General features: G+C 39.7%; 1 protein-coding gene across 6 annotated transcripts; it reads left to right on the top strand.

Moving 5' to 3' along the window:
* Positions 1-21,848: 21,848 nt before the first annotated feature.
* Positions 21,849-58,827, top strand: LOC124879587. Of its 6 annotated transcripts, XM_047384267.1 has the most exons (6): positions 21,862-21,988; positions 22,537-22,588; positions 50,972-51,042; positions 52,849-53,078; positions 58,345-58,643; positions 58,745-58,827. In XM_047384267.1, exons 1-6 carry the CDS (start codon positions 21,953-21,955, stop codon positions 58,810-58,812), a joined length of 756 nt encoding a protein of 251 aa, XP_047240223.1. In that variant the 5' UTR covers positions 21,862-21,952; the 3' UTR covers positions 58,813-58,827. The 6 variants fall into 6 exon arrangements, 3 of the variants coding, with proteins under 3 accessions (XP_047240225.1, XP_047240224.1, XP_047240223.1); XM_047384269.1 differs by having other exon boundaries at positions 21,849-21,988; positions 52,849-52,980; positions 58,461-58,827; XM_047384268.1 differs by lacking the exon at positions 58,745-58,827 and having other exon boundaries at positions 21,849-21,988; positions 52,849-52,980; positions 58,345-58,466.
* Positions 58,828-72,089: the final 13,262 nt, after the last annotated feature.

Raw genomic sequence — 72,089 nt, 5'->3', positions numbered from 1 at the left:
CATAACTTTATTTTATTAAACCGATGCAGTTCTCCTCCAACTCAATTAAAAAAACTTAACCTTAGATATTTTGTTGTGTTTATTTTAATTGGCCACGGATAGGATTTCATTCTGATGGGATAAATAGACGGAACCTTTTTTTCTCTGTCTATCCCTAACATCAACTTTTGTCCCACTAACCCTCAGCCTCACCATTCTCAACTTGATATACAGGTCCTTCTCAAAAAATTAGCATATTGTGATAAAGTTAATTATTTTCTATAATGTAATGATGAAAATTTAACATTCATATATTTTAGATTCATTGCACACTAACTGAAATATTTCAGGTATTTCATTGTCTTAATACGGATGATTGTGGCATACAGCTCATGAAAACCCAAAATTCCTATCTCACAAAATTAGCATATTTCATCCGACCAATAAAAGAAAAGTGTTTTTAATACAAACAACGTCAACCTTCAAATAATCATGTGCAGTTATGCACTCAATACTTGGTCAGGAATCCTTTTGCAGAAATGACAGCTTCAATGCGGCGTGGCATGGAGGCAATCAACCTGTGGCACTGCTGAGGTCTTATGGAAGCCCAGGATGCTTCGATAGCGGCCTTTAGCTCATCCAGAGTGTTGGTTGGGTCTTGAGTCTCTCAACGTTCTCTTCACAATATCCCACAGATTCTCTATGGGGTTCAGGTCAGGAGAGTTGGCAGGCCAATTGAGCACAGTGATACCATGGTCAGTAAACCATTTACCAGTGGTTTTGGCACTGTGAGCAGGTGCCAGGTCGTGCTGAAAAATGAAATCTTCATCTCCATAAAGCTTTTCAGCAGATGGAAGCATGAAGTGCTCCAAAATCTCCTGATAGCTAGCTGCATTGACCCTGCCCTTGATAAAACACAGTGGACCAACACCAGCAGCTGACACGGCACCCCAGACCATCACTGACTGTGGGTACTTGACACTGGACTTCTGGCATTTTGGCATTTCCTTCTCCCCAGTCTTCCTCCAGACTCTGGCACCTTGATTTCTGAATGACATGCAGAATTTGCTTTCATCCGAAAAAAGTACTTTGGACCACTGAGCAACAGTCCAGTGCTGCTTCTCTGTAGCCCAGGTCAGGCGCTTCTGCCGCTGTTTTTGGTTCAAAAGTGGCTTGACCTGGGGAATGCGGCACCTGTAGCCCATTTCCTGCACACGCCTGTGCACGGTGGCTCTGGATGTTTCTACTCCAGACTCAGTCCACTGCTTCCGCAGGTCCCCCAAGGTCTGGAATCGGCCCTTCTCCACAATCTTCCTCAGGGTCCGGTCACCTCTTCTCGTTGTGCAGCGTTTTCTGCCACACTTTTTCCTTCCCACAGACTTCCCACTGAGGTGCCTTGATACAGCACTCTGGGAACAGCCTATTCGTTCAGAAATTTCTTTCTGTGTCTTACCCTCTTGCTTGAGGGTGTCAATAGTGGCCTTCTGGACAGCAGTCAGGTCGGCAGTCTTACCCATGATTGGGGTTTTGAGTGATAAACCAGGCTGGGAGTTTTAAAGGCCTCAGGAATCTTTTGCAGGTGTTTAGAGTTAACTTGTTGATTCAGATGATTAGGTTCATAGCTCGTTTAGAGACCCTTTTAATGATATGCTAATTTTGTGAGATAGGAATTTTGGGTTTTCATGAGCTGTATGCCAAAATCATCCGTATTAAGACAATAAAAGACCTGAAATATTTCAGTTAGTGTGCAATGAATCTAAAATATATGAATGTTAAATTTTCATCATGACATTATGGAAAATAATGAACTTTATCACAATATGCTAATTTTTTGAGAAGGACCTGTACTTGTTTCTCAAGCTGTTCATCTCAACATCTTCAGTTCCGGCTCCTGTTTTTTGTCGCTGCCAAACCATGCATCACAGGAGGTCTCACTACAGTCTTGTTAACCCCCCTTTCACTTTTGCATTTAACTCTCTGTCACAAATTACCCATCTCCATCCACTCCCCCCCGCCTAGACAGTTGACCCCAGGTTCTTATACTCACCCACACACCATCAATACATCTGCTCCCTTCAGCGTCACTATTCCATCTGTTTCCCTTTCATTTACATAAATATATCCTGCTCACATCTCTCATAACAATCTGCCAATCCAGGGTAGAGTGAAGTGATACAATTTGCACAAATGTCAATCCATCTGTATTAAAAGGCAGTTTGAGTTTGTGTTTTATTTGTGTGCAAAACTAAACTTTAATGATTTAGATTGCCTTTATTGACATCCATGGCAAATATGTGTAAAAAGTCCTAAAATGAATGTATGATTTGTTTTATTTTTTATTCAATGCAATAAAAAAATACCCATTTGAAGAAGTAAATATTTTCCACTAGATTCTTGATTAAAATGTAATATTTCAAAGAGTTCATGATGTCATGCACCGCGCCTGCTGAGGGGTCACAGACAAAAGGAAACCAGCAAAAGCCAAGTGAAAACATGAAAGGCCAACAGTTTGAAGGGAAAATAAACATAATATTAGTAAGTGGTTGTAGAGGATATTCTCAGAATTTGGACAGAATATATTTGTGTTGCATTCCTCATAAAAACGACAATGATGCAATTCAAAATGCTTTATGTTTATTCCAGATGGGAATTTGAGTTGTACAATGTTGACTGTGTTTTTGTTAACTTAGAACATTTATTTTTTCATGTGAGGTTTCGGAATGACTTTCATCGTGGCTTTATTATATCTCAACAGACAACAATGTCATTTTTGTACAGGGTTACATAAACAAAAATGAAAAATTATTAATAAATAATTTATGCTACTTGGAAAATAGTAATTTTAAAATAAAGCACATGAAATACTTTCCAAGTATTTCATGCGTTTTATTTAAAAATTACTGATACTTGTTAATTGAAATGCTAAATGGACATATATATAGTGTTTTATCTAGTCTGAGGACCCCAGAGCGCTTTACACTACAATCCACCCATTTACACACTGACAGTTGTAGCCAGCTGCCCTGGGGCAGACTGACAGAAATGAGGCTGCCATACAATTGGTGCCACCGAGCCCTCTGACCACCATCAGCAGGCAAGGCAGGTAAAGTGTCTTGCCCAAGCACACAACAAAGGACGGAGTGGGAGTTTACATGTTCTGCCTGTGCATGTGTGGGTTCTCTCCAGGTACTGTGGCTTGCTCCCACAGTCCAAAAGCATGACGGTTAGGTTAATGGCTACTCTAAAATGTCTTTAGGTATGAGTTTACATGCATGGTTGTTTGTCCTTTGTGTCTCTATCTTGCCCTGTAATGAACTGGTGACCTGCCCAGGGTTCCCCCTGCCTCTTGCCTAATGACCATTGGAGATATAAATCAGTCTCCTGCTACCCAGCAAGAACAATTGGGTATGGACAATGGATGGACGGGTGCTCTAAAGTTACAAATAAAGCTTAAGAAAAAAACTACCTCTAGTTTTTTGATTTGCTATCACCCAAGAAAGGTTGGGAATTGGTTTATACTACCCGACTGCCTACAGATTCAGCTCAAAAACTTAAAACATGTTTCTTTGGCAGAGACTGAGATTGAGTCGGTTCCCTTCCCATACTTGCAGACTCCGGTTTTTACCCCTTCTCACATGTACAGGTTTTTGGGCCGACTCGCCCTGCTGATTATTCCTACTACAGACCGATGCTGACCTTTCCCGACTGGGAATGGAGTAAAACTGGGCAAAAGAACGGTGCAGTGTGTCGCCATATTTACTATTATCTGACCAAAGCACACAGTTCTAGTTAAACACCCGGTAGTCATTTACATTTGTGATGGTAGGAGAGAAAAGGCTTTTTATTGGCACGTTTCCAAAAAAACTGCCAGGCATATACAGGTCCTTCTCAAAATAATAGCATATTGTGATAAAGTTCATTATTTTCCATAATGTCATGATGAAAATGTAACATTCATATATTTTAGATTCATTGCACACTAACTGAAATATTTCAGGTCTTTTATTGTCTTAATACGGATGATTTTGGCATACAGCTCATGAAAACCCAAAATTCCTATCTCACAAAATTAGCATATTTCATCCGACCAATAAAATAAAAGTGTTTTTAATACAAAAAACATCAACCTTCAAATAATCATGTACAGTTATGCACTCAATACTTGGTCGGAAATCCTTTTGCAGAAATGACTGCTTCAATGCGGCGTGGCATGGAGGCAATCAGCCTGTGGCACTGCTGAGGTCTTATGGAGGCCCAGGATGCTTCGATAGTGGCCTTTAGCTCATCCAGAGTGTTGGGTCTTGAGTCTCTCAACGTTCTCTTCACAATATCCCACAGATTCTCTATGGGGTTCAGGTCAGGAGAGTTGGCAGGCCAATTGAGCACAGTGATACCATGGTCAATAAACCATTTACCATTGGTTTTGGCACTGTGAGCAGGTGCCAGGTCATGCTGAAAAAGGAAATCTTCAACTCCATAAAGCTTTTCAGCAGATGGAAGCATGAAGTGCTCCAAAATCTCCTGATAGCTAGCTGCATTGACCCTGCCCTTGATAGAACACAGCTGATCAATACCAGCAGCTGACACGGCACCCCAGACCATCACTGACTGTGGGTACTTGACACTGGACTTCTGGCATTTTGGCATTTCCTTCTCCCCAGTCTTCCTCCAGACTCTGGCACCTTGATTTCCGAATGACATGCAGAATTTGCTTTCATCCAAAAAAAGTACTTTGGACCACTGAGCAACAGTCCAGTGCTGCTTCTCTGTAGCCCAGGTCAGGCGCTTCTTCCGCTGTTTCTGGTTCAAAAGTGGCTTGACCTGGGGAATGTGGCACATGTAGCCCATTTCCTGCACACGCCTGTGCACGGTGGCTCTGGATGTTTCTACTCCAGACTCAGTCCACTGCTTCCACAGGTCCCCCAAGGTTTGGAATCGGCCATTCTCCACAATCTTCCTCAGGGTCCGGTTACCTCCTCTCGTTGTGCAGCGTTTTCTGCCACACTTTTTCCTTCCCACAGACTTCCCACTGAGGTGCCTTGATACAGCACTCTGGGAACAGCCTATTCGTTCAGAAATTTCTTTCTGTGTCTTACCCTCTTGCTTGAGGGTGTCAATAGTGGCCTTCTGGACAGCAGTCAGGTTGGCAGTCTTACCCATGATTGGGGTTTTGAGTGATGAACCAGGCTGGGAGTTTTAAAGGCCTCAGGAATCTTTTGCAGGTGTTTAGCGTTAACTCGTTGATTCAGATGATTAGGTTCATAGCTCGTTTAGAGACCCTTTTAATGATATGCTAATTTTGTGAGATAGGAATTTTGGGTTTTCATGAGCTGTATGCCAAAATCATCCGTATTAAGACAATAAAAGACCTGAAATATTTCAGTTAGTGTGCAATGAATCTAAAATATATGAATGTTAAATTTTCATCATGACATTATGGAAAATAATGAACTTTATCACAATATGCTAATATTTTGAGAAGGACCTGTAGATAGCATCTGATGGTTTGGTGGCCCAAAACACCTACATCTTGAACCCACATTTCTAACAGTGAGCTGTGACATTTTCTTTACCTCTCTTTTCATCCTGTTTACTGGGTGAGGGGGCAATATAAATATGGCCCCTCATCTAGCCAAGTAGCCAGTGACTAATAGAAATTGACTTCTCTGTTATGTCATATCTAAATCCTAGGGCAATACGAAGTATTGGCTGACCAACTAAGTTCCCATAAACTCTGATCATCTTAAAAAGGTATGGTATAAAACAATAATGGCTTCAGTTAGACTGATTTAAAATTATTTTTATGGCAGCTAATAATAGTACCAGTCAGATTTCATAAAAAAAAATTGATTTTGTTTTTATTACCATTAAATAAATGCATCTAATAATAAAAGATAAATTCATTTAAAGGCTGTTTTCACACCTTCACCAGAGATGCCAAAACTGTGGCCTGTAGAAAAATAAGTGTTTGTAGAAGTTCAAATCAAAATAAGGATCTTTCAATAGTTTTCACATAAAAACAAATGACACAGCCATTGACATGTGAGGATTCAAAGGTGTTTAGGGAAACACACATGTTAAAAGCATCTAACAAGAAACCTATTCAGGATTTTTAAATCTTTCATGCACTTTGTGTGTTTCAGAGTGGTGCGCCAGTCCAAATGTAAAATCCCGTGGTGCTCTCGGGTTGGTGCAGGAAGCACAAAGGCAGGGACTGCTGCCTTTGATGCAATTAGCATAATGTCTTTCTGATGCTAATGTGAAGTGCCTGTGACTGACCGCTGCAGCTCACGCGGCCCACAGCCATGATTGGCTTACATGGCTGCTGATCGCTTCTGCCTTCGCTGTCCTCTCTACGCAATTGTGTCTGCTGCCTGTTTTCCTTTGGCTAAGTGACACTCATTCACCTCCTCAATGAGGGTCAGGAGGCAGACCTCCTATTCCTTCTGTCGCTCGGGTCACCATGGAAACACCACTCCCATTGGCGTCACCCACATCCTCTCTGGACGATACCTTTTGCTGTCTGTGTGTCACAGTGCCATGTGGTAAAGGTTGTAAGTGTGTTTGTGTGATGTGGTAATGAGCCAATCTGAAAAGTATTAAAGGTTCTGCAGTAGTACACTTCACATACATGATATGCAACACATCACAGCAAGAGCAGCTGTCTTACAGCTAATGATCTCTGGATGTCAGATCCATCACAATTTGATGGAATTAGCGAGCAGAGCCTTAAAGGGACAGTTCAGGACTTTTGAAGAAGCTTCTGTTAAAAGTTTATAAGCAGGTACTATCTTACCTGCACTGGGCAACTCTCATGGCACCTTTATTTCAGCAGACCTTCTTTTTACATAAGGGAACATACCTTTCATTCAGATGGCTAAGGTTAACAACTGATTCAAAATGGGCCAAGACCACAGGGGAAAACACAATATAGGCTAAAGAGAGCGCTATTTAATGAACCTTTAAATATCATCACCTTTGCATTGGGCCCTTATTTTCAAAGAAGCCGTTCATTATTTACATGCTCTTCTTGAATGTAACACATACTAAGAAAGGAACATTTAAAACGTTCCCATCAGATTAAACATCAGGTGGGAAAGTAAAGTGCGGTTGAAAGTAAAAGTATTGCACCAGTTTATGTGCAATCATTTTTATGAAAATATACAATGCCTTAACTTTTAATTAAGCGGTTTCTTCTGTTCATGTCATGATTTGGGGTTGTTTGGTTTTTGGTTTCGGGTTTTTTCCTTATGTTTTTCACTGTTCAAGTTTTGAATCATGTTTCTGTTTATTTTCCTGGTCTGGTTTTCGGATCTGGTTATGCTTTTGCTTCATGTTTTTCTAGTTTGTGTTCAAGAGTCTCTGTTTTGCTCCAGTCACGTTTTACTCTGTTAATTAAGTTTATTCAGTTCACCTGCTTCAAGTTAATCTGTCTCCTTGCTCCGCCTGGTTTTCACGCCATATATTCACACCTGTTCTGTTAGTCGTCGTGGAAACATTTCTCGTGCTCATGTCTAGTTCTCAAACCAAGTCTTGTCTTTTTGATCATGCCATGCCTGTCTTGCCTGCCCATTTGTTTTGTTCCTGCCTCCTGCTGAGTGTTAGTTTTCGTAATTAAACCTTTTTTTTCACTTACCATCACGCTGCCTGCTCGTCTGCATTCTGGGGTCCAATATCAAGTAAACCGTGACAGTTCAATATACAACAATACCTATGTACACAGAATGGAGCTGTTTCAAGACAGTAGTAGTTTGTTTTGGTGTTGGCCCCTCTTGGACTAGCTGTTAATGTCAGCCTTCTGGAAACAACCAATCTGGATCTATGCTAAATTAGGACCCAAAGAGAGCAATCTCCTGCAGGTAAGATACTAGCTGCTTCTAATCTTTTAGCAGAACCTTGCTTCAAAAGTTCTGAATTATCACTTTAATGACACCCAAACAAAACACAAGGACCTTGCAGACAGCGCTGATATCACATCTTTTTGGTGTGATATCTCCTTATAATTGAATGATAAAGACACTAAATGAAAACAATAAATTAGCTCAACCATACCTGCTGCACAACGCAATTCAGAGCCTCTAACAACAGCTGAATCACTGCCCTTTGAAAAAGAGGCACAGACGGCACTTAATGGATGAGAAACGGTATTTGCATCTAAGCTTTGTGACCCCCTCTGCTGGTATGTGCACCTTATTCCTTTTCTCCCCTCTCTGCTGTGCCATGTTTTGGTTTGCTTTTTCCATCCATAGCCAGACCAGTTTGCTTACAGCATTAGAAGCAAGAAGGGGGAAGGCAGAAAGAGAAGAGAGAAGAGCAGCGAGGACAGAGGGTTTAATTATCTGAGACAGGCTCAGTCTTTCCCTCTGGTCGTTAAATGTAAAAATGACAATGAGAATGATATAAATGTGTGTGTGTGTATCTTTCCCCCTTGAGTGCTAATGGGAAGCAAACAAAGACTAGGTGTAGCAACAGTGCTGAGTCTGAAACAGTCTTTTCACACTGGGGGTGTTTTAAACAATGCTCATGAAAAGAGGAAATTAAACCCTTTTTTCACTTGCTGACAGTGTCTCATTGCACAAAAGTGCACGCCATCACATTCCTAATTATGATTAAGTGAAGATGGTAGCAGTCTCTCTTAGATGCAGCATGGGTGATTAAAGCTTCGAAGTTCCTGTTTACACAATGCATGGGAAGACGACCAGCAGAGATTCCCATATTTTCCCAGCCACTCTGATGATGGAGATTGCCAGAGGCTGTTTGTTCCCTGAGGGTGGGAGTTTGTTTTTCTATTCTGGAGCGCTGCAATGTCTATCACACATTGCACGTCTTGTAACAGACACACAAACCTTAAATCAGGGGTGTCCAAACTCTTTGTCACTTGAGACAAAATTGTTATGCCAAAGGAATTTGAGGATTTTTTGTAGGAAAGGCATGTGTAACTCAAAGTAGATCCAAAACCTGAAAAGGATTTTGGACATTTACTTATTAAAAGAAAGGCATCTATTTCACTAATTATTTTGGGCTCCATCAGAGAAAAGATTCTATTCTTAGCAATACAGGATTTGGGTCATTCTTTAACAATTACTGTATTTAGCCAGATTTAATAATTAATTCATTAAAAGCAGATTTGAGCGCAACAAAGTCTGCTTTTAAATAAAAGACACTTAATGTGTTTTCATTTACTGTGAAATTAAAGATAATGTGGTCATTCTTTATGCATTAAAAAATAAATACTTAACATTTTCCATTGTAACAAGATTTAAATTTGTCAGTAATTATTTTGCCCTAATTCAAAATAAAAAGTCTCCATCTGCAAAAACCAGATGGAGGGGGGGATACCCCTGCCTTAAATCCTCTTATGAACCACACATTGGACTTTTCTATTTACAGAAGACTTATTGGCTTTTTGTTGACAGAAAAGCACAGTTATGGCTAATGGCATTAACATGGTCTTTATCAAATAAAGCCATCCTGCATTATATCAAGTCACTTGTAAGGGCTGACCCAAATGGAGTGTGGTCATTGCTAATGTTATAAAATGGGCTTTTTCTTCTTGGACTTACATTTTGACTAAAGATTTTTGATGCACCTATTATTCAATTTAAATAGGTATGTTTGGTTAAATTTTAAACTTGTTTCCATGATGTTATTACAGCTTCAGTTTTTAATTATTTTAGGCGTTTTCCTACAGTGTGTTTTTCTGGTGGTCCCGCCAATAAACACAATTTACCTAAACAACAAAGTCTGAGTATTTATGAGGTAAAGATGTCCAGTCAACAGTTACCACGTCAGTAAGGCGGCAGCTTTTAACAACTTGCAATAAAGGTATTGATTTAATGCCACCTAGTGCTGCCCAGGGTGTTTTATCTACAGCTGTAAAAGAGAGAATTAAGGAGAAATGTTGAAATGGGTGTCTGGTGCTTGGAGCTTAAAGTACATATCACATTTCTTACAAATTTTTCTCAGTTGTGTTTTGGCATTTAGCTTCCTGTAGTTTTTTGAATTCCCATGTCTAACAAGGCAGCCAGGAATGCAACCCATTGCTGCAGAAGAGTGATGATTCTAACAAATAGAATAAGAATATTTCAAACAACAAAGTCTGCAGCTGAAATGTGAGTTCATAAGATAGATAAAGATATTTTTCGCAATTTCTCCAATGAGATGGAAGAATTTATGTGAAATGTTGTTGGAGAGCAGTAGCTTGGAAACCTAACAAACTGGCACCATACACAGGGATTTAAAAGCACTTTTCGGGGAGGCCATCTTGCCCGTAATTCACCACGTTGACAAATGACCTCTTGAAAAAAAGTTGCATTTCAAAAAACTAAAATTGTGTTTGCAATCAGATAGATGTTATATTTCTGATCAGCATTTCTACTCTACTATGCAGTGAACGTTTTTTTTATAGGCAAAGGGTGGCACATTTCTAGTTCAGGCAGTGTGAGGTGGCATCCCCCTGTGTTGCACACAGTCTTAGCAGAAAAAAATGGTGTACAACATGGGTGAATAATGACACTGAAGTTGCTGACTGATTTCAAGCTCATACTTCAGCCAAACATTACAGACTATTTTATTATGTCAAATGGTAACATTTGTAAAAATAAACTTTGCTTTAGCCCACTGTATTGTGAGATTAAAAACATGTTTAAAAGTTGAACCGATTCACTATTTTTCAATTCAGATTTGGCTTGAACAGAATTTACATGCATAATTTTCTATCCATTTGGGTTGGAAAGTCATAGAGAGCTTGATGTGACAAGTCAGTCCCAAACCATGATAACACAACCAACATTGTAGTAGCAGAGTTAATGCATCTTTAAAATTCAATGTAGCATATTTTTTCTGTACTTTGATCATTCACATGAAATTTGTCTGTCCCCAAAACATTAGTTCTAATCAATGAATCAGAACGGGACGTAATTTTTACCTTCAAATTAAAGCTACTGCAAGAGTTCAAATTTTTTTTTAACAATAACTAATATTTTACACTGGGCTTTTTATTGATTATTTTCAACAGTGATTACTTAAATAGCAACACATGACATTTATTTCTTTTTTGAACAATAACTTTAAAATGTGACATAACAGTGAAAAAAGAGAATATTTAATATTCAAAGGTAAATGATGAGAAACATTTTGACATGGGCTTGTGAGATGGAGAGACATGGTCCCAAATGGTGGAGTGAAATGCTAATTTGCTTGTTGAATATTTTCTCACATAGTCAGCTGCTGCTCATAAGCGCTGTTGTCCTCAGGGTGCCTCTTTTATCCCTGAGGACACACACACACGCGCACAGCAGCCTCTATAAAACCCACTGCCACGCCCTGCCTTTGTTTTGCCATTTGGCATCAACTTCTGTCCCCTGATGTGAACCCTATGGAGGTCACGGCATAAATGCCAATCAGACCTACCCCCTACTACCCTCCATGAATCACACATACAGCGCAAAACAGCTAATGCAAGGTGACCCGGCCACATGGATATCACATAAAACTGTCCCCACAAACATCTAACCATGTGCCAGACGTATAGATCTGCAGGATGTGTAACAGGAAAAAAAAAGGAAAACTTGATGGGAGGGAAGTTTTAGACGAGAACGCACTGGGATCAGGATTACATTTTTCCAAAAAACCTTTTTAAAAGGTCACCAAAACTTGGAAACTAAGAGGTGATTCTTTTGTTCTGAGAATATGTCCATGAGGATTTCTCCCTAACCCTATGGAAAGCAAATAGTCAGACAAAGAAAAACAACTGTCTTTTCATCAATAAAACACTGTTGTATGTTGTTTTGGTTAGCAGTGATTAAACTAGTGGCTGGTACACTGTTTAACTTTGGGACTATACCTTTACTATTCCTTTAAAGTATTTTAGCAAAATAAATAGGTTACAATTGAGTGTGGTTATAAGTGGCACAGAGAATACTGAATTTAAAGATGTAGTTCACATGATGAACTTGAAATGAGTGTAACTCTGCTCTAACAGAGACAGCATTAAAGGGTGGCCCGTTCTGTAGTAAATGAAAGTTTTACACAAAGAAATCTAACTACCCATCATTGATAATGAATGCTTCTCATGTAGCAATATGAACCGAGGGCCTATACCCTAACTCCATAAACCTGCAGATTATGCTAAGTCTCAAGTGCTGAGTCTTCACTTCATTTCTGTTAATTGTGCAGCAGCCAGCTGCAGCCTGGCTCGCGCACTGGGAGTGGGACCAGCTGAGGGTTTGCCGCAGAGACAAGCAGACACAGGAAGTTTATATAAATTCTGTCATTGGCAATTTCTCTCTCCGACTATCATACAGGTAAGTATAACAAAAGCACAGATGTTTTAACAGAATCAGGATTTTTATCAACAAAGAACACTACTCATGCTCTGAGTAAGGCAGTGATTAAATTTTAGAGCAAACTTTCTAACAACATTCCAGAGTCATTTTGCTGTCCAACAGCAGGGGAATATGTAAACAAGCAGAGATTTACTGGGAATTTGTCTGAATTACAATATGGTTTATGTGAGCAAAGAGATCAGTAGAGAAATAATCAGGTATAAATGAGCTGGCAATGGCCAAGTTACAAATTCTACACTCGATAATTAAAATGCCAACTGCCTAGTGCCATCACGATCTATATGCTTTAAAACACAAAAAAAAGATGGATGAACGTGAGACCTAGTAGCACCGGGTCTGTGACTGGTTAAGCAGTCCCTTAAAAACAAATTTTTTTTTTCTTTTGTGAGTTGCAGCTAATGGAGTTTAAAATGATAACATAAATATACTCATGTCATTAGTTATCTACTTTTCTAAATTTTCTGTCATTGACATAACGGGCGTATTGCGGAAGTTTTAGTTAATCAAAATTGTTTAATTTACTTAAATTTTAAGTAGAACTGTTTAAATCAACCCAGTTAGTCTTTTAGTCATTATTTTCAAGTCCCTTCCAAAAATCAGCAATTTAATACATTAAAAACATGCTAAATTAGCCGGTGCAAGGTTCAGATTCCATCCAAAATTGGAAATTTACAACTTGTTCTCAGGATTTAACAACAATGTTTGAAAACGTTGGTTTCAAAGCAGATGGTTTTCAGTTGCTGTTTTTATTGGTGCTAATGTTGCAATCTACAGTAATGAAAGTGATCATAGCATTGAATAAGTGGACTGTTTCAAGTCATGCAGCAGACATTTATCCTGACCAGTAAAAAGGTGAGTTATACTGTAAAGAACATTTCAATCTGAAAAGACTAACAAAGAGAGGGTTGGCAATTAGAAATGTTTTAATTATGTGAAATTACATTATTATATCTTTGGCGCTCGGACCTGGGAGGAAGACATGAATGCTGTGAATGATATGAGATAAGATGAACATTTGTAAGGCTTAGATTTTTTCGAGATGTCTTCCCCCTGATCCGACACTGGTGGTGGATTGGCGGCCAGGGAGCGAGGAAGCCAGGAGTAGATGAGAAGGAAGATGGTGGAGGTGTGGTGGAGGAGGGATGAGCTCAGCTGACAAGCAAGGAGGAACACAAGCGAAGGTCCTTTAAAAACAAGGCGCCGGAAGGTGATTGGATGGAGAATCAGACGGATAGGATGCTGATTGGAAGGCCGAGAGACGCACGGGGAAGTAATTGGACGGTGGAGACGGCGAGGGTGAGTCTTTCATTCTGAATTTTCGTTTGAACTCCATTTGTTGAACATTTTATGGCAAAACGAAAACAAAATATGTAATTAAGCTTTCTTTGTGATTCTGGGTCACAGCTTTCTACAGTTTTCAATGCACATCGATTGACATAAATGGTACAGAATCTCAGCTTTCAAATTGCTGTAACTCTTAATGTTTTACTTGTATAGGTTTACATTATTTGAAGGTTAATTCTACGGCTTTTTCGTCATACTATACTTTTTAGTCATACTATAACCAATATCAACATGTCTGCCTTACTGTTTTCTGCATTGCACAATATAAATTAGAATAACAGATCATTAACCTTCATTAAATAATGCTAATGGATAAAATTTACAATCCTCCAGAAATGTGTTTTATAGTGGACAGAAATCTTCTGGACAAGCAAATATAATAAGAATTTTAGATTTTGGCATGAATCAAGTGCAAGGTGGGATTGTAAATATAAACATTTTATATAAAATGTAAGTCAGCTATAGTAACAAAAGTTGCAATATGATGGTAATAAATTGATAGACATTGAACATTGTTGTCGAATGCCGTTTTAGACGGAAAATCTAAATTCTTTGCAAAAAACTCAAACTAATCCCTTTTTGGGTTTCTGAGGGTGTGCAGGATGCAAAAAGTGTGATGGCAGGGGGTTGTGTGTGTCAGCGTGCATTGGTTGAGTAAGAAAAAGGTCTAACAGACTAATAAGAGGACAAATGTGTATGTCTGCACACATGTGTGTTTTACTGCGCCTGGCCCCTGACTCTGCAGTGGACCAAGTAGACAATGTTGTTTTCGATTTGTTCTGAAGTCCTCATAGCAGCAGCTGTTGTGTTACTCAGTAACAACAAAGGCTCATTAATCAACGTCTGGTGTGCTGGCATGCTTGTTTTGCAGAGTTGTTTTGCATTTATGCATTTTTTAATTTATTTTTCTCAAATGTGTGCACTCTCATCCGTGTGTGGGGTTAATGCGTGTGTATGTGTGTGTGTGTGCACATTTGCAAGGTTCTGTACTTGAGCTTGCAAGTTTGATCTTAGGGTAGGCTTAATAATTGAAGTGTGAACTCCCAAGAGTGTTTGTATGCATCTTGGGCCAGAGATGGATCTTCACAACTGTCTCAGAGAAATTCTTGGGTCAATTGTTATGCGAGACTGAAAAGAGCAAAAGCTGCAAACATTTTTATGTAATTCTGCTTTTACACACACTCAACTCTGTTGAATGTCACATTTACATATAAAGATACAAAACATCATTTAAGCTAGTGGCCATGGCTCAAAGAATCAGTTAGTTGAGCTATCTTATCAGATCATGGAGAGTTCATTGCTCACATACACACCCACCCCTTACACTTAATCATAGATGACTCAGTCTTACACTGCCTGATCCCACCCCATGCCTACACTTGAGTTTATATTAAATTAAAAAATGGACTAAACAAGCATAATAATCTGCCCCTTTGTTCACAATGTGTCACTGTTTCTGGAACCTGCTCTCTGTACAGTCTCTGTTTTTTCAGGATCACAGCAACGTTCTATCTCATCTTGATGATCAAGAGGTTCTCTCCAGGTTCTCTGGAAGCGGCATATGAGTCTTATCAATGCATACTGTAATCAGCATAGTATGCATAGTACTTAGTACAGTTAGCTAATATTGATTGAAGTCCTAGCAGTTTTTTAAGGTCATGTTGATAAATTACTACACAGCCCCACAATATATCTTGTTGGCATGCAAACAGCATAATGAGGAAACTTTGAGTTTATAGATTAACATCTATTGTGTTCCGAGCAGTCCTTTCCGACATCAATTTTGCAACAACTACACATTTGCAATACATTATGTAGCGATACATCTAAATAGTGTCCCTAAAACGCAAGAAAATATTAAAACATTTTAAAAAGCTGCTAAACATTGAAAAGCTGATAAAAACAAAAGTAACCAAGTGGCTATGGTACGTATAATATGAGGTGTGTATTTATTGTATTTAATAATTTAACAAGCTCTTAGCTCCCTACCAATGATTGTCATATAATACAATCACTGGATTTATCCAAGTGTCAGATCCTATTTCACAGCAACAGTTTACCAAAACAAACTTTGCACACTGTAATAGTGGGGCTCAAACAATGATGAACTTGCACCCTGCCTGAGAACGACATGCATGAGTAATGAGCAGAGGCTCATAACTCATGCATGTCGTGCGGTCACTGTACCTTGCAGAGCTTAAGTCTGATGGCTCTGAAACAGTTACATAAACTCCTCTGACTCCAAACTGGACAACCAGTTTTCTTGGAAGTGTTACATCTGAAGTCATAGTACAAATGTTATGCTAGTGTTTAGCTGGTGGACAAGTGAGTCTGGTATTAAGATTTGTTGTTTCCCTTAAGATATTTTTTTTCATTTCACCTTTAAATAACCACTGGATTTAATTAAAGAGAAAATGCTATAAAGACAGGCGCATTAATTTTTTAGGACTATTTCATGTAAGTTTTACTATTTGCACTACCAAAGACTTTTTGCAGAGAATACACTCACAGCGCTTCATTAATAAGTTACACTTGTACAGGTTAGTGGATTCAAAATGGTTAAAGGGACATACATTTTTCCTGATTCCTGAATGTATGACCATGAAAGTGTCTCCTCAAGTTAGGGAGAAAACGATGACTCGGAATTAGCGAAGCAAGAGAGAAAAGTAGAAACACCTGCTCCCAGTCATGGTGCATGCCTGAAAAATTGTTTCCGACACGGCTGAAAGTAGGTCTATATGTGCCTCTTAGGCCTGCAGCACAACAGTCACACAAATTATAAACTATAATAATGTGTGCATATATACACACGCACACACACACGCACAAGCATGTGTGGTCATGCTTTTATGACTTTCGCCTCTCCAAGTAATGAAACTACAGTGGAGGAAATTTATAATTGTCTTGTTAGTCCTGCTCCAGTCCCCAGAGTCTTTTAGCAGGTGGAGGTGGCTGTGTGTAAGAGATGGAAAGCAGGGGGATTATTTTTAAATACGCAGTTGTGAGCTGGCCAAATTTAGATTGGCAGCCAACTGCTGACTTTCCTACAGCATCAGCACTTTGTTTGCTAAGAGCATACACATTGAGGTAAAATTACAAGGGCAGTGGGTTCAGGACAGTTCATAGAAGCAAAGCAGATTGAACAAAAACTGTATTAAAGGAGAAATACTTTGCTTACAAAAACTGTTATATAATTTGTAAAAATAATCCCAGTGATGTCATTGAGATTTACCTGGAGTTGGACCCGTGGAGGATCAGCAACAATCTGCTTTATGCAAAACTGGAGGGGTATGGAGATGTTATTTCAAAATACACAAAATATGCAGGTTGCATTTATAACTGTTGCTCTAAACTTGAAAATATAAAAACATCAAATTTAATTTTGTCTTCCTAGTGTCTAATATAAATATTAACATCATCACCCCCTCAAGCAGAATTGTTTGCAGTGCATTGCAAATGTATGCACACCCCTTAAATAGTTACACATTTTGTTACAACCGCATGAATTTTATTGGGATTTTAGGTGACAGACCAACACAAAGAGTCCAGCTGTGTGTAATTTAATCACAGTCTAAATCCAACTGTTCTGTGAAGGCCTCAAAGGTTTGTTAGAGAACATTAGGAAGCAAACAACATCATGAAGGGCAAGAATCACAGCAGACATGTTAGAAGGAAAGTGGTAGAGAAATTTAAAGCAGTGTTGGGTTATAAAACAATATCCTAAGATCAGAAGATCTCACCAGGCCCAGTTCAATTCATTATCTGAAAAAGAAAAAAACTACAATGCAGATAAAAGCTATAGCTATAGTTAGCTATAGTTCTGGGCACAAATCCATCTGGTTTGTGAGTGTGCAAATGTAAGACAACTCTTCTCCTATGGTTGCATCAAATTATAAATCATACAGGTCCTTCTCAAAATATTAGCATATTGTGATAAAGTTCATTACTTTCCATAATGTCATGATGAAAATTTAACATTCATATATTTTAGATTCATTGCACACTAACTGAAATATTTCAGGTCTTTTATTGTCTTAATACGGATGATTTTGGCATACAGCTCATGAAAACCCAAAATTCCTATCTCAGAAAATTAGCATATTTCATCTGACCAATAAAAGAAAAGTGTTTTTAATACAAAAAACGTCAACCTTCAAATAATCATGTACAGTTATGCACTCAATACTTGGTCGGGAATCCTTTTGCAGAAATGACTGCTTCAATGCGGCGTGGCATGGAGGCAATCAGCCTGTGGCACTGCTGAGGTCTTATGGAGGCCCAGGATGCTTTGATAGCGGCCTTTAGCTCATCCAGAGTGTTGGGTCTTGAGTCTCTCAACGTTCTCTTCACAATATCCCACAGATTCTCTATGGGGTTCAGGTCAGGAGAGTTGGGAGGCCAATTGAGCACAGTGATACCATGGTCAGTAAACCATTTACCAGTGGTTTTGGCACTGTGAGCAGGTGCCAGGTCATGCTGAAAAATGAAATCTTCATCTCCATAAAGCTTTTCAGCAGATGGAAGCATGAAGTGCTCCAAAATCTCCTGATAGCTAGCTGCATTGACCCTGCCCTTGATAAAACACAGTGGACCAACACCAGCAGCTGACACGGCACCCCAGACCATCACTGACTGTGGGTACTTGACACTGGACTTCTGGCATTTTGGCATTTCCTTCTCCCCAGTCTTCCTCCAGACTCTGGCACCTTGATTTCCGAATGACATGCAGAATTTGCTTTCATCCGAAAAAAGTACTTTGGGCCACTGAGCAACAGTCCAGTGCTGCTTCTCTGTAGCCCAGGTCAGGCGCTTCTGCCGCTGTTTCTGGTTCAAAAGTTGCTTGACCTGGGGAATGCGGCACCTGTAGCCCATTTCCTGCACACGCCTGTGCACGGTGGCTCTGGATGTTTCTACTCCAGACTCAGTCCACTGCTTCCGCAGGTCCCCCAAGGTCTGGAATCGGCCCTTCTCCACAATCTTCCTCAGGGTCCGGTCACCTCTTCTTGTTGTGCAGCGTTTTCTGCCACACTTTTTCCTTCCCACAGACTTCCCACTGAGGTGCCTTGATATAGCACTCTGGAAACAGCCTATTCGTTCAGAAATATCTTTCTTTGTCTTACCCTCTTGCTTGAGGGTGTCAATATTGGCCTTCTGGACAGCAGTCAGGTCGGCAGTCTTACCCATGATTGGGGTTTTGAGTGATGAACCAGGCTGGGAGTTTTAAAGGCCTCAGGAATCTTTTGCAGGTGTTTAGAGTTAACTCGTTGATTCAGATAATTAGGTTCATAGCTCGTTTAGAGACCCTTTTAATGATATGCTAATTTTGTGAGATAGGAATTTTGGGTTTTCATGATCTGTATGCCAAAATCATCCGTATTAAGACAATAAAAGACCTGAAATATTTACGTTAGTGTGCAATGAATCTAAAATATATGAATGTTAAATTTTCATCATGACATTATGGAAAATAATGAACTTTATCACAATATGCTAATATTTTGAGAAGGACCTGTAGTTCCAACAGGTGTCAGTGGTAGTAAGTGCATTGTGTGCTGTCCATGGTGCTGAATGCCTTGCCCATTGAAATTATTACACAGATTATGAATGGAGTCAGAAAAAGGAGGGATAATGTAATAAACCTTATTAAAAATGGAGTTTAAAAACAAACAGTGCTGAGACGTGGGTACTTAAAACTGTTAAAACTATACTACCCCTCAGTTAAAAGTATATAAGATGAGAAAATGAGTTTTTATAAAGCTTGTTTTATTATTGACTGCATTTTTAAGCTGACATTTTTCTTTCAGAATTTATAGTTTTCAGTATGAAGTTACTGTGACTACAGTCAGTAGTGGACTTGAGTGGTCTGACTGCAGAGACTTTTTTATATGGACATCTAAACTGGGCCTGTTTATATAAACATGCCTACTTCCTATAATTTATTGATTAATATTATCCACAAAAATGATCTAATCAGGTTGTCGATGCAAACATGGTAGTTTAAACATGTGCTGAATTTTAAAACATGCTCTTCTTTTAATGTATAAATCACCAGCTTTGCATCCAGAGTTTGAAACTTTTGCTTTTTTTGTGAACATTGCTCAAACTCAGTTAGATTAGACAGAGAGTAAATGTGAACATAAATTTATGTCTTGCAACAGTTTTTTAATTGCATTTAGTCCTGAACTTTGACTGGGCCATTCTAACCCATAAATACACTTTGATCTAAAGCATTTTATTGTAGCCCTGGTTGTATGTTTAGGGTCACTCTCCTGCCGTAAGGTAAACCTCCACCCCAAACTTATCCTCCCATTATCTCTGATCAGCTTTCTTTGTCCTTGCTGAAGAATTAAAATCCCCACAGTATGATGCTGCCAGCACCATGTTTCTCCATGGGGATGGTGATTTTTGGTTTATGTGTAGTCTAGTGTTTTTCACCACAAGAGGTGTTTTACATGTAGACCAGAAACATTTCCTGTGTTTCATACATAGCTTGTGGCAAACTGAACATTTGGATTTAATATGGCTTTATTTTCACAATAACTAATTTCTTGCAATACTTCTATAAAGGGCAAGTTTTATTTTTTTAGTTTGGCCTTAAAAGCATGTATACATTGTGTGCAATTTTCTCCAAGTAAACTTCCTATAAAAAAGAACCAAGTTGAAGACATTTTTGAATTAATGTGGTGCAGAAAGTCAAAGGTTTGTACATCCAGTTTAATATATTTACACGACAAACTACTTTTGTTATTACATGAGTCACAAATGTCAAACCACTAATATGTCATTGTCTTGCCCACATTAAAGGAGCATTCTGTCATATACTGTGCCCAATTTCTGAATAAATTTGAATTTACTTATTAACATCATAGCAAGAGGAGACTGTAAAATACTATCCAGAAAAGTTGCTTTTTTTCTTTAGCCAACAGAAACTTGGAAAATTGAAAGTAAATAGGCTGTAATAATATGTATTACAACAACCTGCAAGAGGTTTCACATGAAAACGAATGTATGTGGACAAATCAGTGACAGAAATCTATGTTAACACATCCAAACAAGGCTGAAGAGACTACTGCAAAGATCTGCCGCTGACTGAAGTCATATCAACAATAAACAGTAATACAGTAAATGTTGAGGTGTTTCTATATTAATCTATACATGCCTATAATAATTCTCGAGATATCCTGGACTTAAACTGCATTAATATTCATCTGTGAATGTGCAAAGACTCGAGACTAATCCTCCCCTCAAAGACCCAACAGCTTTGCATTTAATTTTTCAGCTCTTCCGCCTTCATCTTCTCTTCCTCTTAACCTACTTTCCCCCCCTTCCTTTTCCTCTACACAATAAAATTCACCAGGCAGTGTCATTGCAGGGATGTCTCTGGCTTTTTCTTTTCTATGCCTATAAGCTCATTAAGGCAATTAATCCTCCTGAGTTTGCAGGCTTTAATGCGCCTGATGAAACACAAAGCGTTAGGACCTTGCGTTAACTGAAAGTCATTTTCTGGAGATGTTCCTTTTGTTTTCCATGTATTATACCCATAGTTGGTGCTCTTTGTTTTTAATGTGGGGATATATTAATCCTGTTTCACAAGTACATGCAATTTCTTTGGACAGATATATCATTTACAGTGTTTTAATCAATGAAAAACATATTTAAAGCTGGAGTCATTTAGTTAAAAATTAACTTTTCATATCAAACTCCCAAACATTAGGAGAGTCATCACCCTGCCTCTCTGTGAAATGGTGAAAATAATTATTATAGACAAATAAATTATGCATGAGTCAGTTATTTACAGAAAGTGCAACCACCACTAGATCCACAGCTGGGATGATGTATTCAGGATGCTATGAGTTGTTTTTATTTATTTAGTTAGGTAATTAAAAATGCATATCACAGTTTTCACATTTTTATGTTTAAAAATAAAGAAAATCCTGTATACATTTTCTACAACTTTGTGTTTTGTTTAAAATCCTTTTAAAATAGATGAAGCTTTTGGTGAATACTAAGAAAGGCTCTGTAACTGAATGTGTCTCTCTTTTGGGAAGTCTTGCTAAGGTTTCCGTGCCTTTATTTAGACAGTTGGATCACTGAGGCTCACTGGCTGCATGTAGATGACATAACACTAATAGGATGGGATGCAGATGGATTAGGCAGTGATGTCATGCATTTATGGGCTCAGAAAAGCATTGAATGTTGCAGCTTCCTGGAATAACAAAGTCGAGTTTTTCCTGTCTGATGGTGGCGTATTCTGGGCTTTTGTGTCATTCTATTTGGAGAAAATGGGTCAACTCTCTTTGTCTTATGTGAGCAGTGAGGTGAGTTTGTTCGATGTAACAGGCAACACATTTAAAAAAGAAGAGATTTCCAAGGCTAACATATGTAGAGGTTAGGGGAGAATTTAGAATAAAATTTTTTAAAAATTCTTATTACAGAAAAGCTGTTTCAGTTTACATCCAGATATATAGGATCCAAATTAATTCAACTGAATACAGATCATTCAAACACAATTCAACTCAAAACAGTGAGTTTTAAAGAGAGGTTTGTGTGGTTCAGTTCTAATCCAATTCATTAAATTTTTACAACCCCAATTTTGTGTAAAATGTAAATAAAAACAGAACACAGTGATAGAATACACTACAAAGACAAGCTATTTAATTTTCAAACTGATAAACTTTGTTGTTTTTTGTTGTTGTTGCAAATATTCACAATTTTTTTAATTTGATGCTTGCAACACGTTTCAGAAAAGCTAGAATTCACTGTCATTTGGATCGGCTGAGCGGCGGTGGTAGAGCTGAGCTGGGTAATGTTTCTCACTGGGCTATCGTTGCAGTGGCAGTGATGTGATGTGTCTGTGTGGTTGCAGGCCCCGGACGCCGGCCCCGAGTTCTTGCCGCTGGCCGGGGACCTCTTACCGAGTGAGTTTGTCCCATCTTGGAGTGGGGTCGGGGGTTCTGCTGTGGGCTCGGTGCTTGATGGTGTTTACCCTGTTGCGCCTGTGGGCGGGGGCTAGGGTAGCGTTGCGCGAGGCCCTTGCCTTGGCATCGCGGCACGCTGTGTGGTGGGGGCAGGACGTGGTAAGGGTGCTTGGGCTGTGTGTGGAGCTTGCGCTGTGTGGGTGTTGCCTCGTCGGCTTTTTGGGGATGAAGTTCACCTGTGGGGGGGTGGGGGTTGGGGAGGGATTCATGGTGCATGTGTTCAATATCTGTGTCCTGGTTAGGGGTGGCCCTGTGGGGAAATTCATGTTGGGGTTCATTGGGGGTGGGTCGGAATTTATTGGGGGGTTGTGACTATTTTATTCTGTGGCAGCTCTGGTTGGCGGGCTAGTTTGGACCATGTAGACCCCTCTTTTGTACATGGCCCCCTCTCCGGATGAAGATGGGGGTCATTGGGTACAGGGGTCCAGGCCATGGTCACTCAGGTTCAGACACGAGCCCGGGCTAGCCCGGACCAGGTTCAGGTGGTGGGGCGGTCCGCCTGTCTCCACCCCCGGAGGGAAGTGGACCACCTCCTGGTTCTGGGATTGGGCTAGTTGCCCCTATAGGGTATTGGCGCCTGGACCTAGGAGTAGAGAGTACTGTATGTATGGATATGCATATTTCATCCGACCAATAAAAGAAAAGTGTTTTTAATACAAAAAATGTCAACCTTCAAATAATCATGTACAGTTATGCACTCAATACTTGGTCGGGAATCCTTTTGCAGAAATGACTGCTTCAATGCGGCGTGGCATGGAGGCAATCAGCCTGTGGCACTGCTGAGGTCTTATGGAGGCCCAGGATGCTTTGATAGCGGCCTTTAGCTCATCCAAAGTGTTGGGTCTTGAGTCTCTCAACGTTCTCTTCACAATATCCCACAGATTCTCTATGGGGTTCAGGTCAGGAGAGTTGGCTGGCCAATTGAGCACAGTGATACCATGGTCAGTAAACCATTTACCAGTGGTTTTGGCACTGTGAGCAGGTGCCAGATCGTGCTGAAAAATGAAATCTTCATCTCCATAAAGCTTTTCAGCAGATGGAAGCATGAAGTGCTCCAAAATCTCCTGATAGCTAGCTGCATTGACCCTGCCCTTGATAAAACACAGTGGACCAACACCAGCAGCTGACACGGCACCCCAGACCATCACTGACTGTGGGTACTTGACACTGGACGTCTGGCATTTTGGCATTTCCTTCTCCCCAGTCTTCCTCCAGACTCTGGCACCTTGATTTCCGAATGACATGCAGAATTTGCTTTCATCCGAAAAAAGTACTTTGGACCACTGAGCAACAGTCCAGTGCAGCTTCTCTGTAGCCCAGGTCAGGCGCTTCTGCAGCTGTTTCTGGTTCAAAAGTGGCTTGACCTGGGGAATGCGGCACCTGTAGCCCATTTCCTGCACACGCCTGTGCACGGTGGCTCTGGATGTTTCTACTCCAGACTCAGTCCACTGCTTCCGCAGGTCCCCAAGGTCTGGAATCGGCCCTTCTCCACAATCTTCCTCAGGGTCCGGCCACCCACAGACTTCCCACTGAGGTGCCTTGATACAGCACTCTGGGAACAGCCTATTCGTTCAGAAATTTCTTTCTGTGTCTTACCCTCTTGCTTGAGGGTGTCAATAGTGGCCTTCTGGACAGCAGTCAGGTCGGCAGTCTTACCCATGATTGGGGTTTGGAGTGATGAACCAGGCTGGGAGTTTTAAAGGCCTCAGGAATCTTTTGCAGGTATTTAGAGTTAACTCGTTGATTCAGATGATTAGGTTCATAGCTCGTTTAGAGACCCTTTTAATGATATGCAAATTTTGTGAGATATAAATTTTGGGTTTTCATGAGCTGTATGCCAAAATCATCCTTATTAAGACAATGAAAGACCTGAAATATTTCAGTTAGTGTGCAATGAATCTAAAAAATATATATATGTTAAATTTTCATCATTACATTATGGAAAATAATGAACTTTATCACAATATGCTAATGTTTTGAGAAGGACCTGTACACCTTTCAGCATTAATGGTGCCTTCACAGATGTGCCAGTTACCCAAGCCATGGGCAATAACACACCCCCATACCATCACAGATGTTGGCTTTTAAACTTTGAGCTAATAACAATCCGGATAGTCCTTTTTCTTTTTGGCCCAGTGGACACAATGTCCATGATTTCCAAAAACCATTTGAAATGTGGACTCATCAGACCACGGCACACTTTTCCTCTTTGTGTCATTCCTTCTCAGATGATCTCGGGCCTGGAGAAGCCGGCGGCGATTCTGGGTGTTGTTGATATGGCTTTCTTTTGGCATGGTAGTTTTAATTTGCACTTGTAGATGTAGCAATGTGATAACTGACAATGGTTTTTTTAAATGTTCCAGAGTCCACCTGGTAATATCTGTTACAGAATGATGTTGGTTTTTAATGCAGTGCCTCCTCAGGGATTAATGGTCATGCGCATTCAATGTTGGCTTTTGGCCTTATGTGCAGAGATTTCTCTGAATCTTTTGATATTATGGACTGTAGATGATGAAACCCCTAAATTCCTAGCATTTGTACCTTGAGAAACGTTCTGAAACTGTTAGACTATTTGATCACAGAGTTTTTCACAAAGTGGTGAACCTCTCCCCATCATTTCTTGTGAACGACTGAGCCTTCTGGGGATGCTCCCAGTCATGACACTCTTTTGTTTCCATTTAACCTGTTAACCTGTGGAATGTTCCAAGCAGGTGTTTTATGGGCATTTCTCAACTTTCCCAGTCTTTTTTGGAATGTATTGCAAGCATCTAATCCAAGATGGCGCCAGTGTGTTTGGCAGCTCTTATTTCTGTGTTTGATTTGTGTTAGAGCTGCTTTTAAATTTGATCATACAAAAAAAACGATTCTTTACTGGTGCATTATTGTCAAACATCGCTGAATCTTCAACCTCCTTGCTATAACCTAGTTGTATTTAATAATGATGAACATCAAACCTTGCCTCCACTTCTGTCAGGAATTCAAACTCACCAGATCTGGGTTCCCACGCTACTCTCATGGTGAAAGTGCTACCATCGCTATTGAAAATGAAGCAGATGGATGGTAAAAAGTTAAGCTCACCTTGAAGCATGGTTATCGGCCATCAAATGAACTATTCCTGAGAGAATTTGTGCATCGTTGTTTTCCTTATCCTGTTGATCCTTGCCTGGTATCTTTGGTCAGTTTTGCCAAAAAAAAAAAAAAGAGGCTCTTCAGACCCATGACCCCTGCCCACTCTGGGGCGGGGAAACGTCCAGAACCTGAGACCACTGCTCCGTTGTCCCCAACTTGAAGCAACCAATGCACCAGCTCAAGTTCCTGCCAGTGTTGGTCTGGTGTACACCAGATCCCTGGTGAATAAGACTTTATTTTTTGGGATCCCATAATCTGGATTTACTGTGCATCACTGAAACATGGTTGAGTGCCAGTGAGGACAGTGCTCTCTGGGAACTTTTACCAGTGGATTGCTGCTACTTTAACTCGCCACAAATTTCAGGGAAAGGCGGAATGGCAGCTATCTACTTTGAACTCTGAAATAACCTGGTTTGGGGTGAGTTGTACAAACCCGGTTTTCTGCTCTGTTATCCCCCCCCCCCTATCAGAGTAAGATGATAGATATGCCGCTTGGCAATGCATGATGATTGATGCTTAAATAGCTGAGCGAGGTGATAGATATGCCGTGTTTGGCAATGTGTGATTATTTCAAACTTTGAAAGCAGAGCAAGATGATAGATATGCTGTGTTGGCAATGCAAGGCGATGCAACACTTGATGAAAGCTTAGAGAGCAGAGTAAGGTGATAGATATGCCGATGTAGGCAATGTGTGATTATTTCAAACTTTAGAGAGCAGAGCGAGATGATAGATATGCCATGTGGCAATGCGTGATTACAGGTATATTCCGCTGAGGATTTGAATAAAAGATATGAAGTTATGAACGGATCAGCTAGTAAAGAACAGATAGAACGGGTAATGAAGGAATAAAAAGATGAAGGATGAAGAAAAATGAGATGAAGAAATTATGGAAAAAGAAAAGAAATGCAGATGAAGATAAGAAATAAGGTTAAAATAAAGATCTATGAGTCGGGGTTGAGTAATTAAAGAACGTCAAGGTAAATGCAGGAAGATGAGTAAAGTAATGCACAAAGCATGAGAAGAAAAGGAATAATCAGCCTCTAATTAAGGAAGGTCGAAACAAATAGAAGTACTTTTCGAAGAACATCGGTGAGCTAGAGTGAGGGAGAAAGTTAGACAAGACTGGCAGGTGCTGAGGGGAAGAGACTTGCAAAACAGTAACATGACGATTGAACTAAGCCAATGATGGATAAAGGCCAACCACCACCAGGAATTGTTGGGAGCTCTTACCTGAGAGCTGATAAAACATTGAGCAGATAGAACGGAGTGGAAATCCAGGCGAACATAGGAAGAGAAGGATGAAGAAGACAAACAACCCAATTGCTGGAGAGCAGCTGAGGGAGAGACATTGGGTCGCTGCAGTAGTGGCTGCTCCTTTTCTGAAGGACTGGCGTGAAAACTGGATGGGGCGTATTGCATTGAACTGGGACACGCCTATAATATTTGAGGAACCAGGATGTGGACATGGGGCTCCTTGTAGCGTGAGAAATGGGGCATGCAAAGGAAAAGGATTTGAAAGTAGAAAAAAGGTTAAACCTGATAAATAATAGAATGCAGGTTGATATTAGCAAGGATGAAGAGATGGATTCAATCAACCTAAAGGTGCGTTCACACCAAACGCGATTTCTGCGAAAGGAGCGGCCAATTTACATGTTATCCCTCTGTAGAGGCGCGTTCAGGAGCGGAGCGGCGCGGCGCGGTGCGAAGGACGCGGAGGGCGCGGCGCGGCAAGCGAAGCGGGAGCGGAGCGGTGCAATGGACGAGTTAAAAAATCTGAACTTTTTCCTAAATTCGCGTCGCGTCAACCAATCAGGGACTGGATGTGGCTGTGACGTAGGGTGAAGGACCAAAGCGGAGAAGAAGCAGTTGTCAATGATGGAGGCCAGAGTTGTATGACTAATTACTTTTACCGAGACAAGTACAAAAAGAACCTGGCCTGGTTATGTTTAGGCACAAATATCTTAAATTTAGGAGATGTGGACATTAAAAATCGGCTGTTTTTTTTACTGAGCTGAGATTTATTTACTCACCGAAGACAGATGGACAGGTGTTCAGCAGCGGGGATACAGTGCCAGTAAACCGCTGTGAAGTTAGTTTGAAGTTGGATGTTCAAGCTCCGCGGAGTTAGCGGCATCTAGCTCACGGTTGATCCGATTCAGGCACTCAGATTTTCCATGATTGTTTGGTACGGAAACTTATTGACGGTCCCTAGTGAACCACCGCGCGTCAGAAGAGGGAGCAACAGAGAGCAGCTAGCCGAAATCTGGGTGCCTGACTCGGATCGGCCGTGGGTTGAATGCCGCTGGCTCCGCGGAGCTTGAGTGTCCGGTGTCCAGCTTTGGGCTGGCTTCACTGCGGTCGCTGGTAGTTGGTGTCCCGGAGGCCGATTCATCTCCCAACGCGGGGCAGCAGATCTTCGAACTGGGTTCTGGATAGACGGAAGTACCGCTGAAATCGACAGTCATCCAGACGCAGTTCCTGGAGTAGGTGGTGGTAATCTCCAAACTGTTCCCGTCCCTGAAGAATCTGGTGAACCCAGGGACATTGATGTCGGCGGCGTTTTTTGGCTCTCCACAGGTAAAACACAGTGATTATCCGTGAAATCCATGTCCAGCATGTTCAGTTGAAACCAACAAGCAGCAGATGGAAGCTCCTCCTATTTGATGACGCGGTGAAGCGTTGCCGCTTGTTGCCGAATGCCAATGCGGAGTTCACGCGGAATGTGAAGCGGGCAAAAGCACACAAATGAGGCGAAAAATTCGCAGAAATTGCGTTTGGTGTAAACGCACCATTAGACTTTAAAAGAGAAATTGAAGTAGACTGATGGGGAGAAACAACAGAAGACCTAGGAACTAAATAGAATAACCTGGAACATGATGGGCAGGAATGATGAAGTTATGAGTTATGGCTTGCCAGGATGCACCAGAGGTAAGGCATAATGCCTTGGAGGACGAGCGGCTTTGACTAACGGGATTGACCACTGCTGCATTATCAGAAAAGCGGTAATGCGCTTCTTCCAGAAATGCCCCAAATGCAGCAGGCTATAGTAATGGGATGATCTCATAGAAAGCTGGGGATTCAGATAAGGGAAGAAAGAAGGCCTTACAGTGGAAACAAATTGCCCTGACAAACCCGACAAACCTACGGACGGAGCTATGTCCGTGTAAATAACCTTACTAAAAATTGACTGTTCATAAATGTTTCATCAGAGTTTGTTAAGCTGCTGTGGCAGCAGCACGATTAGTGCTTATGTTTAATCGCATAGTCCGGGGAGATGCTGTAAACCACTGAACAGAGAAGCACCAACCCTGTGTGCAGAGAGAAAGTGTTGAAATATTATAATAATAATCCCTGACTGGCTGCTTGGGGTTCCACCATCAGGAGATAAGGGTTGGTAGCCAATGAGAGGCACATTGCTTAACTCCACCCCTGGCGGGTCATAACCACCTATTCGCAGGTTACAGTGGAGCATGGTGCCAGTTGCCACAGACAGGAAGAAAGAAGAAATGTTCATTGATCTCTTAGCCATGCTCTAAGGAAACATCTCAACTTGTTACTCAGATGATAAACACCTAAATGAATTTATAGCTGAAGTCTGCTATTAAAATTACTCTCAAATCCTTTTGGGAATAAGACCATGAAGACGAGCCTTTCTCGTCAATTAAAAATCTGGCTATTTCCGGCGAAAATAAGTGCTTACATATTAATAGCTGCGTCGAGGACAAAGATTTGTCGCTCAAGTACAATTTCCTTTTGTTGAGTCACAGAGAAGCACACGCAGGCTCTCCCTTTACAACTCTGTTTTCAAATGGAAGACAAACAGAAGAGAAGGAGTGCAGCAAGGTCATGTGCTGAGCTTATTTGACGTGTGAATACCAAGTTACATTATTTCATTTTTTAGTAGAGGTGCCAATATTCTTAGTACGTTATGCACGCTTAATAGCAATACAAAAGTTTATTAGGTTCGATATCATAAACTAAGTAAAGTCACTGACAGTTGAAATATATATTTTTAAATTATTTCATGGCACTGGGAAATATAGGGAGGTGAGATATTAAATGAATATATGGCGAAACTGAGTAAAAGCACTCAAGGGAAAGATTGTCAAGGGCGAAAGGGTTGTAATAATTAAAGATAAATAAGTCTTTTATGGTAAGGTAATAAGGCAAAAAGGTTAAAAGCAGCATAAAGATTGAGTTATTAAAAGGTATTACATTCTGCATATCTTTAGATCTTACGATGTGATCACATGAAAGGCTCTTTCAACCAAAGGATTGTGAACCATCCGCTGACAGACCTTCTTTCAGACCGGGACGCTACAGACTGTAAAACTTAAGACGAGTCAGCCGAGCAAACAACGACGATGGAAGAGAAGGAGATACCGTTCCAGTTAGAAAGGAGACTGCAGCGGAAAGCCCGGCAATTTGTGACAGTGCAGAAGTTCTGGAAAAAGGAAGAGAAGAGCAAAGCACTCTGATGGGCGACCAAGCCGCTGGAATCAAAAGGTGGGTTGCAATATAAATGTCAGCGCAGTCTAAGCGGGCTCTTGATTGAGTGAGGGTGGATGCAGCTAAGGCTGAGAAGGACTAGAGATACTGATGAAAAACAAGCAGCCAAATTAGAAATAGGACAACGATGGGGGATGGAAAGTATTGAATTATCTATGCTCGGGTGAAAATATGCTCTGAATGCCTAGAGACGGCTGAGCGCCAAAAGAGGATCCTAAGAAATGTTAGGGAGAATCTTAATAATATTAAGCATAGCTGATTTCGTCCATACATCCCATAAAGATAATACACATCGACACACATACGGGGATAAATGGCCTAAGGTTTTGACATGAATGACCTGTGGCTGGGGCACTGGGTTTTTATTAAAGGGAGTAGCCGATAACTGTTTAATTAAAATGCAGCAGCACACTTAGATTAAAAATGGACACCAGCTACTACATAACCAATCAGACAGACAAACCAATCAGCATGGAAATTTGTAGGATGATCGGTTTGAGGGATGAAGATGGAAGGAGAAACTGCTGGAGAAACCAGGCCGGTTGACGCAGCGGCAGGAGCCGGTGAAGAGGCAGGGCTACCTCGGCGACGCTTAGCAGGAGAAGTGTAGGAGTTCTTGATGCGCTTTCCACTTGCCCAGAGCTGAGACAAGGAAGAAATGAGCCATGAAGCGAGGCAAGCACTTCTACAAGCGGTAGGGGAGGAAGGAGAGTCTGTTACAAACAGTGCGAGGAGGCGTCGGAGTCGTAGATGAGCTCAGCTGACAAGCGAGGAGGAACACAGCCGAAGGTCCTTTAAAAGCAAGGCGTCGGAAGGTGATTGAATGATGAATCAGGCGGACAGGATGCTGATTGGAAGGCCGGGAGACGCACGGGTAAGTCATTGGACGGTGGAGACGGCGAGGGTGAGTCTTTCAATCTGAATTTTCGTTTAAACTCCATTTTGCTGAACTATGATCATGTTTTTTTTGTTGAAGATTTAAATTTTCATGTGTGTTGTCCTGATAAACCACTGGTAAAGGGCTTTTTAGGCCTTATTGACCCTTTTAACTTGGAACAGTCAGTAACTGGCTCTACACAAGAGAGTGGACACACACTGGATCTGGTGCTGTCATATCGTCTGCCTAGGTCTAACATGGAAATCTATAACTCTGGACTTTCAGATTATAGGAGTGTTTTGGTTGATGTTGCTTTCAAACAAACTCTAGTTAAACCTTGTGTCCCTGCTTGGCACTGCCAGAGTTTTAATCCTTCATCTGCCGCTCGATTTTCTGCGGTTTTTAAGGACCCCCATGTCCCTCCTGATTTCTTCTCCTGTCCTGAACTCTGCGGTTCCATTAAAAACCAGGAAGTCTAAGTGTAAACCTGAACCTTGGTTTAATGAGTGGACTCGTGCTGTCAGGAGGAAATGTTGCAGAGCAAAATGGTGATGGAAAAAGGACAACTCCAGGTGTCACATCAAATCATGAAAAAGTGCTGACGTTAGCGTCAGGACACCATTAGAGAACAAGAAAGGACAGTTTGAAAATGTCGTGTCATTCAACAGCCATAACTCTTATGTGTTCTTCAACACAACTGATCTCCAGTCTCTGACCCTTGTGTCTCAGCCCCTTGTTCTGCTGATTTTAGTCATTTTTAGCCTGTGACACTCTTTTTTTAGAGGATGTGGTGAGACATCCTAAGCAATCAGGCTGCCCACAGTATCCTGTTCCTCCACAATTCTTTAAAGAGGTCTTTCCCAATATTGCACGATGTGTTCTTATCATTATAAATCGCAGTCTGTCTTCTTGTGTGCTCCCCACTAAACTTTAACTTGCAATAGTTCAACCTCTTCTTAAGAAACCTGGTCGAGATCATTCTGTGTTGGCTAATGATTGACCTACTTCTAAGCTGCCATTTGTTTCAAACATTTTAGAGAAGACTGCAATCATTGTTGGAAAAAAATGGCGTTCTGGAAATCTTTTAGTCTGGTTTTAAAGCCCACCATAGTTCCTAATAAGCATTAAGTGTCATTAATGACATCTTTTCAGCATGTGACTATGGTGACTATACTGTCTTGGTTCTGCTGGACCTAACTGCTGCTTTTGACACTGCGGACCACCACATTTAATTATCATGTTTTTAATCCCTTAGTGGGCATTCAGAACACAGCACTTTAGAACAGACTCAGAATCATTCTTCTATCGTGTGGGGTCCCACAGGGCAAAGTTTTAGGGCCACTGCTCTTTTCATTTTATTTATTGGCTCTAGGTTCCATACTTAAAATATATGAAATTGCCCTCCACTTCTATGCCAACGGTTGCCAGATCTATCTGCCTGTAAAGCAGAAGGATGGCTTTTCAATGAAAGCAGTATTGGATTTCTTGGAGGATCACCAGCCCCTGTGAGTCCACTGTTGATTTGGGGCCCCTGACAGCATATTTTAAACCAACTGCCACCAATTTCTGTTTTAAGTTAGAGAGCGATTTGAAGTTGGGCAGTTAAATTAGAGAAACAGAAGGGTCCCACTTTTAGCACTTAAGGTGGTTGGCAAAGGTGAAATCTTTCCTGTCTAGGCAATCTTTTAAGATCCTCTTTTTCAGCTGCTTACATAGAGCCGATTCTAACCTTATTGGCTGTTTTTGGTTGCTATACTAGTCTTCTTGGTTACATGTCGTAATAGCTGATCTTTTCCTTGGGATTCCATGAGTCATGTGCCTCACATCAGATGGGACCCATCATCATCTCAGTCTTAAGCAGTTTGCTGACCTCTCCTCTGACCCACGGCGTCGCCTCTGTCATCAGCCTTATACGTTACGGCTCCCACTTCCCCAATTCCTCAACATCTGCTCCATGCTCACTCAAAGTTACACTTCCTCTTAAACAGTGATTTTAATTCTTACATTATTGCTGCTCAAACCTTTCGTCACAGCATTTACTTCAGTTAGTTTTAAACCATCACCTAAACTTTATCCTTTCATACAGTCCATTAGCACTTATTATTATGAAAATCAAACCTTATTGCATTTCTATTTATCAATCATCAGTGTAAAAATCATAATTCAATCAACAATCATGGATATATAGTTAACATGATTTTCAAAGAAATTATCTTTTATTCTCGTTTTCATGAGATCATACCCATGTAGTATGATAATGTTTTATTTGATAATAAAGATTAATCTCTCATTTCATCTTGTATATTTTTTTAGTCTGAATCATAGTGATAAACCTCTCCAGAAAATGGGCCTCCCAGACTTTACATCATCAGAATCTGAATATTTACTGATTTTTATTTAATTTATTTGATTGTGAGGGTTTTAATTTGGAATTGAAGACTGTCACCTAATTTTGACAAACAATAATCTATGCTTTTATTTTGTCCTGCTTAGACCTTGTTTGTTGTAATTGGTTTTATTGTGTGTATTCTTTCATGTTTTGTATGCCATATTTATATATGCCTTTTCTTTTAATGGACGTTTATAGTTTGCAGTTATTTGCAGCACTTTATTTCAGTTGTGGTTGTTTTAAAGTGCTCTATAAATATAGTGGGCGTGCTATGGTAAAATGAGTGAATATTTGCAAAAAACAATAAAGGTGATCCATCTGAACATTAAAAATCTTGTCTTTTTAGTGCTGTATTCAAATGTATATAGATTAAACAGGATTTGCAAATCATTGTATTCTGTTTTTATTTATATTTTACACAAAATCCCAACATCATTGGAATTGGGGTTGTAAGATATCCTTTAAATCCATGTAGTGGAAATTTTTGATCAAACTATCACTCATGGCTTAAAAATTTAGCAACAGTTGTAGCTATCCAGTAGTTCTCAGCTAGAGGACTTTTATTTTGGTGAAACGTTTTCCCTTTATGTCTGTGTGAATGCCTGATATCTAATTTCTCTTTTTCAAGACAGCACCATTTGGGTTTTGCAGTGTAATGAACGTTACAAATGGTACTGGGACAGAAATGGCGTATGATATCTATACAAGAAAATACAAACCAGAATAACTCTAAATCCCAGATCATGACTCTCACTGTCTGATTCTACAATTTACCCTAAACCATAATGTGACTTCACACCTAACCTTGAACAAACATAAATCATTTGTACTGATTTGAACCAGAGTTGGGTACCCGTGTTTATATGGGTACTCAACATTTGCCCTGCCTCCAGACAGACACGCATCATTTAAAAGATCTTCATACAAAGAACAGTTTTCAAACAGCTGTGATTTCTCCTAATAAGTGTGTGAACAGGGATGTATAGGACCCTGTGGATCATTTGTATGTGCAGCGATAGGCTTGTGCATACATGCCTGTTATATGTGCTAATTTAATCCATGTTAATAAATCGCTTTCCATCTCCAGAGTGAGCCTGCGCCTCCATTTTCTATCATTTTCAGCTAATGATTCTGTGTGCTTGTGCATCCAAAAGTGAACTGACCAAAGTGAGAGCACAAAATTCAGTGTGTGTATACATGTGACGCATGAAGAGTTCATAATGTGAGTGTCTTCTGGCCCCGTGTTCTGTTTAAATGTCATTACAAGAGGTCAAGCTGACTCTTTACACACAAATATCCACATATAACTCCACTGTTGTTTCTGCCCAAAGCAGTTTAGCTCCTTAAGCTTATATAAGCGCCTATGTGCTACAATTGACAGAGGCAGGAATAGACTTTGTAAGTGGCTTAAGCTCACAGACACACACTAAGATTTCTAGATCAATGAATGTTTTTTTATCTTGCGTGGGAGTGTTCAGTAAAACATTCTGGAACTTAAGATACGGTTTTGCTAATCATCAAATCATGTTCTGTGACATTCCTTCCTTTAAATAGTAGCAGGAAAATCTTTTAACAGAGTTTAATTCGATTGGTGTTACATAATAGCAAGCAACAATTCAATCAGATAAATAATTTCTTAATTTAGCTGCCAGGGAAATGTTAGTGACCTGTCTCTGTTCTGGTACAGTCCTGCCAAGGGCAGCTCTTATGTAATGGTTTTTGCTCAGTCTGATGAGTCGGTAGTAATTCCCCCTCCTTATTTGGCAAGTGGCTGAGGGTGACAGCGCAAAACTGCTATGCCGTGTCATTCGGCAGCTATTTTAAGATACCACTTATACTTGGCTGCTCAAGAGCTGCTTGTATGTGATTCATATTGTCTACTCTGGTCTGTCTTCTTATTTCGAAAAGCATTTTAATCTGCATGGTTTGGGAATAACAGGTTGCAAATTGAACTGGAGTTTCAAAAAATGACGAAATGTTGTCTGAGCTGTATTTGGAGCCTGGGTGTTAGGGTGGGAAGTTAAATAAAGTCTATTAATCATGCAGCGTTGTTACTTGGTAGTTTAAGGCATTATTAACTGTAATGACATTTATAAGTCTAGTGTAGGCATGTAGGAAAGTGACTTTTCTGGGGTGTTTTTATAAAATTTGGATTTAAAGGATTTATCATGCTTTTAAATTCTTTCTTTTAACACTAAAATCATGCAGTTGTGGTCTATATAAAGTGGAACTGCAGTGCTTTAGTCAGATTTCCCTGTTATTGTAGCTCCAGAGGCTCCTCTTTTAACCCTGTTCAGAGGTGCTCTGAGAGCAATTCCTTTTGGTGAGGTCTCTCTATTGAGGCACTGCACACCACGACCCCTCCAGGTGAAAGAGCGTTCCACTCCACCCCATTTGTCCATTTTTGTAGTTTGATGGATACAATTATCTAGAAGCGCAGAAACAAGACAGAAATAGCAAAAACGATGTAATACTACTATTAAAAACACACAGTAAGATTCTGTCCTCAAGAAGCTAAAAGCAGCACAGTACTGACATAAGCAGAAGCCACAATACTACGGCTATCAAAATAATTGGCAGGACTTCAGACCAACACACAATAAATTCATGTCTAAAGGTTTGTTGTCATTTTAACGTCATTTGCAGCTTACCACTTTGCTGTGTCTGCCTCTCCATAGACAGAAGGAATATGGAGCTGACCCCTTAATCAGATGAAGTCTTTCGGCAAATCCTTCTTGATACTGGTGGAGGTTGCTGAAGGCACTCGTCCTTGAAGTGCTTCATGCAAACAAAGAGGTATTTCCCCACTGATAAGTGTACATTTCCATGAAAAATGTAATTTAACCAGGCACTTTGAAGAGGTTCTGATATTGGAGGGTGGTGTAATGAATTGGGTGAGTTATTACACCGAACAACTGAACATTTAGACTTATCCACTTGCAACTTCGGCATACTTGAGTTTAGACTACTAAAATTGCAGCAAGAAATAACAATAGAGGGTACACGAATTGGTGAGCCAGAAGTCCATGACCTTGTCTAGCTGTTCCACAACAAATACTTTGACTGAAAAAATGGACTTAAACAGAATATAAAGATATCTATGCAGCACCTAGAGAGACTGAATTAAACTTTTCTGCACTCCTACATACTCTAAGTACACCACAAAATGTACTTAAGGGATAAAAAAGTGAACTTTGTATGATATGTCCCCTTTAATGTTCAGCACAAACGTGAACTGCCCCCTCTGGGTTGGGAGTCTCTGTCTCAAGCGGAGGACGTTTGGTGTCTTGTTTACGAGTGATGGTAGGATGAAACAGGAGATGGACAGATGGATTGGGACTTCATCTGCAGTAATGTGGTCACTACATCCTTCACCTATAGTGATAGGAATATGGATCATGACTGAAAGATTAGAGATCCTGAATATAAACAGCTGAAATGAGCTTTTCCATAGAGTGCCCGGACTAATCCTTGGTGAAAGAGTGAGGAGCCCTATCATCTGGGGGGGGGGAGCTTGAAGGAGTCAGTGGAGGTGTTTCCCACACTAGATGAGGATTCTTCCTGGGCACTTCCCTTTGGAGGTTTTCCAAGTATGTCCCACTGGGAGGAGACCCAGGGTAGACCCACAACTCACTGGAGGGACTGTGTAAGTCTGGTCTGGGATCACCTTGGGATCCCACAGGAAGAGCTGGAGAGTGTCATCAGAAGTAGAGATGTCTGGGGTTTTCAGATGGATGGTTAGATAGATGTTCTATATAGCACAGCTATTAAAGCATTTGTTTATTGTCTCTAGTACAGAAAACTCTTACTTTGGCCAAGAAAATTTTTCTCAGTTTTGCTAAGCTGTGGCAAAAGCAGCAGTCTTTGCTAAAGGAACTTTTAATTTGGTGGCTAAAAATCATCATTAAGGTAATGCCAAAGCATCTCATTTGGGTTTAGGTTAACTTTGACTAGGCCACTCCAAAATCTTACACTTTTTTGCATCAAAAGGTGGACTTGCTGAAGTGCTTTTGATCATCCTGCTACTCAATACAAATGTGCTCAAAATTAAGCTCACAAGTGACCTCGCCTTTTCTAGCAGAGAGCAGAATTCACTGCTCTATCAATGACAACAAATTGTCCAGGTCCTGAAGCAGCAAAGCAGCCCCAGATAAAAAAAACAAAAACACGTTTGACTGTTGATTATTTTTGTCCTGTTAATCCACAGAATATTTCAACCAAACGTTTTGTGGATCATCAAGATGTTGTTTTGGAAATTATGAAACTGACCTTCATGTTCTTTTTGGTTAGTAATGGTTTTGGCCTTGGAACTCTTCTGGGATCCAGTTTTTGACCAGTCTCATTTTTATTGTTGAACCCTGAACACTAACGTTAACTGAGGCAAGTGAGATCTGTAGTGCTTCAGATGTTGTGACCTCCTCAATGAGTCCTGTGCACCCATGAAATAATCTTGCTAGACTGACCTATCTGGGGAAAGGCTCAACAATGTTCCATGTTTTCTCTAAATGGGGGTAAGGACTCACACTGTGGTTTGCTGGAGTCCCACAGGCTTTTACCCATTTGCCATTTCATATGTTTGCAGTTATGTTTCATACAGAGCATGCGCCAGTTCGAACCTTTAAATGAAGATGTTTTGTACCTGCTTTGACATTGAAAGATTTAAAATTATTTTTTCTATTTTATTCAATGTCTGCTGTGAGGTAATGTGGTTTTATGGCTATGGCTGGATAAATTGGAGTTATTTTGATTACATCAGGATTCTTAATCTGTCTTGACTTAATGGAGTCAAGTAGCCCAAACAAAATAATGGAGAAAGGAATGTAATACAAATGTTTAAGATAATAAGACTAAATTAAGTGATATTGAAGGTTTAAGCATTTTAATGAGCATGCATCCTCATAATTGATATAAATACTGAACTATAAATTCATAATGCAAATGTATAGGTATAGTTGAGATAAGTTGACAATCCACTTTCTATGCTGATGGTGGGAAAAGGAGCTGGCTTTAGGTTGTCTTGACTGTAAATATGAGTTTAGTCTGATTGAACACAATTGATGATTAGTGGCAAACTCACACATTATTCCACCTTTTAAAGATGATAGATTATGGACAAAATTCAAAGATAGTGTGAAGAATAAGTAAATTCAGTGATTTAGGTTGCAATTAGGCTTTCTATTTAAACTCAAATTTATCAGAAAAACAACTTCATAACAATATTCACTGTTCAGCACTGCAGCTGCAGGTGGTAATCTTTGAATCTAATTGTTTGCAGAGTAAAAATGATGTAAAATCCCTCTTTTAGAAAAAAATCCACTCAAAACAAAATTTAGTATCATTTTTAAAAATGAGTGTTGGTTATGTTTTTATGTGCAGCTCTAAAACCACTTTGTTCCTGACATCTTGACAGTGCTGAGGTATGCAAAGAGAGGTTCAAATACTGAGACAGAGGGTTACATCTCAAAAATTGGGATTACTCTGCTGAATACAAAATTATATCAAATTACCATACTTCACATGTTTTGAATTAGCATACATCAGATGAAATGGCCTTGGTGATTATGCATCCAGGCCCATGTTCAGTTTCAGCCCTGTTTTATTCCTAATTATCATATCATTATCATGGCCCTGCTTCTCGGTTGTTGTGTAGTCAATTTGGTCTAGATTGCACTCTGGGGAGTGGGAGAGAGGGTTTACCCTGACAGGTTGTCTGCCTCCGCCCATTGAAACATTGTTTCTGTATTACATTAGGTAAAGGAAAATGTCAGTAATGATTCTTGATAATCATTGCTTTAACTGACCTTGCACCTTCATAGCTACATACAGTGCCTTGCAAAAGTACTCGTACCCCTTTATCTTTTCACATGGTTCACTTTATAACCACAAACTTCACGGTATTTTAGTGGGATTTTATGTGGTAGACTAACTGAAAGTTGTGCAGAATTGAAATGTGATAGATAGAGTCCACCTGTGAGTAAGCATCTCATGCAAAGAGAACATTAAACAGAGAAGCAGCCAAGAGGTCATTGGTAACTCTGGAGGAGCTGCAGTAATCCACAGCTTAAGTGGGAAAGTCTGTTGAGAGAAGTGCATTCCACAAAAGCAGCATTTATAGAACAGCGGAAATCAAATAACCATTAAAGCTTATGACAAGCCATGTAAGGAACACAGCAAAAATGTGGAAGAAGGTGCTCTAGGCAGATGAAAACAAGAATAAATTTTTTGGCGTACTTTTCCACCGAAAGGAACAGGTTCGGACGGTCACAGCACCGTTGCCATGGTTATTTGGACACGTGATGGGTGACATCCGGCTATTTATACTACTTTGCATATGAATTTAGGGGCAGGAAATGGGCAGTTCAAGTGCCACCTGCAGGTAAGTCAAATCCATCGTAAATTGGGATGGATGAAGGCTACGTGTGCGGTGACACATTTACGCACGGCTTCGTACATCTGATATTTTTTGTGCGACGCAAGTTTCAGAATTTCTTTCTACCTTATGACAGCTGCGCACTCTTTCGTACATGAGGCCCCTGGTGGGCAGGAAGAGACACAACGGAAGAATAGGCAGCACATGAAAGAAATACTTTTCAAATCATAAAAACGATACTGTGACATACACATAGAATAACACTAAACATTTTAGCACAAACGTGCAGATTTCAGATAATGTATTCATTAAAATATTTTAGTAGTTGTTATTGATACAAAGGTGGTTAGTTTTAGTGCTTTTTGAAGCTCTTACCAGTCTTTTGTTGCAGCATAATGGAAAGATTTTTCTCCATATTTTGATTTAATTTTGGGCAGAACATGTACTACAGGGAGTCACAGAAGCATGTAACAAAGGACAAAAATAGAGCGAGAATAGACCTATTAGACATTTATAAATTGACACATATCAATGGATATACAGCGAAAGCTGTAATGGAATGGTCCAGTCAAAGTCCAGACCTAAATCCAGTTTAGAATCTGTGGCAAGAATTGAAAATCACAATTTCCAGATGCTCTCCATCCAAACTGACAGAGCTTAAACTATTTTGCAAAACAAAAATAAAAAAATGGGCAGAAACTGAGACATACCCTAAAGACTGGCAGCTGTAATCAGTAAAAGTTGGTTCTACAAAGTGACTCATAGGATTTCAATACAAAAGCATGAAGTTTGTGGTTATAACATAACAAAATGTAAAATAGTTCAGGGGATGAAATTACTTTTGTAAGGCAATGTAGTATATGCACACATCTTTACGTGATGTATACTAACATATTTTCACACAGAAATGAATTTAGTTATTTTGAGCCTTTTACGCTTTAGGGCACACATCTTTTGATAGGGTTAAAAGACATGACAATAAACTGTGGGTAAGTAAGTATGTTGTTGATGAATGGTTTAAAAATTGGGAGGGTTTTGACTGAATGGTGACAGAGCTATTTGTTCAAAGGAAATATTTCTTTAGTGTTGTGAATTTATAGAGCTTTGGAGATGTGAAGCTCAGCGGAACATGTATTTTACGTTGACTCATACAATCCACTGTACTTGTGAAAAGTAGGCCACGGCATTGCTGCCTGATGTAATGCACAGTGTTAATATAAGAGAACAAAGAGCATCTGAAAGCATGCCCATAGAGGAGAAGAAAAGAATGGTTTAATAAAAGGACCGACGGGAAGGAAATGAGAGGAAGGTGGGAGGAGCTTTCCAATGAGACTGTGATTAACATTTGATTGGCTGTCACCCATTAAACTCAAGCCATTCCCTCAGTGTTAGTTAGAGGAAATGCTATGGTTGACTGTTTAGGACAGAGAGGAATGGAAACAAAAATCTAAACTACACAAGAGCATTGCAGACAAAAGCTGGGAGTAATGGGGGAGGGACATGGGAGGTTGTGGATAAGGATGTGAGGAGGGAGTGAGAAGGAGAGTGTTAATTAGAAAAAACAGCTGAGTCCTCCACCAAGTCTGTCAACTGACAGTAAGCCATATGGAATGCTGCTTCCCTCAACCATTTCTGAACTGTTATAACGCTAAACAGTGTGAGGGGCTGAGCTTGTAGGAGAGATACCTGCTAGAAAGAGTTTGGGCTCACCTCCACGCACAGCCCGGGCTCTGGAACCCAGCTCCCTGAGTGAGGTTGGACTCTCATACTTTGGAGTAGCCAGTGGGGAGAGCCCAGTGAATGAGAGGGTTGCATGCCCGCACCTTCAGGTCGGAGAGAGGTCTCTGACCATTGTTTCAGCCTATGGGCCAAGCACTGACCCTCTTGGTGCTGGACAGCTCCCCTCCCAGGGACTCTGTCATTTTGCTGAGGGATTTCAACACCCACATAGGAAACGACAGTGACACCTGGAGGGTGTGATTGGGAGGGATGGCCTCCTCGATCTATACTAGAATGTTGTTTTGTTGTTGGATTTCTGTACTAGCCAAAGATTGTCCATAACGTACACCATGCTCAGGCAAAAGGGTGTTTATCAGTGAACGTGGCACCAGGACACCCTAGGCCGGAGGACGATGATAGACTTTGTAGTCGTGTCTTCTGATCTTCGGCCGCATGTCTCTGACACTCGGGTGAAGATAGGGGCCCATCTTGGTGGTGAGTTGGATCTGCTGGCAGAGGAGGAAGCCGGACAGACTTGGCAGGCCCAAGCTTCTAGTAAGGGTCTGCTGGGAACATCTGGTTGAGCACTTGGTCAGGGATCCATTCAACTCCCACCTCCAGAAGAGCTTTTCCCAGATTCCGTGACTGGAAACATTATGTCAGAGTGAACAATGTTATCTACCTCTATTGTTGATGCAGCTGCCCATAGCTGCAGCTGTAAGGTTTGCAGTGCCTGTTGTGGTGGCAATCCCCGAACCCAGTGGTGGACACTGGGAGTAAGGGATGCTATCAAGCTAAATAATGAGTCCTGTCAGGCCTGGTTATCTTGTGGGACTCCTGAGGCAGCTAAATGGTCCTATGAGGCATAGCATACCATGACCCGAGCGATGGCAGAGGCTTAAACTTAGGAGGAGTTCGGTGAGGCCATGGAGAAGGACAATCAGTCGGCCTCGAAGTGACTCTTGCAAACCTTCTGGCACCTCAGGAGGTGGAGGTGGTGCTTCGCCAACATTGTTTACAGTTCCCAGAGTGCTGTATCAAGGCACCTCAGTGGGAAGTCTGTGGAAAGGAAAAAGTGTGGCAGAAAACGCTGCACAACGAGAGGAGGTGACCGGACCCTGAGGAAGATTGTGGAGAATGGCCGATTCCAAACCTTGGGGGACCTGCGGAAGCAGTGGACTGAGTCTGGAGTAGAAACATCCAGAGCCACCGTGCACAGGCGTGTGCAGGAAATGGGCTACAGGTGCCACATTCTCCAGGTCAAGCCACTTTTGAACCAGAAACAGCGGCAGAAGCGCCTGACCGCTCAGTGGTCCAAAGTACTTTTTTCGGATGAAAGCAAATTCTGCATGTCATTCGAAAATCAAGGTGCCAGAGTCTGGAGGAAGAATGGGGAGAAGGAAATGTCAAAATGCCAGAAGTCCAGTGTCAAGTACCCACAGTCAGTGATGGTCTGGGGTGCCGTGTCAGCTGCTGGTGTTGGTCCACTGTGTTTTATCAAGGGCAGAGTCAATGCAGCTAGCTATCAGGAGATTTTGGAGCACTTCATGCTTCCATCTGCTGAAAAGCTTTATGGAGATGAAGATTTCATTTTTCAGCACGACCTGGCACCTGCTCACAGTGCCAAAACCACTGGTAAATGGTTTACTGACCATGGTATCACTGTGCTCAATTGGCCTGCCAACTCTCCTGACCTGAACCCCATAGAGAATCTGTGGGATATTGTGAAGAGAACGTTGAGAGACTCAAGACCCAACACTCTGGATGAGCTAAAGGCTGCTATCAAAGCATCCTGGGCCTCCATAAGACCTCAGCAGTGCCACAGGCTGATTGCCTCCATGCCACGCTGCATTGAAGCAGTCATTTCTGCAAAAGGATTCCCGATCAAGTATTGAGTGCATAACTGTACATAATTATTTGAAGGTTGACGTTTTTTGTATTAAAAACACTTTTCTTTTATTGGTCGGATGAAATATGCTAATTTTGTGAGATAGGAATTTTGGGTTTTCATGAGCTGTATGCCAAAATCATCCGTAATAAGACAATAAAAGACCTGAAATATTTCAGTTAGTGTGCAATGAATATAAAATATATGAATGTTAAATTTTCATCATGACATTATGGAAAATAATGAACTTTATCACAATATGCTAATTTCTTGAGAAGGACCTGTACCTCGACGGGTTGCCCCACTACATCAAATCACAAGCAGTGGCCCTCTCGACCTAGTCGGCATAGATTTTTCATCTATTGAGCCTGATTCGAAGGGAGTGGCCAATGTTCTCGTAGTCACAGACCCTTTTACCCGATACGCCCAAGCCTACGTCAGCAAAGATTAAAAAGCCTCAACCGTTGCCAAAATTTTGGTTGAAAAGTTCTTTGTTCACTACGGGCTGCCTGCGAGGATTCACTCTGATCAGGGGCGTGATTTTGAGAGCCGGTTAATTAAAGACCTTCTACAAATGTTGGGAATAAAGAAGTCTAGGACAACTCCTTATCACCCCCAGGGTGACCCACAACCAGAGTGTTTTTTAACCGCACACTCCTATCTATGCTGGACACACTCAATCCCTCTCAAAAGCAGAAGTGGAGTCAACATATCAGTTTGCTAGTTCATGCTTACAATTGTACGCGAAACGATGCTACCATTTATTCACCATACTACCTCATGTTTGGTCGTGAGGCTCATCTGCCAGTTGACCTATGCTTTGGAACATCTCCCGATGGCAAAGACCACCAAAGTTACCTTCAGTATGTAGAAAAGCTGAAAGCAGAGTTGCAAAAGGCTTACAAACTGGCACAAGAAGTTGCAGACAAGAACCACCAGCGCAACAAAAGATACTATGACACAAGAGTAAGAAATCAAGTTCTAAAACCAGGAGACAGAGTACTTATTCGAGCTACAGGTGTACCTGGCAAGAATAAACTTGGAGACAAGTAGAACTCAAGCCCCTATATAGTGGTTGAAAAATTGCCAAGTCTGCTGGTTTACAAGGTAAAGCCAGAAAAGGGCAGAGTCATTGTCAAAACCATGCATCGTGACCATCTCCTACCTATTGGACACCTAGTTCGGTTTCCTGTTGATCATGCAGAGAAACTAGAGTACCACCGACCCGAAACAAGGTCCTCAGCAGAGACCGAGACAAACAGACATGATGACAGTGCAATGCCAAGAACTGACAAGGAGATTATGTCTGAGGTGGAAGAAGACAATTTGTGGTACCTATCCACTGCTCAAAGAGAGTCTGTTTCCCAAGCACTAGATCTCCTCGCAGATCACTGCAACCGACAGGAGTCTGCCATCACTACAGACTTAACACTACCTTCAAACAGTGTTTGTCCAACAGAGTCTATGAGTGCTGTTACAGTCTCAGAGGCTGAGGAGGAACCAGAGGTTAGGCAGCTGCCTGACGACCCTGTGGTGGACACAGGTCTAGCATGAGAAAGCGCTCCCTTTGGCTAGTCAATCTGAAAGCAGTGCAGAGCCCCTTGTTGATCATCAGTCACGTCGAGAGATTAAACCTGTCATTTGGCTCAGTTATGACAAACCCGGACATTCTGTCGACAGGCCGTTCGTGATAGTACACCGTGGAGTGAGAATCACCATTGGAAGACGGAGCCATGCCCCTGTGTTCCAGTGTGTGCCTCCTGTAGTTTAGCTGGGGCTTTCTGACAAGTAATTTAGCCACCTAAGGGTAAATTGATTTGTTTTGCATAGATAGTCCAATGAGGGCATTTGGACTTTTAGAAGGGGGAGGATGTAACCCCTCAGGTTATTATACAACTTTTTTCTCCTACACCCCTCAAACATTTTCTTAGATACAATGCATTGTAGATCTTTTCACCTTAAACAGTAATAATCACCTTTTATTTAATCTGGTTAAGGTTTTACACTCACATATTGGAGGTTTTACACATGGTAAAGGTCCATAACATTATAGTACATACAGGTATTTTCTGTTGGTTTAAAAACACACAGTAAATGCAGCGTTTTGTTAATAACTGTTATTTACTACCGCCAGTAAATGCATCTTTTGACTTGTCTTTACCTTACTGGTCAGTCAAGGGCAAAAATCAAGTTTATGCAATTTGATTGGTGCTGATGGACTGTAGAGAAAAGGAAAGAAAAAGTGTACCTGTCCCTAAGGGAAAGGAGAAAAAGGAAAAGGAAAAAGAACAAAGAGGGTCGGCTGGGGCCGTTGATGGACGAGTTTCTGGATCCACGGAACCGAACCACAATCGTGCGCCGGAACGGACTGTTGGACCGGAGTTGAGGGTCGGCCGGGGCCATTGATGGACAAGTTTCTGGATCCACGGAGCCGAACCACGCTCGTGCGCCGGAACGGACTGTTGGACCGGAGTTGGGCCCTGTCCCAATACCCGCACTTCCACCCTTGTGTCCCTGAATTGCGTGTTCCTGTTGATGGGTTCGAGTGCGTAGTGTGTCCCAATTCTCCAGAGTCGTCCTTAGCCCCGCCCCCTTTGTGCCCCACATCTGCCCTTCGGCGAAGCCCGCATTGAAGCGGACTTCGCCGAAATATATTACCCACAATTCACTGCTGCAGATGACGTTCTGAGCAAAAACCAATCACAACCGTCAACGTAACCAGCCATCAAATCAGAATAATAAGAACTGCGTAAATTTAGACAGCAAGCCGACAAATATATTTTTTTACTGGTTTTCCAGGCTCAACATTGTAAGAAACCACTGGGTTCAGAGTGAGTATGGGCAGTCAGTAGGCCATAACACTGAAGTTACCTTTCAAACAAACACTGACGCGGCGAGAGTCTGTTGTATAAACCTCAGTCGCTTCCTGCACTTTATTCTCCTCAAAACAATTGCTTGTTGCAGTTTTAAATAGTTTTTTTAGCAGCAAGACTGTGGAAACAGCACTGGTTCCCGCCCTTTTTGATGTTGCAGTTACGGTGCAGAGGTGCAAGTCGATGACGTAACCCCTACTGTCCCTATTTTCCAATTTTGCACGCTTATAACCTGCGCACTTCAACCCTTACATGCACTTGTACAAAGTAAACACTTCATAGAGGGGCATAGGGTGTAGTGTGAGAATTGGGACAGGGCCTTGAGGACAGTTTTATTGCCGTTCGTACAAACTGGTAATCCATGGTTGGGTGAGTAACCCATTCCTCGAGGTGATTTTGGAGCCGCCGTCATTGGAACTGCTATTCCAAGGACGAATGCTAACCGAGGCCTACCAGGCCTGCAATGTGTGTAAAGCTATCGGACTGCTTTACTAGTTCAAGAAACCAAATAGTGGGATTTGTTTCCTATGTATACCATCTGTATAACTGGTTGTTTTGAACAGTTCTGAGACAGCACGGTTGCACTAAGTGGCTAAAAATCTCATTATTAATCTGTTGGGATTGTGTGGTTCGATTGCAGCACTTCCGGTGCTCAACATCTCATTTATGGGTGAGATACATTTTGTGCTATTGTTCTACTGTGCTGAAATTTAATTGTGCTCTGTTAATGTGCATTGCCCTTGGTTTATTACTGATCTGTACAGTTTATTAAACTGGTACATCTTTAACTTTACCAATTTTCCTCCCTTATTTTAGTATGAGGTTGAATTTGCACTGCATTTAGATCTTAGTTGTAGGTTTTTCTTTTATTATTTAGCCTTGCTATTGGGTTCAGTTATGCACTCTATTTACCACATATTCTGCTGCCAATTAAAACACTATTTTCTCATTGGAAGCATATCTGATAGGGTGTAGGTCAGAGGATTTGGGCGCTGTTCATAAGGGAAACTAGAACAGTGGTTACAATAAGGTTAATATTTCAGGACCACGGGGAAGAAATGATGCCCTGAGATTTTTCCTCAGTCTGAACCAAGGCTCTGTGGAAATCAGCCAAGTCTGAAGCAACGTATCACATCTGTGTGTGTAGATCTCTTCCAGACAGCTGTTCCTGGGGAATCTCGTCAGCAACTGAATTCAAGCCCCTAACTCTGAGTGATGTGCTGGATTTAAAGTGCTGGAGAGGAAAAATATACAGTATATTGGCATTTTATGATGTTGTGCTTGTTTGATGTCAGAGTTATTGTCGCTCTGGCCCGTGGTAGCAAACACCAGCTCCACAGTGCACCAGAAAGCAGATGCATCCCTAAAGAAAGATGCAATGCAGAGTTTTGCTGTTGCAGCATGATTCATAGTTTCTTCTTGCCCAATCAAAAGGCATCCAAGTCCAATAGAACAAGCTGTGCTTTCTTTCATTAGGCCACTAATGCTGCCTCAATTATCTTTTTGAATCACTTAAACATCAAGATTGCTAAAATGTATTACTGTTCCAAAATTTTTTTTTGTTTGTTTTGGACAGACCATAAAGTCCATCATAGAGTTTTTCTTGACATTTTTTGAGGGAGTGATGCATTAAATGTTACTGGCAATTATGTATTCTCTGAGACTCTTGACGTCCTGATCACTTCCTTGATAAAGCTGACAACATTCAGCAGAGCTGGAACCAAATTGAAAATGTTTAGCTAAATAAATATATTTTCCTGCAGAAAACTAGTACGCTTTCTTGACTTAGAAAATAAATTGCTTCAACTGAATTGAAGATGATAAAAGATTTATTTATCTCTTAAGGCCAAACATTTCCAACATTTCTCCAGCTAAATTACATTTCTGTGTGTGTCTGCATTTACTTGCTGTCCTGGTGACGGTTTGCTGAAAAATATTTGCATTGTGCACAGCAGAGATGGACAGAAAATAAGAAGGGAGAAGTCAATCTCTAATGTTTTCTACAATTTTTTTTCAGGGTAAGGTTGGGTCAAAATAACAATTGTTATGAAAATACACAAATTATAATATACAATGAAAATATATATTTTTATGCAAAGATACCGTAGTTTGATTAGAGCTATAATATAATATAATATAATATATCATAATATAATATAATATAATATTAGGTCTGCACGGTGGCACAGTTGGTAGCACTGTTGCCTTGCAGCAAAAAGGTCCTGGGTTTGATTCCCAGCTGGGGGTAAATACCCCCAGCTGGGAATTTCTGCATTGAGTTTGCATGTTCTCCCTGTGCATGCGTCCAAAGACACAGTCCAAAGACATGCTAATTAATTGGTCACTCTAAATTGCCCTTAGGTGTGTGCATGGTTGTTTGTGTGTTGCCCTGTGATGGACTGGCGACCTGTCCAGGGTGTACCCCGCTTCTCGCCCATAGACTGCTGGAGATAGGCACCAGCTTCCCTGCGACCCACTATGGAATAAGCGGTAGAAAATGACTGATTATATTATGTGCTCAACCTACAGCTATATTCATTGTATGTTGAAATCTCTTATTAAAGGTTAACTAAAAAAGTAAGAAAATTGTGTTTGGTCTCAATGTGATCTCTTAAGTCGAACAGTGTACAGCAATGGACGTGGCAGTTAAAAAGGACCAGAATCTCTTTCAACTTCTGTCACTCCCTGATAAAACACAGTGAAAAATCTTTTCACATCATTGCAGCTGCAGGTTGTAGGTGACTCCGACCAGTGACCAATCTGCAACAAGGCAGCCTGCAGAAGCGACGTGCATACAGGTGTCTAATCGTGGAAGAAAACCAGTTAAAGGCAGAAAAAAAAAATTGAAACTTGGATGGACATTCACATTCAACAGAATAACCTAGGATTATAGACCTAAGTCCAGACCTAAATCCAAATGACAATCTTTTGCAAGACAGATGTTCTCCATCCAATTTTAATGAGCTTGAACCATTTTGCTAAGAACAATTGGCAAAACATTCAAGGTTGTAGATGTGCAAAGTTGTCAGAGACATACTTTACTTCAAAAGACTTGCAGCTGTAATTGCAGTAATAGCTTGTTCCACAAAGTATTGGCTCAGGGGAGATAAATACAAAACCAAACCACAATGGTCAGATTTTCTTTTGTAAAATCCTTTTCTACTTCACGTCTATGCACCACTTCGAGCTGGTCTGTCACATAAAATCCCAATAAATTACATCAAAGTTTGCAGTTGTAACCCGATAAAATTTGAAAGCGTTTAAGAAGTATTAACACTTTTGCAAAGCCCTGTACCTTGTTGTTTGATTGCTGCTTTTTTCACGTACTATGGATTCCTTTGTTGCAAGAGTAGAAAGCCAGTCTAAATAGTTCAATCTCAAGCAATAAAAACAAATGAAAGGAGAGCAATCCGAAGGCAACAGGAGAGACTGATAATAAGAAAGCATTGTGAAAGGAAAGCTCACATACTAGATGGATGTTGATCCACCTAGCTTAACAGTTTTTATTTACTGCATCGTGGACTGACAGGTCAAACTTTGATGAACAGGCCATTGGTGCAATCAACTGATGCCGACAGCAGGCCTCACTCTTGTGGAAGGTTGGATTGTATCGCGACAAAAGGATATGAAACCCAATTGATAGCCCCTTCCCTCCTTTCTGAGTCACGCCTGTCAAGACTTCAGGCAGAGTGTGTACTGGGTGTTTTACACAATTTTAAATGAGCATTGATTTCTTGAACTGTCTGCTGTGACTAGAGGACAACTGTCACACTGATAAAAACGGAGAGAAAGTGACCATTGTGGCAGCAAAATACCCTACATATTATCTGTGATTGATAATCTGAACTCGGACGTGTGTTTCTAAAAGATAGGACAGATTTGGTGTTAGCTTTGCACTGCTTTCCTATTTCTTGCAAATTTTTCTGGCACTTGTGGCCTTTATTGACAGTTACCAGGAAATGGGCACAGAGAGAAGGGGGGAAGACATGCAGCAAAGGTCTCAAGGTCGGGAATCAAATCCAGGACGGCCGCTTTGAGGACTATAGCCTCTGTATATGGGGCGCCCGTTCTACCTCTACACCACACAGCATCCCTGCACTACTTGTTTAAATCGTACTTGTCCATAAGGCTGGGAAAAGCATGCCTGCGCAGATAGGATGACTAGAAGAGTAACACGTTTGTATAAATATATATAATATTAGAATCAGGCGATCACAAGTGTTGAATTATTTCATATTTAAGAATACAGTAAAATGTAATTAATTCATCAGATAGTTTAGGACACATTTCTTTTACGGCTGTTTTAACTTTTCTACGTAAAGTTCTGCTAGATTGCTTCCTAGGGGTGTGGGGTGATGGTGGGCTGAGGCTCTTCTGCTGCTTCCGTGTCAGTGGTGGTTTGCGGGGCATCAAAGGAGTTTTCATTTCATTTCCTTTATCATGTTTGATGTGAAAATGAGATGACACTTCTATTACTATTACTATTTTATGAAAACGTAGCTCAATGGCTGCCTCTGCTTGTTTAATCGCAGACACAACACTTTAATGTATGGTTTTCTTTATTTCAGTGACCCATACGTTGAACCACAGAAGCAGAGTGAAGGTGAATATAGCCCATGCTGACCTTCTCCTACTTGTGGTAAGCATTTATTAGTGCGTTATTTTAAAAACCTTAGCTGAATATGTCACCTGTTGTGTATGAAAACGCTAACGTATAGAGATACCATGAATTACTTTACATAATATATGCTTCCTCATATAAATTAGTGTGGTTAACATTAATAACAGAGTATAATCTGGATGTGCAGTTTTATAGTGTTGTTGGTTTTGAAAGATAAAGGTAAAATAAATAGTCCAAAGTCACATTATGACCACAGATTATGACAGCTTTTTTTTATTTTCCGGTTTTCCTAACCTCTTTTAGCATTGATCTAACCATCATTTGACTCAGGCTTCACGTCCTGCCTTCTGCTTAGTCGCCATTCTTTGGGAAACCTCCTTCACTGCGGGGGTGTATGAAGAATACACAGCATGAGAGGAGCTCTCTTATCATCTCTGCCCACAACCTCCCCATGCAGCAGACACCATATGCTACATACACACTCAGACTCTCAGATGCACAGACAACATGCACAGCCTGCACCCCAGGGTTCAGTTCTTAGGTGCTTTTTTTCCCCCTCTGCATCAAAATGGTTTTTCTCCTGGTGTTGCTATGACGATACAATTTAGTGACTGGGCAGCATGGAGATGAGTAACGAGGTGTCACGACAGCACTATGGGTTACTAGTGACCCTCACCCTTGAGGGTGCTGAGAACACAGGTAGTGACAAAAACAAGGGTGTACAATAATCTTCTCTTAAAAGCTAATCCCATGCCTGGCTGTTTACAGGCCTCTAAATATATCTGGCAACAAAACAGGAGTTAATGGTGTGGTAGAGGGGCCAGGAAGGGGGACAAGAAAAGGACAGAATAGAGTTTAAAACAAATGATTGGTATGCAGCTCTAGATTCTGACATCTATATATCTATGATGCATTGCCTGCATTAATAAAACAGCTTAAAAGACACTGGTTCATAACAAAAAGTAAACAAGGAAACCTTTTTGGGTGATAAGTTATTCTGGACTGATCAGGAAGCATGAAAGGGCAGAAAAGGCCCTAATATTGGATTGAGTGCTTCCTATGTGTTTTACACCTTTTACTGCTGTTCCATGATATACAACAGGGGACCCAACTGTATCCCTCAGGACCAACTGCATGTTTAAGATGTTACCCAGTTCCAGCATACCCTATTGGGACAAATACATTATCTCCTCAGCATGCCATCAAATTCCACAGAAACGTATTAATGACCCCTTCATTTAACTGCTGTGCAGCAAAAAGAAAGCCTCTAAAAGATGCAGGATGGGGGCCCCGATGACCAGGGTTGGGGACCACTGATGTAAAATATGTTCTGGTTATAATTATGAGGTTATTCCAGAAACAAAAATGAGGCATTAATATAATTTGTTGTCACGATTTAGAGGTGTTGGTTATGGTATTCATTTGGGTTAATGTTTTCCTGTATTTTTCTTCTTGTGGTGTTTAATTAGGTTTTGCAGTATTCTGTTATTTGGTGCTATATCAATTGAATTCTCTGTTTTCAGACTTATTGGGTGTGTTTTTGTTTGTATATGTTTTTAAATGTAGCTTTCTACTTTATTCTTGTGCTCTTTATACTATTTTTTCCACCTGCTGCACAAGGTTCCTACACATTTTTTTATGTCCTGGAGGTGTTGCTTTAGGATTGATTGCGTGTGCAACTTCCAGTAAAGTGGTATGTTTTGATGGCAAATCATATGTAGTCGGTTGTCTCTTATAAATATTTAGTTTGTGTCATATCCACGGTGGTTGCGTGCAGGCTGGGTCAGTCTGTGTGTTTTTACAGTGTTTTTTCCTCTTACTCAGGGTGTGACCGCAGGTGCTGCAGCGCAGCTGTTGCTCATCAGCGAGCAATCAACCTCATCCAGAAGGAGGCGTCAGCTCTTTGTCTTACAAAGTGTGGTAAACAGCTCGACCTCTGCTGCAGACATCGGCCGGGTGAGACTACGTCGAAGAAGAACGGTTTTGGTGCGGCGCGGGAAAAACAAAAATAGAAATATATCGGATTCGGAAAAGGTGGATTTGGGCATAAACTGGTATGTGAATGGTTCGGTTGGAAATGGAGACAGGAAATGAGGAAGACATGGATTTTGAAGGGTGGACGCCAGCTGGGAGAGGAAGAGGGAAAGGACGTGGAAGAAATAAAATAGATGAAGGAAAGGGAATTGGTGATATCCAAGGTAGCAAGCGAGAATTGGAAGGAAGCAGTTCAGAAGAAGAAAGGATAGTTAGGAGAAAAGTTATGAGGGAGGAATTTAAAATAATATTAAAACTTAAGAACGAGGAAGAACAGGATAACATCAGCCCCATTGTGGTGTCAAGAGAGATTAAAAAGAAAATTGGAGATGTTGAAATGGTAAAGATTTTGAGAGATGGAAACTTATTGGTAGTTTGTAAAAATGAAGAACAAAAGAACAAGGCTTTAAAGGTGGATAATATCTGCAAGAAAACGGTGTTGGAGAAAAAAATCATGGGAGAAAATAAAAAAATTAGAGGAGTGATTTATGGTATCCCTCTAGATGAAGATCTTGATAAAATTAAGAGAAGTATTATTGGTGCAAAAGTGAATAACTTGAAGAGATTGTCAAAAACAATAAATGGAGAAAAAGTAGGAAGTATGTCAATCTTCATTGAATTTGACGAAAAAGAGTTGCCACAAAACATCAAAATAGGTTATCTCAGCTTTCAGGTTAGACCTTATATCCCTCCGCCACTTCGTTGTTTCAAATGTCAAAGGTATGGACACATAGCAGCAGTTTGTAAAGGGAAGCAGAGATGTCCAAAATGTGGTGAAGATCACAAGTTTGAAGAATGTAAAGAAGAAGTACAAGGAAAAATGTTGTAACTGTGGAGGGCAACATAGAGTTACGTATGGAGGATGTGAAGTAAGGAAGAAGGCAAAAGAAATCATACAGATTAAAATGACTAAAAACATAAGCTATGCAGAAGCAGTTAAAAATGTGAAGGAACAGAAAACAAGAAAGATTGAACAAATAGCGAATCAAATTCCACAGCAAAGCAAAGTACAGTCAGAAGAAAATGTTACAATATCAGTAGAAAAACTAATATTATTCGTAGCCTATGTTATCAACTGTACTGACCAAGCCAAGCATAAAACTGAGAAGATTAAAATAATAGTGAGAGGAGCTGAAAAGTTTTTGGGGTTTAAGGAGGGATCGTGGGAGAACATAAATAAAAAGTTGGAGGTAGATGGGAGACAAGGAACATCTGGTGAAAGTAGTGCATGTTAATATTACAATGGAAGGCAAGAAGTTTAATTGCTAACGGACAAGAACTTAAAGGTTATATTGATAGTCTTGAAGAACAACCAGAAATGATTTGTGTTCAGGAAACATGGTTGAAAACAACATTGGATTTTGTGATAAAAGGATATGATGGTGTAAGAAGAGATCGACAGGAGAGAAGTGGAGGAGGATGTGGAATATTTATTAAGCAAGAGATACAATATCAGGTATTAGGAAAAGGGAAAGAACTTGAATATATAGTAATTGAGATATGGGAACAAGAAGATAAATTTAAAATAATACATTTTTATAATCCATGTAAAACATTGTCAATTGAAATAATGGAGGAGTTAAATGAATATTTGGAAGGGAAAGTAATTTGGTGTGGAGATTTTAATGCAAATAGTACATTGTGGGGTAATTGTAATGATAAAAATGGACAAGTTATAGAAGAATTAATGGAAATAAAAAATCTAGTATGTATTAATGATGGGAGGGGAACAAGAATCAATGTAAGAACAGGGATGGAATCAGTTATTGATTTAACAATGGTTTCAAATGGTTTAGCTGGTAGTTGTGAGTGGGGCATTGATAAAAAATCAACAATAGGTAGTGATCATTATCCCATTACAATACGAGTAGGATTAACTTTAAATAATAGGAATATAAGTGTCAATAAAAAACAAAATTTTAATAAGGCAGACTGGACTAAATTTAGATACTTGAGTCAAATAAACTTAGAGAAAGTAGATATGAGAATGGATATAAATGATGTAAATTTAAACATTTGTAAGATAATCATGGAAGCAGCAGATAATTCTATAAAGAAAGTAGGGTGTAAAAGTAATAAGAAAATGGTACCATGGTGGACAAATGAATGTAAAGAAGCAATAAAGTTAAGAAATAAAGCATTTAAAGTACTAAAAGGAAATCCAATTTATAAGAATTTAATTGATTATAAAAGAAAGCAAGCAATAGTAAAGAGAACTATTAAGAAGGTAAAAAGAGAATATTGGAGAAATTTCTGTAGCACAATAGGGAAAGAAACAAAAATAGAAAAAATTTGGAAAATAATTAAAAGAATGAATGGCATAAAGAGAGAGTTTGAATATCCTATATTAAAAATAAATAATATAAATATAGTAAAAGATGAAGATAAAGTTGAAATATTGGCAAGAATATTTAGTAAAATTAACAGTTCAAATAATATTAGTGAAGAGGGAAGAAAAGGAAGAGAAAATACAAAACTTATATATAAAGATGTATTACAGAGTGTTGAAGAAACAAATAATTTGTTAAATGTTGAATTTACAAAAGCTGAATTAAATTATGCACTTAGGAAGACAAAAAATACAGCACCAGGTAAAGATCAAATTTGGTACAGAATGATAAAGCAACTTGGTGGAAAATCGAAATATATAATATTACAATTATATAATAAAATATGGGAGGAGGGAAAATTACCACTGAGCTGGAAGGAATCAATTATAGTACCAATAGCTAAACCAGGAAAAGATCAATCAAATCCAGGAAATTATAGACCAATAGCTTTAACATCAAATCTATGTAAAATAATGGAAAAAATGATTAATAGTAGACTAGTATATTATTTAAATAATAAAGGATATATGTCAAAGTATCAAAGTGGTTTTAGAAAAGGGAGGAGTACTAATGATCCAATGCTATGCTTAGAGCATGAAATTAGAAGAGCACAGGTAAATAAAGAAAGTGTAGTGGCAGTATTTTTTGATATAGAAAAAGCATATGATATGATGTGGGTGGAAGGATTATTAATTAAATTACAAATACTGGGCATTAAAGGGAAAATATTTAAATGGATCAAAGACTTTTTAACAAATAGGAAAATACAAGTTAGAATTGGGGAAGTGATCTCAGGAAAATATATAGTAGAAAATGGAACTCCACAGGGGAGTATTATAAGTCCGTTATTGTTTTCAATTATGATAAATAATGTATTTAAAGATATTGGAAAAGTAATGGGATGTTCACTTTTTGCAGATGATGGAGCTGTTTGGAAAAGAGGAAAAAATTTAGATTTCATTGTAAAGAAATTACAAGAGGTTATTATTGAAATAGAGAAATGGGCGTTACAATGGGGATTTAAATTTTCAGTTGAAAAAACCAAAGTAATGATATTTAATCAGAAAAAAATAAACAAGGAAATAAAATTAAAATTATATAACCAAGAATTAGAGCAAGTAAAGTATATAAAATTTTTAGGAGTATGGTTTGATGAAAAACTAAAATGGAATATACATATTCAAAAAGTTGTTGATAAATGTAAGAACATTTTAAATATTATGAGATGCTTGGCTGGCAGTGACTGGGGAGCAGATAGGAAATCACTAAAACAGATTTACACAGGAATGATAAGATCTAACATAGACTTTGGTTGTATAGTTTACGGTTCAGCAGCTAAAACACATCTGGTTAAATTAGATATTATCCAACATCAGGCATTAAGATTATGTACTGGAGCATTTAAAACTACACCAACAGCAGCAATAGAAATAGAAATGGGAGAAATGCCGTTAGAGTTAAGAAGAATAAAACTAGAAATAAATTATTGGTTAAATTTACAATGTAATAACTTGGATCATCCAATTTGGGAAATTTTAAATCCATGTTGGGAAAAAGAAAAGAAAGAAATGAAGAGTTTTGGATGGACAATTGAAAATAAAGTAAAAGAATTTAAAATAATTGATTTAGAAATTAGTCAAACATCACCAATATCAATTATACCACCATGGATTCTACCAGAAGCAACAGTAGATATGTCAATAATGGAAAAGAAGCAAGATAAATCTTCCATAGTAGATAGTCATTCAGTACAGATACATTTAAATAATTATTATAGATATATTCAAATATATACAGATGCATCAAAAATAAATGGAAAAGTAGGAATAGCTTTTGTAGTACCAGAATTCAATCTAAAAATAGGAAAACGAATTACAGACGGCTTATCAGTATACACAGGAGAAATATTGGCTATATTATTAGCTTTACAATGGGTAGAAGACATAAAACCATTAAAAACAGTCATTTGCTCAGATTCAAGCTCTGCATTATTACGTTTAAAATATAATCAATCAGATAGTAGGATGGACATTTTATTAGAAATATTTCATACATTATACAAAATACAAAAAATGGGCTTGATAGTTATATTTGTGTGGGTTCCAGCACATATTGGAGTAGAAGGAAACGAGAGGGCAGATAAAATAGCAAAGAGGATAATTCAAAATCCTATTAGTTTTATAGTTAAAACAAGTAAATCTGAGGGAAAGAGTATTGTTCAAGGAAAGCTGATGGAAAAATGGCAAAAAAGGTGGGATGAAGGAAAAACAGGAAGATGGTTTTATAAAATTCAGAAGATAGTAGGAGAAAGAAGAAATGGAAGACGAAATAGAAAGGAGGAAAGAGTGATAACAAGGTTGAGATTTGGGCATACAGGACTTAATTATACACTTTTTAAAATTCAAAAGCATGATACTGGTAAATGTGATTACTGTGGAAAATATGAAACAATAGAACATGTTATATTAGAATGTCATAAATATGAAAGAGAAAGAAGATATATGAGAAGAGAGTTTGAAGGTATTAAGGAAAAGGTTAATTTATTAGATATTTTGAGGAAGAATTTAGGGAGTAAACGTACAAATAGTGATTCGTTTTTTAAAGAAAACAAAATTATTTCATAGAATTTGATTATAGTAGATAAAATTGTGAAAGTATGGAGGATATAGAAGGGTAGAATACAATGTAATGTGTAAGTATGTCTATTTGTATTTATACATATAGGTAAGATATATTTATTTATTTAATTTGTAGAATTAAACATATATATATATATAAATAGATAGACCGACACGAACCACACTCCATACCAGTAAGTGGCGGTAATGCTACTAAAAGTTTGTTGCCAACCGCCAATAAAACCAACAAGAAGAAGAAGAAGAAGACCTCTGCTGCAGCAGCAGCCCTGGTTTCTACTTTTTCTCTGATCATCTTGTTTTTTCTCCTGTGCCTCTAGGAAATGTTTCTACTGGAGCTTCTGTGGGCTTAATGTCTCCTGCAGAGTTCAGATGAATGTGGAAATTCAAGCCTCAAAGAACCTTGGCTGTAAGTCTCCTTTTTGCCTCCTTCCAGGACCCAGGTCTCTAGAAACAAGTTCTTATCAAGCTTCTGAGAACCCTCCACCTATCTGTCCACCCTCCCACAAATCATCATTTTCCCCATGGGGCCTGCTGAATGGAATAGAGCACAAAGTCAGAAGAATGAGGAAGTACTTTTCCCTGCTGCTGCACCCTCCTGTCGACCTCAACCATCGTGGACTTATTCCTCCCTGACCTGGTTAAGGGCTTATTTGCTGTAAGTTTAACCCCGATGGACATTTCTCAAACGTGCTTTAAGACCCTTTACTTCTCCTTCAGTGAGATCCCAATCCTGTCTGCTGATCCAGTCCGGATTCCAGAACGAACTTACGTTTGTGAATAAATAAACTGTTTAAACGTTGCCCCTGGTTTCTTCATGATTGTGTTTCAGAGTCCTAAAACTATCCATTATGACAGTTTGCTGTTTGGATAAATTTCTTATTGATTATCTTTCTGACAACCACACGCTGACGGACATGTCCCCAGGAAACCTTGGACATATCCAGACATGAGTACTTGATGCTGTTTATGGCTGCTTCTCTAATTGGACGGAGGTTAACTTGTAGCTTCAGCAGATGTGTAAACTTTTTTTTAATTTTTTTTTTCATCTGTTTGGAACAGATGATTCAAGACAAATATGGCATCTAAATGTGAAGGGACCACTGAAAATTCTGTATGTTATGTCAAGAAAATGCCCAAAGAGGAATAGTGATAACCCACATTTGGTTTCAGCTGCACATCCAGACAAAACACTGGCTCCTCAAAAAGGATTAACTGTTCTGCTGAGAGCAGATCAGTTATGATTTTAGGTTTAAGAAATAACAGGTAACATAGTTATGTCATTTTATAAAAATAAAAAAAAATCAGTACATGACATTCTGGTCTTCTCTAACCCTGACTACATTCTGAACTTACAGCAAAGGGAAAAAAAAAACACCTAAAATCAGTTAGATACTATTAACATGCTCATAGTGTTTGGAAGCTTAGAAACTGCAAAATCAATATTTAATTTATATTTTTACCTCCCCTATCTGTAGTAATTAAGTTGATGAAGCAGCAAAATATATAGGTATTAGTATCCATTTCCTTAGATCATCTTCCCAATCTTTAAAAAGAGGCACATGTAGGATTGTTATTTAAAATGTAAAAGTTTACATCCCCACATGCTTTACTTTGTAATTGCTCTGCAAGAGACTGTTAATAATACATTTTATTTGTATAGCACTTTTATAGGAACTCAAAGAAGCTTTACAAAGGCACAACAGTAAAAACCAAACAGTACAACATAACGCATAAAAACACAACGGAGGGAGCGAGATGTAGTGTGATGGGGGAGTAAGTCAGTGAGTTATATGTAAGAGTACAAGTTCATATGTAAGAATGCTGGCCAGGAGGTTGTGCACATAATTCACTCAGGGCATCATGGGTTATAAGAATAATGTGGATGGAAACCTGCAAAAACCTCAGATATAAAGGAACAAAGACAAATGCCAAATTGAGGTGATGGGATGGATGCAGATATTTCTGCCTATTCTGTTTTGTTTTACAATCTAAAACCAAATGCTTAGATAAAATGTTCAACTTTTCCAGAATGCATAGGAACCCTTACTGTTAAAACTGAACACTAATCCATTTGTAGACAGAAAATCCAGCCTTCTGTCAGTTAATTAAATGAATGAGCACACTTGCTGTTTAACGGCATTTAAACAACTTTAAAAGCAACAGCCACGGTTTTTTAGATTCCCAAGAAAACCACTCTAACCTGCCGGGGCCAACATCTGTGTGTGTCCAGTAATGTCTGACACCCCAACACTGGGAGAAGAGCTTTTGGATGGAGTGAGTTGTATAACGGGGTCTCAAAGGATCAGACTTGTTCATGCATATTCCTTGGATGCATGGATGGACTGGGACAGGGGGAAATGGGCACTGACTTGATTGAAAACATATGACATGTTTCTGAAGCTGTTTCTGAACACTTTATATCTTGAAAGTACTCCTGATATTAGAAGGTGTACTTGGTGAGGTACAGCAAATGTCAAAGTAAGATGATAATCTAGATTATTCCAGCACATTTATATGCTGTCATGAAATGATCAATGGAATTGACCTCCTTGACTGTCAGTTTAATCTAATGGCTGATCACTGATTAGTTTTTGTTCATATTTTTTAAAAAAAGCAAAATTTTCAGCTCCAATCTTTTGTCCTAAACTTTATACATATTCTTAAAATAAAAAAAAGTAGAAGTTTTTAATGAGGTTTCAATTATCGCCCTAAAATCATACTATTTCATTCCACATCAGACAATACTTTCCTAATATCTGTTTAGGGCCAAGTAGCAATCTTTCTCTCGTGTCGTGTTTATACATGTGGTGTCTTCTGTAACCCAGTCTGTCAATGCTACACCGTGTATGTCATCTTAAGTCATGCCATTTCAGGAAATCAAGTACTGCTTTTTTCTCAAAGATTTTGTTGCATTTTAGAGATACACCTTGTGTACTCTGGTGTTGGTGCTCTTTTTTCCACATTTTTCTTACTCGCTTTGTGGTTAGTAGGGGTGCAACAATACTTCTGATGCTCCATACTGCTCTAGTTTTGCATTTTCAAAAAAAGCAATCCTTTCATAAAACTGAAACTGTGTATTGAAGAGTCTCTGTTTTGGGTATTATAAATTTTTAATTAGAGATGATCAAATTCATTCAAGACTCATTAAATAATGTGACATTCCCCTTTAGTTAAAGCAACTGAGGCAAATATCAACTTTTGCGCACGTCAAGAATGACCTTCTTTCCTACTTCAAAACACGAGTCTTGACCAAAGATGAATGGTGCAAAGTTTATAGCTCAAGCTTACTTAACCAGACACCTTCACGTGCTTACAGCAACAGGATAGCTCTTTGCCAGAAAACCATTAATCTTACAACAAATATCAGGGCATTTTAACAAAAGTGATAAAAATAAAAACCCCTTCATTTGGCGCGGTTTACCTTCACACAGAGATTTTTAAGACCGGACCAAACGTCATACAGTTGAAAAGGATTGTTTTGGGGGTGGTATTGCACTGATTGAGAAGAAAAAATGAAAGAAGAAAGTCCATCTCATCTGGTTTTCAATTGTAGTTTTGTGCCTGCACCTCTTCATCACTGCACATAGCCCGTCAAGACATTTTCACACTCTTTCATCATGGAATTCGCACTTACATTGTTTTTCCACTTTTTCCACTTCTTCTTCTACTCATATGTGCTGCTCCTACTTTTGGTATGCTGACCCGGCACGCATTCACACTGCAAGTGAGCCGTTCCAGGGCTCAGATAAACCATGCTGGGACCAGCAGTTGTAATCGTGCCATGGTACAGTTCTCTGGTTTGTTTTAGGGTCCGGGATGGGTTCACTCTGCCGTAATCCACTCCAGAAACTGGACTCTGGCACAGTAGAAAGTGTTCCAAAGGTTTGGTGTGACAGCACTGTAACTGTGATTGACCACAATGCTGTGGTTCCATTTCACTTCACCCTGGCCTGATCACTGCCTCACCAGTAGAATCAAGGAATCCAATGAATAGAATCTGTCTGACAATATGAAGTAGGCCTAAAGATCCCAATTAGTAGCACATCATACCACAATTTAAAAATAAATCAAGAATGGAAGATAAACAAAGTCATTGACATCTATTAATCTGGAAAATGTTTTAAAGCCATTTCTACGAATTTGGGACTCCATTATACCACAGTGGGAGCCGTTATCCACAGATGAAGAAACCACTGCTGCAGTAGTAAATACGTCCTGTCTCAGATTTGGATGATATGCAGTCAGTTACATCTGATGTAAAACTCACAGTGTTTCAGAAAAAGGAGCACTGAAAAATGGTGGTGGTTGTGTGATGGTCTATGGCGTCTTTGCTTCTATAGGACCTGAAGGACATGCTTTAGTTTATGCAACCAAGAATTGTGCTCTAAAACCTCAAGAGAATGTCCTGCCATCAGTACATAGCCTTAGGCTCAAGCACACTTGGGTTATTCAGCATCCAAAGCAGAAGAGTGGGTCCGCCTTTAATAAAGAAATGGCCTAGTCATAGTCTTCAGTTCGATACAGAAGCTGTGGCCTTAAACGACCGTCCATGCTCCAAAAATTTTGAAAGTGGTTGAATTAAGTTAATTCTGCAAAGAAGAGTGGGCCAAAATTCCTCCACATTAAAGCAAAAAATGTATTGCAAACATTTGATGGGATTTGTTGTGCCAGGGGTGGCTCAGTTTGGTTTAGTGAGCAATACATTTTTTTTTTACAAAGGTACAGGTAGGACTGGATAGTGCCTTTTTTCTAATAAATGAAACCAGTATTGTAAAACTGCAGTTTGTAGTTACTCAGGATATCTTTGTCTGATATAAATTTTGTTTGATCTGAAACATAAAATGCAAAAACATGCAAAATATATAAGAGAATGAAAACTTTCTAAGATTGCATTAATTAAATTAATTTAAAAGGTAATTATTTCGTTTATGTGTCTTTCTGGCATTCTTTTTAACACTCTTTTTCCATGCTAAATTGTCACAGCTTTTATCTCTTTTCATATCCTGTTCTCACTGTTCTCCTTTCCTTTGTGGCTGTGCATCGTAGTGAATCATCCGCCTAAGATGAAGCTTTCTTTTTTTCTTTCTCTCTTGGTACATTATTGATCTGAGCAATGTGAACAGCACAAAATCTCTGTGTTTGTGTATGAGTGTGAGCTTTGTGAACCAAATCGGCCTCTCTCCTTTCACATTTAATATCTGTCAGATAGGACCATTAACACAACCAAGAGTGATTGGGGAAAGGTGTAAATGGTTTTCTCTTTGTGTAGATTGTAACACCTGCACATCAAGTTTTATGCCAGGAAAGTCTGAGAGCAGCTCTTCAATTTAACACAGTTTGATATGGCCAGGTACAGCACAACCAGTAACTTTACCAGAAATCACCCAATCTTGAAGGACTTTCTCCTGGAAATTAAACCGAAAACTTAACAATATTCTGGCACAAACAGTACCATTAAAAAATATTTCCAACATTGCAGATTTCTTTTCTTTTTGCTTTTCTGCCACCCTTTAATGCTTCAGGTCATCAACTTGATTAAATGCAAAATGTAGTTTTCAAATTATGATTTCATGTATTAAGGGATAAGAAACTATCCAATCTAGTCTGGTCCTATGAAAAGATAATCATGTAGCTGGATTCAGAAAGTTTGCTCTTGAAACAGTCAAAACCAAAAATACAGTAGTCTATTGCTTGTGGGTGTACATACTGTGTGTGTCCTTGCAGCTGTAAATAATACATACCATTATCCAGAGCATGGATATTAGTTGAAAACACTGGTGTGGTTGTTTCACTCATGTCAACATTAGCCGTGCTCACAGGAGAAGCCACTGAGAACTTCCATGCAGCTCTTAATCAGATGTTTACCAACTGTCAAGAAAAAAAAGTAGAACTGACTCTGCACTGCTCAGCTAAAAACGTAAAAGAAATTGTGCATCCATGTTGGTAAAACGGTGAGTTCCTGAAGTGCAAAGATGACAAAGTCTACAGTGCCCACAGGATTGACATGACTTTTAAACAATTTGTAACAATGCAAAACATAAATATTAGCAAGGAATTTCAATTTTGTACGCATATTTACTCATATTTGAGTATGCAATACTTCATTTACAAAAATCTACCTTTTGCTTTCAAAAATAGTTATTCTGATTTGCCCCTTTCTTAATGACCTTATTGATTTAATGAGACCCTAAACTGCTTTGTAAGCATTTCCAGCTACTGTCCCTAATTAATCTAGCTACCACTCATGTCAATAGATGTTTAACCTGCTAAAATTCAGGTATATATATTTTTACAAACTCGCACCCACTGAAATGGCCTAACTGGTGATCCATCCAAAAAAAAAAGTAGAACGTACTCTGCACTGCTTAGTGATCACAACATGTTGTCAACACCTGAAGAATATTGTTGTTCTCAAACAATGGCAGAAACAAGATTTCATCAGTGGCAATGATGAAATCTTGTTTCCTCCCCTGTATTTGTTGTAAATCTAGAAATCTTAACCACTGCAAGTTCTTTTGCAAGGTGAACAATTAGCACCACTTCTTGAGAGGCCAGGTGAACTGTACCAAAATGTGATGGTAAGTACTGTGTATGTTACCTTTACGATTCCAGGTAATTTGTCTTCACCGCTTCACAATCTGTAAGCACTGGTTTGGTGTGCTGAGATAAAGATGATGATTACTAGATGTCATTAATGGGACAATTAGAAATGCAGGATTTGATACAAGGAGTATAGATAATGTGCTAAAAAGGTCTACCACCTTAAAATGTCATTGAAACTTAGCAAAAACACAAATTTTCATTAAAGCTGAAACATGATGAAACATAGAAACACAGTTATCACCACTAAATTATCTGATCACGCCTTTCTAATTCAGCAGCAACCGCCATGTATAACAGGACTAATTTGTGCACCTGCACACATCTATGTAGATAGCAATTACTGTTTCAGAGAAGTCCTAATTGACCCAAATAGGTCATTGCACAAACTTTAGCACTTACAAGGTGAACTCACTGTGACTTCAAACTGCTTTAATATTTCCTCATTACAGCTACAGTGGAGAGACTGCTCCCAGTGCAGTAGGAGGCGGTTGGCTTCTGAAACAATACAGAGACTGTTCTCGCTTTTAAAATTAATCACTAAAAATCACAAAGACACTACTCACATATACAGGTCCTTCTCAAAATATTAGCATATTGTGATAAAGTTCATTATTTTCCATAATGTCATGATGAAAATTTAACATTCATATATTTTAGATTCATTGCACACTAACTGAAATATTTCAGGTCTTTTATTGTCTTAATACGGATGATTTTGGCATACAGCTCATGAAAACCCAAAATTCCTATCTCACAAAATTAGCATATCATTAAAAGGGTCTCTAAACGAGCTATGAACCTAATCATCTGAATCAACGAGTTAACTCTAAACACCTGCAAAAGATTCCTGAGGCCTTTAAAACTCCCAGCCTGGTTTATCACTCAAAACCCCAATCATGGGTAAGACTGCCGACCTGACTGCTGTCCAGAAGGCCACTATTGACACCCTCAAGCAAGAGGGTAAGACACAGAAAGAAATTTCTGAACAAATAGGCTGTTCCCAGAGTGCTGTATCAAGGCACCTCAGTGGGAAGTCTGTGGGAAGGAAAAAGTGTGGCAGAAAACGCTGCACAACGAGAAGAGGTGACCGGACCCTGAGGAAGATTGTGGAGAAGGGCCGATTCCAGACCTTGGGGGACCTGCAGAAGCAGTGGACTGAGTCTGGAGTAGAAACATCCAGAGCCACCGTGCACAGGCGTGTGCAGGAAATGGGCTACAGGTGCCGCATTCCCCAGGTCAAGCCAGTTTTGAACCAGAAACAGTGGCAGAAGCGCCTGACCTGGGCTACACAGAAGCATCACTGGACTGTTGCTCAGTGGTCCAAAGTACTTTTTTCGGATGAAAGCAAATTCTGCATGTCATTCGGAAATCAAGATGCCAGAGTCTGGAGGAAGACTGGGGAGAAGGAAATGCCAAAATGCCTGAAGTCCAGTGTCAAGTACCCACAGTCAGTGATGGTCTGGGGTGCCGTGTCAGCTGCTGGTGTTGGTCCACTGTGTTTTATCAAGGGCCGGGTCAATGCAGCTAGCTATCAGGAGATTTTTGAGCACTTCATGCTTCCATCTGCTGAAAAGCTTTATGGAGATGAAGGAAAATAATGAACTTTATCACAATATGCTAATATTTTGAGAAGGACCTGTACAAGCTCCACAAATCATATGAGCACATAAAACAGACAATATTGATTGGAATTTTGTTTTATGACGTGTCATTTTTTGAGCTATGTATGGTTTTGTCCTACATTTGTGGTTAATAACTAAGGGCTTCTTCAAAACAAACTAAGAATGCCTCCTGGCATCAAAACTTTACCAAAATGTGGATGGTGTCTGGAGGGTCTTTTGGGGGTCATCAGAAATGCAGTGTGCTCCCCATTATGTGTGATGGAGCATGCCAGCACATTTTAGTCTGGGGTGCAGCTTAGAATAATCTTGTAACAGTAGTGGCAGCATTGCCATGACCTGGGTCCCATGCACTTTGCTGTGGTCATTAGAGAGGTTGAAGCAGCACTGACTGTGCTGGCAACACACCAAGACAAAAACCTCATCACATCTATCTTACCACTTCTCTGGCTTCAACCAAAGGAGTAGTGGCAAATAATCAAAGATCCCCATGACAGTAAATACTTTGCCATGGTCAAACCCTTTGAGAGGGTTATGCTCTACTCACTGTAGAATATGCCGCAATGCTGAGGAGAGGTACACACACCTCCAAATTGCACATACACTGATTGTTGGAGGACGGAAGGAAGTTGCGTTTCAGCCTGGAGGTCAAATGCAAAATGTAATTGTTGTAATGTCAAAGAAAAGCCCTTTCACTGTATTTAGCAAGGATGAGGGAGACAGAGGAGTAGGATAAAAAGCATGAGTAGCAACTCAGTGTTTATAGCATACTTTTACAAGAGCATGGGCAAGACTAGCTGTAGATTGAAGAAGGTTGATGAAGATACTAATGGTGTTCTCTTTTTAGATTGTTTGAAAACTATCTATTATAGGTGTGTAACCCATGGCGGTAGCATTGTGGTAGTATATCTTGATCTGCAACAACGGAAACCCCTCCCAGCGAGTGCTAAGTGTGCAAAGTGAAGTTATATTATGATACCAATGCAGTTCACATTATACAATGTACCTTTTCTTCAAAATCACTTAGTTGCCTTTACCTCATCAGTTAGGGCAGCATTTTGGACAGAGTGAGATGCAGACATGCCATTGATTGTTACTAAAATGGTGCTAGTGGTAGGGATATGTTTCCTTCAATTTACCAGAAAGCATATGCAGGGCAATTACACAATAAAACTAGAAAATGTCTGAAGAAATTTAGACGGGGCCTGCCTCTTGGTGCGTGCTTCTCGGACCAGAGCCAAACTGTGGCCGAGTTAAGCTTATGCCTCCTTGCATTGCCATGGCATGTCCCAATAAATATACACAATAAACAGTCCAGTTTAGACGTGGATAATAATAGGTGACTCTTTGCAATAGCATTGGAGGCAGTGAAACAAGCCCATTCCTCTCCTATTTTTGCTATGGCAGGCCCCAAATAAGAAATGTAGAGGCTTTTATTTTGTAAAGATCCGCAAATTTTATTTCGAAAGGATAAAGTAGACCAATTTCTATCACTGAGTCCCAGCAGTAGTGTTAAGACCAATGCTGCAATTATTGCTGTGTGAAATATGAAGACGTTTGTTTTGTAGGGTATGTGTAGGTGTTATTTTGAAAGTCCAGTATAGTTGTCCTTTCAGGTCTGGCTTAGTTCCACTAGTTATATAGAACCTGGTTGCTATTCTAAAATCATTATGTATGCAATTATCAGCTTAAAAAATTACTAGTAACTCTGGAAGACTGATGCATTTATTATGTATGCTATTTTCAGTAAGCCTTTTTTTTTTAAAGAATGTTTATGGCACTAGAGGCCTTTATTTTTGATAGTAGGCAGACAAGAAGGAGGGGCAAAGAGAGGGGGAGACATTCGGCCAACAGCGCCGTACCCAAGCCTTGTTTTAAAATGGCCAACACAATCCCATTTCCAACACTCAATGAGCTCAAAAAATAGTGTGAAGCCCAGTCTTGCAATGATCTATAGTTCAAAATGTAAATGCTTTTATTTTGTAGAGCATGTTTTGCCTTATTTAGAAAGTCCAGCATGGTTTTCCTTTCAGGTCTGGGTTAGTTCCATTAGTTTTACAGAACCTGCTTGCTATTTAAAAATCATTGTCTATGCAATTATCTGCCTAAAAAATGAATAGTAACTACAGGACGTTGAGGCTTTTATTTTGAAAGTTTCAGTAAGCCTTATTTCAAAAGACCAGCATAGTCCCATTTCCAACACTGCTTGAGCTCCAACTTTACTGTGATGCCCAGTCCTGCAATTATTTATAATTTCAAATGTAAAGGCTTTTATTTTGTAGAGCATGTTTTGGCTTATTTTGAAAATCTACCATGGTTGTCCTTTCAGGTCTGAGTTAGTTCCATTAGTTATATAGAACCTATTTGCTATTCTAAAATTATTGTGTATGCTATTATCAGCTTAATAAATCAATACTAACTATGGGAGTTTGAGGCTTTTATTTTTAAAGTTTCAGTAACCCTTATTGAAAAGGACCAGCATAGTCCCATTTCCAACACTGGGTGAGCTCCAACATTAGTGTAATGCCCAGTCCTGCAATCATCTATTGTTTAAAATGAAAAAGCTTTTATTTTGTAAATCATGTTTTGTCTTATTTTGAAAATCCAGCATGGTTGTCCTTTCAGGTCTGGGTTATTTCTATTAGTTATAGAGAACCTGCCTGCTCTTCTGAACCCATTGCGTATGCTATTATAAGCTTTAAAAAAATAATTAGGGGCTGATGGTGTAGGGGTTAAGCACGCGACCATATGCAGAGGCTACAGTCCTCAAAGCGGCTGTCCTGGGTTCAAGTCACGGCCTACCCCGGCGACATTTGCCGAATGTCTCCCCCTCGCTCTTCCCCTCTTTCCTGTCTGCCTACTGTCAAAAAATAAATAAATAAAGGCCACTAGTGCTGAAAAAATATCTTTAAAAAAATCATTAGTAACCATGGAAGGTTGATGAAAGAAATTGCCCTTTAGGGTTAATCACTGTTGTATGGATGTTGGAACAACAGTACATGCTGTTTAAGTACCCGACACAAAATGGCCACCATGTAGTTGCCTCCTATGAAGATGGTCAAAGGGTTAGGGGTCGGATCAGGTTTAAGCCATAGAAATGAATGAAAATCAATGGAAGTCAATACAATGTCCTCAAAAAGATATTAATCCATGCATTTGTGTGTGTGTGTGTGTGTGTGTGTGTGTGTGTCTGTGTGTTGCTGTGTGTCCAAGTGTGAGACAGAGAGAAGAGAGGCAGAAAGAAAGACAGAATCACATACAGACATATACAGTAGGAGATACACAGAGCTATAAATAGAACAGTGAGGAATGAATCAGCTAATCAGCAAAGATCGTCAGTGTAACTTGACACCTGCCGTTTGTCACTCACGCACAGTTTTGCCAGGTGTACGATAATTATCATATTTGTATGATCATTTTGCTCTCTGTACGATGTACGATCAATATTCCTAAAAAAGGCCAAATGTACGATAATTTGACCATTTCGTGAATGTGTGGTTGTAATCAGTTGTCATCAGCCTATCGCCAAAGTCTGTCACAGTTTTTTTGTGAACCTTGAAGGCATCTGCGTCCGGATTCGGAAACAAATGCTGGAAATTCCAGCCAATCGTGCTTTTCTAAATGTGACCTACGTGTGACGTGATGCGTTGGCCTCAGAACAACGGCCATGATCGGCTGAATAGTCCACTGCGCCCGCCCATGATTGAGGAATGAAAAAAGAAAAGAAGAAGCAGAGCCCGGCACTGTGGAGCTGCAGCTGTTGATAAATCCGTTCCGTACTGACGCCACAAAGCTGCGAGTGCCTGTTAGACGCTATTCGACACATCAACAGACTTGTTATTTTGGTAATGACGAGTGTACGATAATTTCCCTCAAAATACAATAATGTTATGTCTCTAGTATGATAATCCTACATTTCTCACCTGGTAACACTGCTCACACAGCACCTCACTCTGTGTCTGCCCCTGGCCTGGCTTTATAACATGGAGGCGCATGCTCCCGAACTACTGGCCATAACTCGGAAACCGTAGGTGCTATCAACGTCATTCTTGGACCGTTTTTATCAGAAAAGACAAGGGAACGATAATATCCATCCTTTTTTGTTGAAAATATAATAATAAAGACACAACACAAGGTGAAAAGAGAGGGACAAATGGACAAAAAGACAAAAATGGATGAACATGCTCCCAAACACAGTCTAATATCTCGGAAACCGTACATGGTATTTGAAAACTTTTCAAAATGTGGGCAACAGCCGTCCCCCGTCCCCGATCATGGAGATTTTCATAGCTCTATGTCATTCACAGTATAAATTGGACAATGGAAAGAAATGGTGTCACTCATGGACTACTGGTCAAACTCATAAAAAATACATGGGAGAAGGCCTACAGAATTCTTCTGACTCTTGACGATCAAGGGTGGTTTGACAGAAAACCGTGAGACCTAGAACAATTTTAAAGATATTGTGTAACAGCAGAGGCCCGGCCCTACAAAGTGACCGGGGGGGGGGGGTTCGTTAATTATGTTGCTATGGTAACTCGAAACGCCAATAAAAGTAATAGCATACATCTCAAGACCGAGCCGGACGTTTTGATATATATATTGTGGGGGTGCGCGCTACAGTTCGGGCCACATTAAAGGAGACAACAGAATAATAAATAAAGAGTCTAGTTTAGAGGTGAATAAGACATGCATTGCATGGGAGGCCCCAATAACTGGGCCTCATGTATACTCAAAATGTGACCCGTCCAGTGCTGGCACTGTTGTCTAATGCATGAGGCATCTTCTGTAACTGATGACCTTCACTTAAGGTTATGGCTTACTTACCTACCTGATAACACTGTTTCTTGACTTGTGATGCCACAACTTCTTGGATATTATGCATGTGATATAGTGTCCAAAACAGACCTTTCAGTCTTGGTGGATAACTTGGTGCCTAATTGTTTTTTTTTTTTTGCCAGGTATTTCAGGATAAGCATTGATATGTGGGTTATAATCATACTGAGTCAATCAACAGCATCTCCCACAATGTTCATTGTTTGATAATGTTTCTGCCAGTTGAAAATTATTAAAATAAAGTTACAAAGGTCAGAACAACAGAACAAAATTATACAGGAAGCAGAAAACAATAGCCTTTGGCAACAAAAGATGTCTAGACATAGCATATAAAGATAGATTACACTGAATCTGCTAAAGGTCATCATCTCTTAGTGGCTTTCTTGGGCCAGAACATATAGACACACAAATACTTTGACAGCACCATGTGAATGTAGTCATATGGTCAGGTGTTATTTTAGCATTGCAACTGAAACTTTGAAATTATTATCTGTGGTGGTCTTAAATAGCCACCTTTTGAATGACATTGTTTCATGGCATATGTATAATCAATGTGCTCACAAAATTCTGGGCTGAAAGCAATGAATTGGCTCTACTCTCCAAGTACTTGTTTGCACAAACGGCTCACATCTACAAGGCTTTGGGTTCAAGACCCAGCCAGGGCCTTTCTGTGTTAAACATAGATGATTTCCCAATGCATGTGTTTTATTTCTCTTATTTTTTTAAATGGTCCCGTTTCTTCCCAAAGCCCTAAAGCATACATATTAGGTTCATTGGAGATTCAAGCATGTTTAGAGGTGAACAACAGGCGCATGAGGACTAATATGTAAAACTAGGTTGTCAGGGTTTGTGTAGCGGAGGACCCCGGAATGCACACGACAGAAACCAAAACACAAAGTTCAGGTGGGCGACCAGGACGTCACCCCAAGCAGGCACAAAGGTCAGAGACAGAAACCAAAACACAAAGTTCAGGTGAGTGACCAGGACGTCATCCCGAGTAGAGA

The sequence above is a fragment of the Girardinichthys multiradiatus genome, chromosome 13, assembly GCF_021462225.1.
Source record: "Girardinichthys multiradiatus isolate DD_20200921_A chromosome 13, DD_fGirMul_XY1, whole genome shotgun sequence".
In the NCBI taxonomy this organism is placed as follows: Eukaryota; Metazoa; Chordata; class Actinopteri; order Cyprinodontiformes; family Goodeidae; genus Girardinichthys; species Girardinichthys multiradiatus.
Note: the sequence above shows the minus strand (reverse complement) of the source record. Positions and strands in the feature narration are given on the sequence as shown.

Bases quoted from the DNA above. Each gene is read 5' to 3' on its own strand.
- LOC124879587 (XM_047384267.1), top strand. From the start codon at position 21,953: ATGGGTCAACTCTCTTTGTCTTATGTGAGCAGTGAG. The intron at 22,589-50,971 runs GTGAGTTTGTCC...TCTTTATTTCAG, and splicing joins GGCCGGGGACCTCTTACCGA to TGACCCATACGTTGAACCAC. The intron at 58,644-58,744 runs GACTTATTCCTC...CTTCTCCTTCAG, and splicing joins TGTCGACCTCAACCATCGTG to TGAGATCCCAATCCTGTCTG.